General features: G+C 38.2%; 3 protein-coding genes across 5 annotated transcripts; 2 read left to right on the top strand and 1 right to left on the bottom strand.

Moving 5' to 3' along the window:
- Positions 1–19,629: 19,629 nt before the first annotated feature.
- Positions 19,630–20,774, bottom strand: LOC145049369 (uncharacterized). Its single transcript, XM_078997787.1, has 5 exons — positions 20,771–20,774; positions 20,509–20,611; positions 20,355–20,439; positions 20,179–20,294; positions 19,630–19,636 (listed from the first exon to the last, which is right to left on the bottom strand). The coding sequence occupies exons 1-5, from the start codon at positions 20,772–20,774 to the stop codon at positions 19,630–19,632; spliced, it is 315 nt and encodes a 104-aa protein (XP_078853913.1).
- Positions 20,775–21,293: 519 nt separating this feature from the next.
- On the top strand, positions 21,294–22,742 carry LOC145049297 (Histone superfamily protein). Of its 3 annotated transcripts, none has more exons than XM_078997723.1 (4): positions 21,294–21,471; positions 21,544–21,615; positions 22,156–22,236; positions 22,328–22,742. In XM_078997723.1, exons 1-4 carry the CDS (start codon positions 21,345–21,347, stop codon positions 22,471–22,473), a joined length of 426 nt encoding a protein of 141 aa, XP_078853849.1. In that variant the 5' UTR covers positions 21,294–21,344; the 3' UTR covers positions 22,474–22,742. The 3 variants fall into 3 exon arrangements, with proteins under 3 accessions (XP_078853849.1, XP_078853848.1, XP_078853850.1); XM_078997722.1 differs by having other exon boundaries at positions 22,135–22,236; XM_078997724.1 differs by having other exon boundaries at positions 22,135–22,236; positions 22,317–22,452.
- Positions 22,743–45,655: 22,913 nt separating this feature from the next.
- On the top strand, positions 45,656–48,802 carry LOC145052187 (uncharacterized). Its single transcript, XM_078999995.1, has 6 exons — positions 45,656–45,907; positions 46,613–47,072; positions 47,186–47,342; positions 47,416–47,460; positions 47,585–48,121; positions 48,216–48,802. Exons 1-6 carry the CDS (start codon positions 45,776–45,778, stop codon positions 48,532–48,534), a joined length of 1,650 nt encoding a protein of 549 aa, XP_078856121.1. The 5' UTR covers positions 45,656–45,775; the 3' UTR covers positions 48,535–48,802.
- The last annotated feature ends 23,287 nt before the right edge of the window (positions 48,803–72,089 follow it).

The following is a 72,089-nucleotide window of genomic DNA, read 5'->3' as shown; positions in this document are numbered from 1 at the left end:
ACAAGCTCATATCTCAGATCTAGTCACTCTATTATCTCTTAATCCATAAAGCCGAAGCCTTTAAGCCTTTACATGGCTGTAAAGGTCACCAATCACTTCAAACACGTATCCTCTTTCCCCATTAAGCCTTTATCTCATGCACGACTCGATATTAACGGTCAAGATTGGATTTTTATGGATCTACAACACATTTTATACTGAAATGGGGTAGATCAAGGCTTATGGAGACCATTTACTCATAAATTCTCCATCTTTGGGACAAAAACCATAAAATGGTCCATAGTGCACAAATTTAAAAAGGTTGAGAAAGCTTTGAGCTTTTTACCTCCAAATGATACTCCAACCTCTATAAAGCTCAGATCCAAGGCTTGCAATCCAACTCTAGCTTCTATAATGGCCCTTCTTCCCATCACAATCTCACAAGAACACTTTATCAAGCTCAAACACTCACACAAGCTCTAAAATGAAGGTTGACTCTTTTAGGGTTTCACTCTCTGGAAATGGTGGCTGGGATGGAGGCCATAATGTTCCTTTTAGAATGCTCATTCCTCATTTAGGGTTTCATGCATGAGCCCAGTACGCCCAGCGTACTGGGTGGTATCCACGTCAAGAGCACGCTCATGAGTACATGCAGTGTACTCTTCAGTACGCTCCGCGTATCCATTTGCTACAATTTCCTACCATGGGCTAGTTTTGACAACTTGGAAAAGAAGAGGGATTAAATACTTATACCTGATTTCTGGAGGTTACATCTTTGGCGTGCGCACGAGTTTTGGGGCGGCTATGATTTGGAGGCAATGTTGTGCTCTGCTGCTTGTGGCAAGGACCGTCGCTGATCCCTGGCGTGTGTTGAATTTAATGATGCCATGTATCGTCGATCGCACGAGATGCAATAATGCAATTGCTGGCCGCCCAAGCAGAATGTTGTGTTCTGTTGGGAATCGGATTACAGAGAATTTGATTGTCCTTGTGATTCGGTTACTTTCATCGTGACTGACCAACGTTAAGGGCAGCCGAACGATACCTAGTGGCCACAAGTTATGTCCGATGAATCCTACTAATGGTCCACCGGTTGGGGGTTGGAGCCCTTCCTTCTACATATCAGGTAGCTACCATAAACAGTGTTCATAGAGTATATTAGAGCAACTACCATTGTCAATGTATATTCGGTGGACCTTCATGTTACGAATGAACCCTGATAGAAGGAGTAGGTCTCGTGGATCCCAATTTGACGGTCTGGTATCGTTGCTCAAGAAACTGATGTTGAGTAGGTTTCTCCAGAGTGCCTCAATCTCGCTTTCTACATGGTGAGGTGCGTTCCTCTTACGGGAGTTAGAGATGGTGAATACCTCATTTCCGTATGACGGATTTGTCTGCAATAGATTGGAATTTGATATCGTCATCTGATCTTGTGAGATATCCGATGACAATTGTCGGAAACTGCTATGGAAGCCCGGTCCTGCTATTCTTATCGTGATAGATAGGATCTGTGTTATCAGCACCTGAGATGGTTCGTGTGTTTCGAACAGATATTCTATTTCCATTCCAGATATTGTTTGACTTAGATCCCCCTTATATAGAGAACCGGCGTCGTCTGTTGGATGTATCACTCTAAGGATACGTACAGATGGCACCAAATGTTGTGACATGTTCCCAGATGGTTTGGATGTAGAACGATGTATACAAAATGGGTGCTTTCCTGTGAACACAATCACAAAAGAATCGTTAAAGGACGACCAGGTGTTCTCCCGGGACGTCACTCTGATGATCAAGTTAGTTTTTTTAGAGAGAGAGAATCTGGGGGTAATTTTCAAAAGAGAGAAGATGGATCCCTTATTTGAGGTGGAAGAGATCCTTTTGCACCTGTTACTAACGGATCGTGGGGACCGTACCTCATGAGCATGAAACGTGGCCTCCTCTTACTAGGAGATCTATTCACACTAACTATCAGGTAACGTCAGTTATGGGCGTCACATGGGCTATTTCTTGCCTTCTCATTGGCTGTGAGTGAATGAGAGGATCACATGGAATGTTCTTACCATGTGATGAGAAATGAGTTGTTGCCCTGGCCTTGGCTCGCTTAGGCCAATATCGGGTCTTAGCTAAGGTAGTAACATTTTTGTTACATTTTCCGTCTCATTTAACGTGTTCGTTAGGTAACATTAACAGATACATACCAATCACAACATCTAGAGCTGCTCGGGTCTCCTCGACAGTGAGTTGGAAAGCGCAACCTCAAGCCCTCGGGGGCTCCAACCTCCCCTGACGCCCATTTGTGATCCTCAAAGTAGTTGGCGTGGGGGCATGCGCCAGCTTGGTGGCGAGCAACGGACAATTGACCTTCACATGGCCAACCTGATCTCAATGATAGCAAATCATGGTACTCCAAAAACAGGGGCCAACTAGCGGCAATCCCTTGCGTAGTGCCCCTCCCAGTCACATTTGTGGCATACACCTCCAGATCGAGAATCCCCTTCATGAACCTTTCTGCACTTCCAACAATTGCGGCCTCGCTGACCCCCAGATCTAGAACTAGTGGCTTTGAACCACTTCGGCGTTGGCTGCGACTGTGCTGGAGCTTGTCTCTGCTCTCTCGACTGCAGCTCTATCTCAATCTCAAGCCACCTAGCGGCCTCCTGCATCTCCAACAAAGAATCATATCGTTGGTTGGAAATAAACTTCTTGATATCTGTCTTGAGCATGCTCAAGTAACGGGTCATCTGAGCCTACTCCAAAGCAAACTCAAGGTAAAACATGGCCCTTTCAGTAAACATCCTGGTGATCTCCATCACCGAATCCGATCCCTGCCTTGGATCCAAAAACCCATGGGCCAACCTCTCGCTCTCTACCCGCGACACATATCAAGTACTAAACATCTCCATGAACTGATCCCAAGATATTTCAGCCCTCTGCTCAGCAGAATATGATCCTGTAACAAGTCTCCACTAATCCTTCGCTCCGGACCTCAGGAGGTTCGGAGCGCATTTGAACTTCTGGTCAGCTGGGCAAGAGTAGGTGAAAAAGCATCCCTCAACATTAGATAGCCACCTCATGTCTAAAATTGGGTCTTGAACTCCATAGAAGGTCGGGGCATCGTATTGTTGAAGTCCTGATACTGAAAAAACCTGACGCGGTCCAACACCTTCAACTGCAACGATTGTGGAGGCTGCAGCAACGACAGCGTATCTGTCATCAAAGAGCTCCATCATCGCGGTCTTAATAGACCCAAATAACTCCGGTATCTGATCCCGCCACAACCTCCTTGTGAAGAATCTCCATAATCCTGTCATCCAACGCAGCTGACCCACCCTGACTGCCAGTTACTCATCCTAATCCGAACCCAGTCTCAACTCGCCTCGTCGTCACTATACCGAAAATAAACTAGGGAATATCAGATAACATGTATACCAAAACAGGGAACCAACTCCCAATAAATCCCTAGGGGTTGTGACTTTTTTGTTACGAATACGGGTCCTATGCTTCTAGTAGTACGGGCCCATACTACCTCCACACCTACTTGCATTTATTCCATAGGATCATCACAACAACCGTAACTGTAACACCCATAAAATTTGAGCCAAATTAAAACGTTTTAATTCATTCAAAAACCATTAAGTTCATACATCTTGTTTTCAAAAGAGTTTAAACATCAGAGTATCCCCCAGAACCATATCACATAAATCATAAAACATGAGGAGCGGTACGATCACGCCTTCGCCTTGCCACGCTCTCCTAAAGTACTTGAAACAATACACTGAACTGTAAGCCTGAAAGCTTAGTGAGTTACCCCCTAAATACCAACCACACATAAACATACTCATAACATATCACAAATAGAACAACCATGCACATCGGTTCTACTGTGTGACTGGTCCGCCCGCACCGGGCCTTCAGTCCACCTGGTCCACCCTCCTAGTCTAGCCATGTACATCGAGTCTACAGTGTGATTGGTCCGCCCGCATCGGGCCTTCAATCCACCTGGTCCACTCTCTAAGTCTATAGTATGACTAGTCCGCCCACACCGGGCCTTCAGTCGGCCTGGTCAACTCTTCGAGCGTCGGCACGTCTGGTCCGCCCTCTTGGGGCCTTCAGCCTATCCGGACCGCTCGCTGGGCCTTCGGGATATCCAGTCTGCCCTGGGTATGTTGTCCTACATCACAAAGCTGGACCCGCCTCAACCCAATCCCCGTCAAACAACCATGTGCACATAAAACAATTAATCACATAACAAATCCTTAACCAGACAAACATTCTAACAGATCACATAGCATATCAACATCCTAACCAGGACTCCAACCTAACCGGTCACTAGCATAACATTACCCTATATACCGGGTATCGACCTTAACCAAGTCACTAACATAACACCATCCTAAATACCAGGATGCAGATCTAGCAAAACAATAACATAACAAACAATACCTGAATTTCCATCCGATAAAGGGTCGGCCTTGGTGCCGTAGACCCTGTCGATATAGTGAGGATAACTCACTTACAATTGCCGAATGAAGAAATAAAACCAAGCCGCTCCGACCACCGACACGAACTTCACCACGTAACACTACCAAAGAACCAATTCCATAAATACCAATATTACCAAAGTACCCTTGGAAGTCAAACTGGTAACTCTTGGTCAAAGTCAAAGTCCTCAGTCAATGTCAACCTTCCTGGTTGACTCTACTCACCGAGTCAACCCGTCGACTCGTCGAGTTCTTATACTCAGAAAACTCCCATAACACGACTCAACTCGCTGAGTCGCCCCAAGACTCGTCGAGTTCAACGATCTCGCAATTCCATCTTGTCCAACTCACTGAGTCGCCAACCGATTCACTGATCCGAAGTTTAACCAGAAGAGGTTGGGGTTCTGCGACCTGACTCGCCGAGTCCAAGAACATACTCGCCGAGTCCAAGGCAATCTTCAACAGACTCGTCGAGTTGTTCTTCCAACTCGCCGAGTCCATGCTTATGTTCATACAACTCGTCAAGTACACCCATGTGACTCGCCGAGTCTCTCTAGCTCTCAATCTATACAGAGGCTTTTCGAGCCATGCAGGGGATCCAATCCATAGATCCACTCTTCTACAGTCTAAACCTCACATAAAGTGGCAAACTTTACGTGAAATCAAGGAGATATAAGCCCAAAGCATTCTAGGGTTAGGGTTTATGACAAAGGGGCTTCACCAATATAACTCTTAGACATAAGCTTTATGACGTTTTGGACCATCACAAGCCTAAATCTGAAGTAGAAACCTCAGATCTAAGCCTCTAACTCGAAATAGCTCTCAATCATACCAAAAATGCCCCAAATCTCAAATGATAAAAGATCTAGATACAAAAGAGCCCAAGCAACAGATTATTACCTCCAATATATGCTCCAACTGAAGTAGATCCCGGATCTACACCACTCCCTTGCAGCAAGCCTATTGATCTTCAAGCCCCTTTCCAAGGTTTTCTCTTCCAAAGCTCTATTCTCTCTACTAATGGAGGCTCACTCGATTCTGGGGGTTTCTGGATCTCAAAAGGGTAGCAAAGAGGCTGAGGGTGGGTTATAATGTGCTTTATATAGGACACAACCCATGAGATTAGGGTTTTCTCTATTCAGCACCAACTTGTCGAGTCCAAGCCGCCGACTCGGCGAGTTGGCCACTTAAACCGCGACATAATCCTGCTCCGACTCAGCGAGTAAGCAGACCTACTCGTCGAGTCCCATTCCTAAATTTACACTTTTGGCCCTTCATTGAACTTCTGAAATTTGGGGTGTTACAGTAACGATACATACTAGTATAAAACATTCACTCGATCCTCACACCCTAGAGAAAAGGCTATTTGTCTCAAAACTAGTCGGCTGACCCCACACAACCTATCCATGAAACTTCCACCAACCCTGCAACACTCGTGTATGATAGTCATACATAACGTTGGACCCCATAGACAGTCGAATATTTGATCCTACCATAAACCCTTCATCAAACAAGAACAATAAATAAGGCCAAATCAAACATTCTCCCGTTATAGAATCTTAGTTATGCATGACCATGATGCATACACTAAACAACTATAGTAATGATGTCAATTCCATGTAAAAGGAACCCTAGGCTATTAGGCATCATAAAATCAGGCAATTCTATCATGCAAATTTCAGAATATCCCTAACCTATCATTAACAAATTGTTCTAACATATCACATTATCAAATAACAGTGTGGTAATTTAGGGTCAACTTACTGGCTCCGACTGATCATACACATCGCATCCTCCTTGATTATTCTGAAAAAAAAATTGAAAAAAAATTCCTTTCCTTAGTTTGAGACTAGACTCACACGAGTGTTTCATCCAATTCACTCAAACCAAGGCTCTGAAACCAACTTGTAACATCCAAAAAATTCACGAAAATTTAAACTTTTTAAAACAACCCAAATCATCACTTGTTTTCAAAAATAGTTTTCTAGAACATGTCGATTATCAGAGTTTTCCCAAAATCAAAAACAAAACATGAGGAGGTGCACGATCAAGCTTTCGCCTTCCCGCGATCATCAGAGGTACTTGAAACATAACCCAAAACTGTAAGCCTAAAGCTTAACGAGTTTCCCCCAAAGTACCAACATAGCACAAAACTAGAATCATAACAATAAACAACATGCATACAGAGCCATCAGTCTGACTGGGACGCCCCACCGCCCTACAGTCTACCTGGTACGCTCACAGAAGCTTTAGCATGACTGGTACGCCACACCTTGCCTTCAGCCCATTTGGACCATTCTTCGGGCCTTCGGCCTGACTGGTACACCCCACTAGCCTTTAGTCTATCTGGGACGCCCTGGGTCTATTGGTCTTTAGCACAAAGAAGGACCGCTTGAACCCAACCACACATACACCGTGTCGACACATATATATAATAGATAATCATACGATTAACCAGCCAATATCAAGCATACAGGTCTTACATATCACTAAGCATAACATCATCCTATCTACCAAGATACAGATCTAACAGATCACCACAATACTCAATCATACGTTAATCATGATAACAATCCAAAGGGTTGGCCTTGGTGCCTTCGACCCATAAGTACAGTGAGGAAGACTCACATCACACTGTAGAATCACACTGAAAGCCTCTGGCTGCTAGCTCACTAAAATCCCACATTAACACAATAAAATAATCATCTGATTAATAATTGGATTACAATCCTTGACTAATAATCCATACTTAGGGTAAATGGCCAATTTACCCTTTCCTTAGATGGGCTAATACCCATGCCCAAATCTTGATCCAAAAGGCCTAACAACAAATAATCATTCAAGGCCTAATAATTGGCTCGATTTTCCAAATTGGGCGCAACTCCTATTTGAGCCTTAATCCAAGGTCCAACATTTCACTTAGCCCAAAACACCTATAATCGGATGGACCAATAAGGGCCCAAGCATCCAAGCCCAAAAGGTGGCCCAAAGCTTGAAGCCCAAACTCGAAAACCCAACAGGCTGAGTACGCGGGGCGTACCCAGCTGTACGGTCAGAATACTTTGCATTTACACGGAATCGTGCCATAGACCACCCATGCCCAACGTACGCCTTGGTACGCCCAACATATGCGGTGGCCATGCAAGACTTCGATTAAGAGCTTATCCCATTCGATCCAACGTCCAACTTTCAGATCCAGGTCCAAAGAGGTGTTCCAAACCATAAAGTTCCAACTTTATGGTTATGCATGTCTTAATAAGGCCCAACACCGATATTCTAGCTTGTCTTAACCACTAAAGACCTCATGTATGCACCAAAAGAGCCAATATAGCATTTTTATGACTTATTACAGCTCATTTCTCCAGAAATGATGAATCCTTTGGTCTTAGAGTAGAACATACTCATTAACACCAAGAAAAGGGACTAAGAACACATAATTTCCTCATTGAAAGATCTAAAAGAAACTAAGGCAAGAGTGAAGCTTTATACCTTCTGGAGCTTCTCAAGAAGGTAAGAATCCCAGATCCACAAGTTACTCCCTCACCAAGGCTTCTCCAAGAATCTTCTTCTTCCTCTAACACAATAAGAACACACCAAAAAGCACACACTTGAGCTCCAAAATGCAAACTCAAAGATTAGGGTTAGCAAAAACGTCCCAATGGAGTGGAGGCTAAAATGTGGAAATGAAATGAGCCAATATGATGCTTAAATACCCTTCAAACCCTAAAATTTAGGGTTTCATCCTGATGTGAGTACGCTCAATGTACGTGAGTGTACGCCTAGCGTACTAGGGTGCAACCTAGTACGTTCTGCATACACACATGTACACTTATCGTACTCCTCCAGCTCATATTACCAAAATGACACTAGGGCTTCAAGGCATAAATCTTGGACTTCGGGACCAAATTGACTTATAATTTGTCACACCCCCAAACCAAGGATGGCGGAAATGTCCAGGGGTGGAGGACTTCATGTATAGTATCACAACAACGAGTATAATAGTGCTCAAAGTAAATACAACCATCATAAATATAATTGAAGAAGTTACATCATAGTGAGTTTACATGTTTCAAAATCAATTACATTATGATGACAAAATGAACTATTTGGCGATCTGTTGTTTTCCTGTTTCACTGGTTTCCTGAGAATACAAGTAGTTTTGAAAAAGTGTCAACAATTAAGTTGGTGAGTTGATAAGAGCTTTGTTTGAGAAAGAGACCGTTTTCCTTGAAAAAACGACAAAATATGTTTCCAGAAAATCCAATATTTTCTTTATCACGTGTAAAATGAATGTTTCTATGTTATGCGATAATGAACTCTAGAAGAACCCAAAGATTCCTTCTATAATCACTCAGCGTATATAAGTTATATAAAAATTAAGTTAAATAAACCGTTGAATATAATGGGTCTGCCCTAGGTCCACAACCAAACAAGGAGCAGGAGATAAGGCGGGCCCACCAATTCTAAGTCGATTATGACTAAATTCTTATATAACTCTAGCATATACACTTAACAGTTATAGCTGAAGTCTAACAATTCTAGATGAAATATAGTTTTAACAGAGATATGATTCCAAAGAAAATCCTATATTTTCCTTATAAAAGTTATGTGGTCCTAAATCCCAGGGCTGAAAATAAACAAGTATTTGCCCTACTTACCGATATAAAAGTGGTTTTAAATCGGCATAAAACCCTTTTTGATATAGAAGTGTACAAGTATTTTTCCATACTCAAAGTAATTCGCGTGAGTTAAATCGACATGACTCGCTAATTTAAAAGTAGAACCCGTAAATCTTATGATTTGTTAATACCACATGTGAGTTATTATAACCATGCTAAGACTCAGACGGCCTCGTAATACGACGTTCTTCAGGCGTCACAAGTTAAATGACACTTGTCACCTCAGACATGCCGGTCTAGCTGTTGCATGCAGCTCTGGTGTGGGTTTGTCAGACCCAATATAGATCTATACACAACTATCACGCTCTCACTACAAGAGACTCTGGTTACAATTTGCAGGACTTTTGACTTTGTTACCATGAAGGTAACACGAAGGGAATGTCTCACAAATTTATTCATTAACAAATTTACATGAACTGAACTGAAAACCTTTGGTAAATAAGTTTGAAATGTAAATGATACATAAACTATACCTATTTTAGTTTATCCAAAACGTTTGTAATGTAAAAGAACCCTTTTATAAAAATTCATTAGAGCTATGAATCCATAAACTATGATTATTATAGCTTGTTATATGTGCTCTAAATGAATGAAGAATCTCATTATGAATGACTAAATTTCAGTTTATGATGATAAACTAACAAGAGAACGCATTCAATATTTAGTTCCTATTGTTATACACTTTGCTCAACATAATACAAAGTGTTATGAAAGTTATAAGTTGTTAACTAGTTTTTAACCTTTCTGCACTGTTTTAGAAAAATCATACGATGTCGAAAACTAAATCCGTAAATTTTGAGAGTTCATAAAATGTGTCTAGTTTATCCAAAATTTTTATTATGATTTTTGGAAGTCTTTAACTTGTGTTAAAATGTCCATATTCACAGACTGGTCCGGATTTGTTCTTGAAATGATAGGCTATTTTGTAAAAATCACCATAAATCATAGAAAAATCTTATGGAGATGTGCAAGTAGTCATTTTAAAGGTGTAAACCTGAACTATTTGCATCCAATACAGTTTTGAAAACTAAAATGTTTAAGTTGACAAAAACAGTCTGTGAATGAAGTTAAACTTTCCTGATGAAAGTTGTTGGAAAAGTTTAGTTGTGTTGTTGGTGTTTTAACTTGTATCCCCCCCCCCCCTTAAAACTTAAGAAAACATGAAAAGATAGGGGTATGAACTCACCTTATGTGATTTCAGTGGGTGGATGTTGAAGGATAGAAGTGTTCAACTCAAGAACAGTTGGGGGATTGCTTGAAGATTCGAGAATCTAACAAAATTATGATGGAGTTTGTGTAAGAAATCAATGATTTGAGTAAAAGGAAGCATAATAACCATATGAAGGGTGATGATTCTTACCAAATGTAGAAGGAAAGCTTGAAAAATGCCTTGGAAATCTCGAAATTGTGAGAGAAAAGATGTGTTTGATCTTTAGTGGAAGTGAGAGAAATGAGAGGAAAGTGAGGAGAGATGGGAGTTTTCAGCCTTTGACCAAGAGTGTGGTTGGTCAAATGGTGGGGAAAGTACTCTTGAATGACCAGGTATGGTGGAAGGACAATGGCTGGTCATGGAGTGGGTATGGGGTGGTTGCTTGTGTCAAACACTATGGCAAAGTCAACACTCCACCACAAGATCTTACTTAATAGATTTTTACTCTTAAATAAGGATTTCCCTAAAAATATGCTTAATTTGTGAATATATGGGGTCTTATATGTCAAAATATAAGTTTGGGTGAAAATCCCTCGTTAAAATAATTAAAAACGGGCTTAAAACGGAGTCGTGGTTGAAAACCGGGTAAAAAGGTGGAAAATCCGAAGTCTGGGCGAGGGCTCGGAACTTAGCAGCCTTAGAACCGGAGGGAAGACTTGGTCACTGAAGTGAATCCGAAGGGGAAGGGACTGCGTTCCGAGGAGGTACCACAGGCGACTCGTCAGGAAGGTCCGAAGCGAGGGTCGGGTGTGGTGCTTAGTTGCGGGTACGGATCAGCGCTGCGGTCTTCAGTAGCCTCGGTTCTCAGCAGGTCCGGTCCGATCCAATGGTTGCGGTTCCTTAAGAAGGCTTCGGTCTTGATTCTTAGGGCTTCGGCTCAAGAAGAGTTTGGCCCTTATAGAGGGACTTCGGCCCTAAAAGGCTAATTTCCAATGAATCTTCCCGTTTCGAATGGTTTTTCACAAAGTCAAGTGTCGGGATGCCCCAAATGATTATGAAAAATTAAAAGAGGTTTTGAGAGAGATTTGGGAGAGATTTGACATACTTGGAGAGATTTGGGAGAGATTTCACATTCTTGGAGAGATTTCTCATACAGAGAGAGATTTGGGAGAGATTTCACATTCTTGGAGAGATTTCTCATACAGAGAGAGATTTGGGAGAAATTTCACATTCTTGGAGAGATTTCTCATATAGAGAGATTTGGGAGAGATTTCACATTCCTGGAGAGATTTCTCATACAGAGAGAGATTTGGGAGAGATTTCACATTATTGGAGAGATTTCTCATATAGAGAGAGATTTGGGAGAGATTTCACATTCCTGGAGAGATTTCTCATATAGAGAGAGATTTCACATTCTTGGAGAGATTTGGGAGAGATTGAGGGAGAGAGATTGAGAGAGACTTCTTCTGAGACCTTTTTGAGTGTTTGTCTCTGTAATTCAAGGTTCGTAAACCTCGTTAAGTCTTGTTATGACTATCATATGCCCCCGAGGGTTAAGGAATAATGTTTTATCGAGTAGTTTCATCACTTGCCCTTATTAGGGTTTAGAGTTTCCGAACACGTGAAAACTCTAAGTGATACTTTGTATTAAGAGTGCGAGTTGTTCAATAAGAAACATAATGAAAACCCTAGTATACAAGGGTTAGATGAGTTGATCGGTTTCACTTGTTGACTTGACTGGAAATTGACGGTTGTCACATAATTTAAAACCAAGGGATGAATTTTAAAATACCTGAAAACCGTGGTGTTACAAAAATAATATAATCCACCATATATTTAAACAAATATTTCGAAATTAAAACCTATAAAATCGAGTTTTTTGGCTAGCAGAATGAAGTTGTATCTTGAATCTTGATAACATTTAATTATTTTTTGCAACTACAGACTAATCTACTCTTAAATTACCACCTATGTTTCCAACGAGGCTTGAACTCATGACCCCTCGATTGAGAAAGTCATTCCTTACCACTAGGCCAATGACCTATTATATGGTAATTTATTTAATAAAAATATTAAACTCGTGAGACAACAATAAAAATCATTAATTATAATATTAGGTAGAAATTTAAAGAGTTATGAAGTTTCAAATAAGTATGATATTAATAAAATGACACCTTATTTATATATATATATATATATATATATATATATATATATATATATATATATATATATATATATATATATATATATATATATATATATATATATATATATATATTTGTGCGTTGTGCAATAATAAGTTGTATGGTAAAAATATACTGACATATTAGACACGAACACAAAATGTCAAATCTAATAAAAATATGAAAAATTAAATATAAAGTGTTAATCACCAAAAGGAGAGTCAATTGTATATAAGTGACCCAATATTATATATATATATATATATATATATATATATATATATATATATATATATATATATATATATATATATAATCATATATTATCTAAAAAGACATAGTGATAATAACACAAATGATATCTATGAGAAACATTTTGTTTTGGATCCTTCTTTATCGTGAGATCCACACCAGAAATTTGAAATCAAAATCAATGATTAGATCGATGATGAAATCCCCTAAACATGTGGAATCGGACCTTTGGAAACCACCCCTTCATCTTTGTGAGTTTGATTTCTAGGAATCGATAAGACAAACGAATCGAAAACGATATTGAAACCATAAACATTTGATTATATGAGGCAATTGATTAGGTGCACTTATTTATGAAATGAATCAGCACTTGGTTCCTATTTAGATGGAAAAGAGAGAAAGATCTTAGCATTCTGCAACCCTCTATAACTGTGTTACTGAAGATAATGGCCGCCTCTGCCTCCAATTCAATAAGATAAAAAAGAAAGGGTATGTCAGTTATATATTGAGAACGGGGAAGAGATAGAGACCGACAGTTCTTCATTTGGGTGTTTGTGTTGGTAGCGTTCGGTGTTTTAGAGCAGACATAAGTGATTTCTTGATGCTAATCGGAGGAAGATGATCTTGTGAAGTGTTGGTGGGGTTCGTTGATTTGAAAATAGGAAGGTAGAAGGAAGGTAGGGGGAAAGAAAATGGGGTTAGTCGGTTAGTGTATTTAATTTTTTTTAATATAAAATAATTTATAATTAAATTAAAATAAAATATTAAGGGAAATATAATCATTTTTTATAGGTTTTATATGTTATAACTAAAACATGTGGCGGAAAAACTTAATCCTTAAGTTCACATGCAATCTATTTGGATCTAAGTTTTCTTGATTGATAGCAACAATCTATGAACATCAATAACCCTAAAAGAACCCTACTATAATTGGAAATTACAAGGGATTAGGGTTTACATACCTTTTGATTATTATTTACCTTTTGATTATTATTGTAAAGACAAAATTGCAAAAATGGTCCCCGTGGTTTCTTATTTTATGTGGTTATGGTCCAAACACTTGAAAAGTTGCAGATTTGGTCCTTTTCAACAAGTTTTATTGTGGTTTTTGTCCCTCATCCATTAAATTTAACTGGTTGGCTGTTAACTTTTTTAAAATGATAATTTTACCCTCAAGGACCATTTTCGCAGTTTTGTCTTTTACCATACCATAAGGACCATTTTTGCATACATTCTTTTTATTCTATTGAAGTATTATATTAATAAATATTATTTTTAATATATATCATATTATATATTAACAAATATTGTTTTATTGGATTATTAATTATTATAGTTGATTTTTTTTATTTTTTTTGTTAGAGTAATTCTTTTGATTGAGTTATTATATATCAATACATATAGTTTTTAATAGATAATATTTATATCATAATATTATATCATTGGATTGTTAATTTCTTTTAGTTAATTTTTAATTCTTTTTTGTTTAAATTATTTTTATTGGATTATTTCTGTTATTTCTTTTAATTTATTATTTTCTTCATATACTAAATATTGTTTTTATTGGATTATTAATTTATTTTAGTTAATTCTTTTTAAAAAAAATTATCGAAGTAATTATTTTTTATTGAATTATTATATATCAATACATATAGTTTTTAATATATAATATTTATATCATAATAAATATTATATTATTGGATTATTATTATCTTTTAGTTAATTTTTGTAATTTCTTTTTTTTTTTAAAACTATTTTTTGTTGGATTATTACTTTTAATTTATTATTTTCTTCATATACTAAATATTATTTTATCGGATTATAATAATAGTTCTTGTTAATTTTATTGGTTCCACCACAAATTCATGGGATATGCAAAATCGTGGTCTTTCATCATCGAAATCGTTAGGATCGTTGCCAAACACTTTCATTTCATCTAGTTTATAATGAGAAACCATTGGGAAAAGACCACCACCATCACTCGGTCACCACCACCACTTATAAATGTTATCGGGGTTTGTTGCGCATTATGTGGGATATGAAGGATTCCAGTGGATTATGAAGAGGTTGTCGCAGGTGGCTACCAACAACATTGGGTGGAATATGGTATGGTATCTATTGAACCCCTGATTAAGGTGTTTGGAGGTGATCCTGCTAATTTTTGACGATGATAATCGACACTTATATGTATTTTGGCGACTTTGTGATGAAATTAATAAAATTAAAAACAATTAATAGTATACATTCAAAATAAAATAATAATCCAATAAGATAATATTTATTATATTAAAAAAATAATAAATTAAAAGTAATATTTCAATAAATTAATAATTCAAAAAAAAAAAAACAAATTACAAAAATTAATAATCCAATAATGTATTATTTATTATGATGTAAATATTATATATTAAAAATAATATTTGTTGAAATATAATAATCTAATAAAAAAGAATTACTACAATATATATATATATATATATATATATATATATATATATATATATATATATATATATATATATATATATACATATATATGTATGTATATATATAAAGAGTAAACTAAAAGAAATAAATAATCCAATAAAATAATGTTTCGTAATATGTAATAATCCCATAATATAATATTTATTATCATATAAATATTATATATTAAAAACTATATGTACTGATATATAATAATTCAATAAAAAAGAAGTACTTCGACAAAAAAATAAAAAAAAATAACTAAAATAAATTAATAATCCAATAAAACAATATTTAGTATATGTAGAAAATAATAAACTAAAAGTAATAATACAATAAAAAATAATTAAAAATTACCAAACTTAATAATCCAATATTATAATGTTTATTATGATATAAATATTATATATTAAAAACTAAATGTATTGATATATAATAATTTAATAAAAAATAATTACTTCAACAATTTTTTCTTTTAAAAAAAAGTCAACTAAAATAAATTAATAATCCAACAAAAAAAATATTTATTATTATATAATATTATATATTAAAAATAATATCTATTAATATATAATACTTCATTAAAATAAAAAAGAATATATGCAAAAATAGTCTTTATAGTATAGTAAAAGACAAAAACTGTGAAAATAATCCATGGGGGTAAAATTATCATTTTAAGGAAGTTAATGGATGAGGGACCAAAACCACAACAAAACTTGTTGAAAAAGACCAAATCTACAACTTTTCAAACGTTTGGACCATAACCACATAAAATGAGAAACCACAGGGACCATTTTTGCAGTTTTGTCTCCAATTAATTTATGATTAATTATTAATTAAATGTTGCTACTTCTAATTAATATATTAATCTCATAATATATTAACAAATCATTTATTGCTATTTATTAATCACGTAATAAAACAATAAATCAGTCTCTCTCTCCAAAAATCATTCTACTTAATTACTAGTTTTGAGGGTAACCCAAAAAAATTTTGTTTTTAATTCAAATATATACCAATTTAGTTATTGGCTTAGTCGACACCTAATCCAACAATGGTTGGCAAATGATACAACATGCAAATTTAAACTAACGATGGACGAAGCGTGCAAGTTTTAAAATAATAAGGGACAATTCGAGTTAATTTTTGACAATAAGGGCTGAACATGCCTTTTGACACATGTAGGGACGATTTGTGTAATTTACTTTAGAGTTAATGTATCTTTTTTTTTAGAACGGCAAAGTTAGTCTCCTCGTTAGTGGATTCGAGTCGTGCAGTGACATCCAAGCGGATAACATTCCTTCCTCAAACCCTCTCTTTTGGACTATAAACCCCACTTCGCTTCTCCTAAGGAAAAACCCTCGGAGAGACTCGACTTTTAGACCTCCAAGAGAAACCCCCAAGGTCACCCCTTGATGGCTAGTTGATCTTAGACCAATTTGTTGAATAATTAAACTACTCAATATTAATTAATTCATTTTTTAGTTTGTTTTCGATACAACAACCCCTATTTAACGAGTGATATTTCATATACTTCTATTTATATCTAAACTTTAAATCTTTTCCATTTATTAACTAGTTAACTTCTTTTAATAAATAGTAAATAATAATTCATTCTAATGTTTGATATTAAATATTAAAATATCAATTATAAAAGAATATATATACTTAAGATTTTATCATCTTTCGCATTTTAAAAAAAAAATCCCCGAATATGTTATACTTTTAGTTTTGGTTTGGTTATCTAATATTTCATTTGAAAAATTGACCTTTGTATAAAAATGATAAACTTGGATAAGAGAGTTTTATAATACATTCTATCTAGATGGAGATATAATCATTGATAAAAAAAAACTTTTAAAATATCAATAATCGGAGAATGTTTAAATTAATAAGTTTTTGTTTGATAAAACTACTTAAAAAAATAATATGGAAAAAAAGACAAATATTAAAAAATGGTTTTTGTGATTTCCTAAAATATCAAGTTTATGATCCAGTTTGATTTATGGAGGCTTTGAATTGGATTCTTTGTGGACGTGATTCATGAGTTGAATGATTTGATTGTATTGTGATACTGAGTTATTTATTTATTTTTTGAATGGTTTGAGGTTTTTGTTGATTTTGTGGGTTTCGACATTTACCTAGTGTCTCATCTCCGGTGGGTAAGGTGTTGTTTGTTTTTTGTCTATACATCTTTTTGGCCTCTTCTGTCTGCGGTGCGCAGACAACGCACAGACATTAACCCTCGTAAACTGTTTATTTCTTTGAAAACGGCAGACCTACGACTTCTTTTTGGCGTAGATGTGCACCAAAATCTTCTAAGATCTTCAGACATATTCTAGCCTGAAAAAACACACCTATATCTTTATTGGTTTTAGTTTTTTTAATTTATATTTATTCCAACTTTATTAATGATAAAGAATTTGAAAAAAAAAGTATAATACTTTAAAAAAAGGTTTGACGACACAAACATAACATTTTTGACAAAATTATAAATAAATATTTATTACAATAATGGTCGTTGAAATTGTTTATATAAGTATGAAAAAAATCATAATATATTCTTATATTTTGTGTGCCAAATTTTATAAAACATTATTTAATATAGTATCGTCAATTTCTTGAAAAAATATTTATAGTACGTTTTTAATTGATTTAACTGAAAAATCGAAGTTTATTTCCGTCCATTTATATGTCAGATTCTTTGATTTCTAATTACAATGTTTAGGTATAACTTTGCGACAAAATTGTTGGTTTTTATCAAATATATATGTTAATTCGTACCATTTTATTTTTATTTTTTATACAATAATATATAAAATTTGATCTAAATTTGTTAATTATTTATAACAAAGTCATAAAAATGTTAAAAAAATCACTTTTAAGTAGAAAAAATCAGTATATTTAGATGTCAATTTATTTTAGTAGTCTGCTGATGTTAAAAAAGCAAACAGTCTTTTTTTTTCAGAGGATAATGTCATAAAAAACCTTAAATTTGACAGAAAATGTCGGTTTTACCCTTCGGTAGATTTTTGGTTCGTTTATACCGCAAACTTGTCATTTTTTGTCGGTTTTGCCCTTGTTACCTGCAATAGCAGGTTTCCAGGTTACTATGAATAATTTTTTACAAAAAAACCCTTAAGTTTACAAATATTTTGCAAAAAAACTCTTAAGATTATAAACATATAAAATATAAATATATATTCAAAAATTTATACAACTAAATAGTTTTCTACTGAAACATATTTTTAGCTTTATGTAGGGTAAATTTTATATTTGTTCGATATAAAGTTTTTATATTTAAATTTTAAAAAAGTTACCTAATTTTATCAAAATTTAAATATTTATTAATTAATACTTAAACTTTTCAAAGCAACATTAAAAAACATCTGTTAGCTAATAATAATATGACATTAGTTACATTCAATTAATTTTTTTAAAAGAAAAATAAAAATATTTTATATGTTTAAAAGGTTTGTATTTCAGAAATAATAAACTATCATATTTTTTATAAAAATAAATATATTTATATAATTAATTAGACAAATATATTCATATTTTATATGTTTAAAATGTTTATATTTATTTTTTATGTTTAAAATGTTTATGTTATTTTTATAAAAAAAAATATGATAATATTATTATGTATTTAAACATATATAGTATGCTAAAAATATGTTTCAGTAGAAAACTATTTAGTTTTATCAAATTTTGAATATATATTTATATTTTATATGTTTATAATCTTAAGGGTTTTTTTGCAAAATATTTGTAAACTTAAGGGTTTTTTCGCAAAAAAAAATTCATAATAGCCTGGAAACCTGCTATTGCAGGTAACAAGGGCAAAACCAACAAAAAATGACAAATTTGCGGTATAAACGAACCAAAAATCTGCCGAAGGGTAAAACCGACATTTTCTGTCAAACTTAAGGCTTTTTATGACATTATCCCTTTTTTTCAGACTGCAAATGTTTGGTCCACATTTTCTATTGCAAATGTCTACATATATGGTTCACAGACTACAAATATTTTGCCTAAAATCACAAGTATGGTGATTGGTATGAAGATTTAGTGGAAACTGAATGTAGGTGTAATGGTGGTTTATGGCGCCTATTTAAATAATAATATAATAATTAATATAAATTTTAATAACGAAAAAGAAAAGGATAAAAAAAACAAAAAAGGTTAATACATAGGGCTTGTTTGGGATATCTTTTTAAACCATCTTTTGATTTTATCTTTTTCGAAAAGCCAAAAAATCGTTTGGCAAAATGAAAATGTCTTTTTATTTTAACTCTTGAGCAAGAGTAAATGAGGGCCGACAAAAAGACGAAGAATCATGTTTTTTACACAAAGTCCTTTCCAAAAAGAACTTTTAAGGTTTAAAAGGAATTCCAAACACAGTTGTATTGTTTTTTTATATGGGTGATAGAAAGTTAGAAACTGAAACAAACATCCATAAGATTAAAATATATTACTTGATATTTTAAAAAACCACAATACGGTTAATTACCCATTCAAAAAGATTTGTTAAGTATTGGCCCATCCGATTGGAAGTAAAAAGTTAAAAGCAAAAGAAAAAATAATAATAATCAGGGCTAAAGTAAAGGGTTATCACAAAGCAAATCGCATATGATTTTTTTTTTAATATTGAAAAACTATAAAAGATATATTAAAGACAAAACTTCAAAAATGGTCCTTGTGGTTTTCAAAAATATCAAGTTTAATCCCTAAGTTCAAAAAACCTCATAGATGGTCCTTGTAGTTTCAAAACTTTTAACATTTGGTCCTTCTAGCTAACTTCGTTACTATTTAGCCGTTAAGTAAGGGGTATTTTTGTCATTTCACTAACCAGGGACCATTTATGAGGTTTTGTATTACTTTTTTTTAAAATAAATAAATAAATAAAATTTAATATACAAGGGTCCCACCTCTCTCTCTCTCTCTCTCTCTCTCTCCAATTCATCGGTGGAAGAAACAACGACCGAAGATTTATCTTCTTTGACTCAAGAACACGTAACATTGCAGGGAAGAACAATGAACCGAAGAGCTCCATCTTTCCAACTTCATCAATCACAAACAAATCTGTATCTTCTTTGACCTGAAAATGAAATCGAAAATCAACTTCTTATTAAGAAATTGGAGATGAAGCTAAACGAACCTGTAACTCAGGCAAAGCTAATGATTCGAATGATGCTACATCGACTCTGTATCTTCCCACAGTAGGCCATCTAATGGACTCTACACTGCTATGGAAAACTTAATTAAAACCTAATTTGACGTTGAATGATGAAAAGATATGAAGAAATGGTTACCTGGAATTGTTAATAGAAGCAAGTGGAGCAGTGTGACCATCTAACGTAACCACCTCAAACCCTACCCTCTCGCATTCTTGTCTGATCTCACTTGTTTTGTATCCTAAATTTCATGAGTAAAAGAAGGCGAAAATCAAAACATATTTGAGCGATGGAAGGGTATGGAATGATAGGGCATTATGAGTGAAAAACCATCGTATTTTCAAATTGGGATAGGAAGTTTTGAGATTCTCCAAAACCCTAGCGATCAGAGTGGTTTTACCCATGCCCTGCAGAGTCGAAGGTATACAAAGACGATTTAAAACAAATTCAGATTCAATTTGATTCATGAAGATATGGAATCAAATGATGAATGAGACATGGAATCTATACAACTTACAGGGAGCCAGTGAAGAAAAATAATTTTATACAACTTATAGGAGAGAGAGAGAGAGGTGGGACCCTTGCATATTAAATTTTATTTATTTAAAAAAAATAATACAAAACCTCATAAATGTTCCCTATGTAGTGAAATGACAAAAATACCCCTTACTTAACGGCTAAATGGTAACGGAGTTAGCCAAAAGGACCAAATGTTAAAAGTTTTGAAACCACAGGGACCATCTGTGAAGTTTTTTGAACTTTAGGATTAAACTTGATATTTTCGAAAACCACATTAACCATTTTTGAAGTTTTGTTTATATTAAAATTCATATTTTTTTATTCTTTAAAAATAAAATATAATATTGATATGTTTTAACATATATATTTGGCGGGAAATCGGCATTCATTCACCCTGCGTATGTCCAAAATCTGAAAACCCTAGAAAAATCACATAATCATACAAGTAAAATCAAATGGATCCAATAACGATGGAAGGAGGTTACAACGGAAGCGATGAGGAGAAAGAGGACGTTGAGGAAACCACCAGTCATCTCAGAGATCGATTCCGTCTTTCCACCATCTCCATTGCAGAATCCGAAGGTAAGTTGTATATTGCAGTAATTTTTGTGCTCGATTGGAATTACTTCAGATTCATATTTTTGTTCGTAACAGCCAAACAAGATAACATGGAGATTTCTCAACCTGTTATCGTTTGCATCTCCGATTTAGCGTTCAAGTATGCGGGTACTGCTTCCGCTCCTTTTTCTTCTTATTCTCTATCACGCATATTCGTTCACTCTGGTTCAGATTAGTTAACTGTAACCTTAAGAAAGTTGACAGTGTTATTGACAACTAATTTTTGGGGTTCTGATGATGTTGATTTTTGCATCTTTTGCGTTTCTGAAATCTGAATGTAGATACAATTATGTGAATCAAACTCAAAAATTGACGTGAAATCTATTGTTCGTTTTTGAAAAAGAAATGATGTTCACATTAAACCTCTGCAAACATGGACTCCAAATTGGTCCTGTTGTAAGTTGTAACTCCCTTTCTTCATTAGGATCAATATCTCATATCTGTTGCAAAAAATACAACTCCATGACTTTTAAAGTGAACCTCTGTGTTCAAATTACCGATCTGTGTTCAAATTACCGATATTTTACCTGTTCCAGACTTGTATTAATAAGTCTGCATCTTCATCTTTAACCACATTATGACTATCATAGCTTTTTTAATATCAATTGTTGTTGGGTGATGAAACAGTGGTGTTTTCTGTAACTGCAGAACAGTTGGCAGAGGATCTTGAGATGTTTGCACATCATGCTGGCCGAAAGTCTGTGAATATGAACGATGTCATCATTTCTGGTATGTCTATGAAACTCTCTAAAGCCTTTAAATTTTTTTTTTTTTCTTTTAATAAAACTGTGCATTTAATGTTAGATTAGTTTGTTTTCAGCACATAGAAATACGCATTTGGCAGATCTATTGAGGTCTTTTTCATACAATCTAAAAGCAAAAGAGCCCCAGTCTGAGAAAAAGAGGAAGAAAAGTTCCAGCAAGGAAAGCAAAGGTCTCCCTTCGGTGCTCAACCTCGATCCTTAACTGCTGTAGATTCTTGAGTATCAGTAATTCTTATATAGATCTTCAAATGATATGCTGCTTTTATGCTTTCTAGAAGAAATTGACTCAGATTATTTCTTTGTTTTTCATTAAGTGCTTTTGGATGATGAAATTTAAAAATGTTTGAGAAAATGAGGGACACTTTTGAGAAATGCAAAAAATATATATAAATGAGAAATTTGTAAAGAGTTTAGACTTGTATTGGGGAAAAGATTGAAAGTTTATGTTATAAAACAAACTAATTACATGTATTTTTTTTTTCCGAATCAAGTCCCAGATGGATAAATTCTCAAAATGGGTAATGATGTATGTCCGGGTAAAGTATTACATGCACATTTTTTTCTTAATCCGAATTAACCATCTGAATGAGACCAAATGACTATTTTACACATACATTTGAAACTACAAATTTCACATTATTCATCAACAAAAAATAATGTAATGATGGTAACTATTGGTGGACATAACCATTTTACACTTGTATTTTAAGACATGTAAAAATCGTTTGGATTTTATTTCAATTTGTAACCGTTTACTCCTAGAAAGTTGACATGAAGTACAAAGATGAAGCTTTGGTAAAAAGGAAGTAATCAACAAACGTCCTAATTTAGCAAAAAAGAATAACACCAAACAAAACATGTCATAAACGAAAGTGCCAATTTTCAAACGAAGCATGAAGCCTAATAGAAGAGAGACTAGCTAAAAGTTTTGGCTAATGGCTTAAGTTGTCGCAAAAAGATGTAAATTAGCGACATAATAAGAGGCATACATAATACCTTTTGAAGTTGAGGGAGAGTCATGTAAGTTTTGCATGCGCTCTACCAAATCGTGTAAACATCTTAAATAGTACACCAGACGTCATTCATACTCAGGGCCGATTCTACCATTTGCAAAACCAAACAAAGGTTTAGGGCCTCCAGTTCTAAAGGGCTCCTAATTTTAAAGTTTATTTTGTTAATTATATGGGTATATATATATATATATATATATATATATATATATATATATATATATATATATATATATATATATATATATATATGTATTTCTTGGGTTACAAGGAAAAGTTGGAGCTTGGCCTAGTGGTAAGCGTTGATTTGTCAAACTAAGGGTCTCAAATTCGAAAGAGAAGACCGAAGGGTCCTAATTTTTTTTGTTTGCTTAGAGCCTTCAAATTGGTTGAGCCGTCCCTACTCATACTCACACAGGTAGTCTTAAGGCTAAGGGTTTCAGCTGCTTCAGAAAGAGAAGACCGAAGAAAAGTAAACATGTTGATTATTTTCTTCCCACGCAAGAAACACAAGTTTAGGAGACGGTTTAACATCAACATCAATGGTAGGGGTGAGATAACAGAGTCGTCAATGTATGCAATCAATTTCAAAAAGAAAGAATGAAACGACCCAAAAATACGACCCAAAAATTTTTGTTTTTAATATAATCAAAACTGCAATCAGAGCATCACATAATAAAACCATACGTGATGTATTCCAAAACATAATAAAATACTGTGCGGAAAAACTGTATCATACTACATCAGATCAAACATCTAAATCAATCCCAGGCTAAAGCTGAGGCGGTGGTGTGTGTGATGCCGTCATCCAGAGCTCTTCCCTTTGCTTGCGGAAGTACCTGAAACCAAAACTGAAACTGTAAGCACGAAGCTTAGTGAGCTCCCCCAAACTACCACATACCATACAATAACACATAAACACATATTGGGCCTTGCCCACTGCATCGGGCCGAAGCCCGGAAACTGCATCGGACCAAAGTCCGGAACTGACTGGGACCTTGTCCCCTGCATCGGACCGAAGTCCGGAACTAACTGCATCGGACCGAAGTCCGGAACTGACTGCATCGGACCGAAGTCCGGAACTGACTGGGACCGTGTCCCCTGCATCGGACCGAGGTCCGGGACTGACTGCACATAGCATAGTATATCATAACCATTTATATTGCATACTGCATCGGGCCGTGGCCCGGAACATAAACACATACACATAGCACATAAAACATGTCTGAACCACGAAGGCATCAAACATACGAACTACTACAGCGGACCGAAGTCCGGAAACTACTATTAACTGGACGGGCCGGCATTGTGGCCTTAGACCCGCCCCTACGGAAAGGAGACTCACCTCGTAAGCTAGCGGATGAGTGTGTGGCTCGGAAAGCTAACGGCTGCTGCTCCTGAATCTCCTCGGCTACAAATCCATAAACACACTCAATCAATCACTAGCACTATACTCAGGGTAAAATGACTCTTTTACCCTTGGTCAAAGTTGACTTACTCAGGGCTGACCCGCCGAGTCGGGATACCCGACTCGCCGAGTCCTAGACTCTCCGTTCAACTCTTACATGCTGTTACTCGTCGAGTGTGGCATCGACTCGACGAGTACCCTCTGGATCCAAGAACTCAGATGATCTTCATCCGACTCGCCGAGTCAGATGAACAGACTCGACGAGTTGTTCTTAATCCTCAAGGAGATTGCCTTGGACTCGCCGAGTTGTATGAACAACTCGCCGAGTCCCTCCATTACTGAGTCTACTCTTAACTCGCTGAGTCCACTCCCTAACTCACCTCGTCCACTCGACACTGAAGAAACTGGAGAACTCGGGACTCGCGACCTGACTCGTCGAGTCGTTCTTCCGACTCGCCGAGTCGCCGCCATGCAACATATTTTTACTCGATTTCTCTTGAATCCAACACATGCAAATGATAGATCTAGGTCCATTAAGCTGTTTTACCACGTAAAGTTTCCAACTTTACGTGTACAACCACATGAATGAGGGAAATAAGACTAAAATATGCACAATAAGGGTAGATCCATGGCTAATAAGCAATGTAACCCCAAAAAGGCAGTGGATCTGGACTTTTCAACACCCCAACACTCAGATCCAAAGGTATTTCGGCTTAATAATACAATCAAGCAAGCATAAAGCTTGGAACAAGCATCAAATAGCCCTTAAAAGAGCTCTAATGGAAGTTTAAGCATGAAACCAGAAGAGAACTCCGAAAATACCTGAATAAGTTCACACTTGATCTTGGATCTTGGCACTAGAACTCGCTTCCTTGCTTCCTTCTTCTTCTCCTTCTTCACCCCTTCACAAAATGGAACAAGATCACTTATAAGCTCACAAGAGGAAGGTTTAGGGTTTCTCACAGTGCTCTCAGGAGGGAAAAGTGACGAGATGGAGGCTATAATGGGGTTTAAATAGTGAGCAAAACCCGGGGAGTTAGGGTTTCACCCAGACGGATGGACTCGCCGAGTCCAGGATATGGACTCGCCGAGTCGCCGGCTTCCGCGTGCACAAGATGCGCGACCCGACTCGGCGAGTCAGGCTAGAACTCGCCGAGTCCCTCTTGAAAACTTAGCCCAAAACAAATTAATTAACATACCGGAAACGGGTCGCTACAATTCTCCCCCACTTGATTCAGACTTCGTCCTCGAAGTCTGCTACGGCTGGATCTGCGAATAACTCCGGGTAGTGCGTTCTCATTTCTTCTTCAGCCTCCCATGTCCATTCAGACCCCTTCCGATGCTGCCACTGCACCTTTACCAGCTGAATTACCTTGTTTCTCAAGGTCTTGGTCTTCCGTTCCAAAATTGCTATCGGTTTCTCGATATAATTCAAGCCGCTATCGACCTGGATATCCTCCAAGGGAATGACCGCTGTCTCGTCCACTAAACACTTCCTCAACTGCGACACGTGGAAGGTGTTGTGTATCAAACTGAGCTCCTCAGGAAGATCTAACCGATAAGCAACCCGACCCACCCGGGCCAAAACCCTGAAAGGACCAATAAATCTGGGGCCCAATTTGCCCCTCTTCCGGAACCTGATGACACCTTTCCAAGGTGAGACTTTCAGAAGAACCATGTCTCCCACCTGGAACTCCAAGTCTGAACGCCTCCTGTCGGCGTAGCTCTTCTGCCGACTCTGCGCAGTCTGCAGTCTACTACGGACCTGCTGGATCAGTTCCGTCGTCTTGAGCACCACTTCGGTGCTCCCCATGACCCGCTGACCGACCTCGCCCCAACAAATCGGGGTCCTGCACTTCCTGCCATATAACATCTCAAAAGGAGGTCGATCAATGCTCGCATGATAGCTGTTGTTATACGAGAATTCCGCTAAGGGAAGATACGTATCCCAACAGCCCCCAAAATCCAGAACACATGCCCTAAGCATGTCCTCGAGAGTCTGAATCGTCCTCTCACTCTGCCCGTCAGTCTGAGGATGGAAAGCGGTGCTGAAGTGGAGACGAGTACCCATCTCGTCGTGAAACCGCTTCCAGAATCTGGACGTGAAGCGAACATCTCGGTCCGACACTACCGATACCGGCACTCCATGACGTGCCACAATCTCTCGCACATAGATATCGGCTAACCTTTCCGCCGATATACTTTCCTGGATCGGAATAAAATGGGCACTCTTCGTCAACCGATCCACCACTACCCATATCGAATCTACTCCACGTGCGGTCCTGGGGAGTTTGGTGATAAAATCCATGGTGATGTCCTCCCATTTCCACACGGGAATATCCAACGGCTGCATCTTGCCGTGAGGTCTCTGGTGCTCCGCCTTGACCTTCCGGCAGGTCAAGCACCTCTCAACGTACCAAGCGACGTCCCGCTTCATGCAGGGCCACCAATAATCAGGTCGAAGATCCCGATACATCTTCGTCGCCCCTGGATGGATAGAAAATCGAGACTTATGAGCCTCGTCCATCAATACCTGCCGTACTCCACCCCAGTACGGTACCCACACCCTACCATGAAGCGTCATCAAACCCCGACTGTCGTAGTCGAACGAAGCTACTCGACCCACTATCCTCTCGCACTTCTGCCTTTCCTCCTTGAGACTCTCCATCTGAGCCTCCTTGATCCGCTCCAACAAAGGAGTGATTACCGTCATCCTCATACACAAATCCCTGATAGGGGCCGCCGACACCTTGCGGCTCAGGGCATCGGCCACCACGTTGGCCTTCCCTGGATGATACAGGATCTCACAGTCATAGTCCTTCAGCACGTCCAACCATCTCCTCTGTCTCATATTCAAACTCGGCTGATCCATAAGGTATCGTAAACTCTTGTGGTCCGTGTAGATAGTACAGCGGACCCCATACAGGTAATGCCTCCAAATCTTGAGGGCAAATACAACTGCCCCCAGCTCCAAGTCGTGGGTAGGATAATTAGCCTCGTGAGGCTTCAACTGTCTCGAAGCATAAGCCACCACATGGCCTCGCTGCATCAACACTGCTCCCATACCTGTGATCGAAGCATCACAATAGACCACGAAATCCTCAACGCCCTCTGGCAAGGTAAGGATCGGAGCCTCGCACAATCTCTGCCTGAGAGTCTCGAACGCCGCCTGCTGCTCAGGCCCCCAACGAAAAACTACCGACTTTTTGGTTAGTCGGGTGAGCGGTACTGCTATCTTGGAGAAATCCTGAATAAACCTCCGATAATACCCTGCCAATCCTAGGAAGCTCCGAATCTCAGATGGAGACCTCGGGACCTCCCACTGCATCACGGCCTCAATCTTGGCCGGGTCAACCAGAATACCCTTCTGATTAACGAGATGCCCAAGAAACTGCACCTCGTGTAACCAGAACTCGCACTTGGAGAACTTAGCGAACAGTCTCTCCCTCCTCAAAGTCTCCAACACTTCCCGCAGGTGCTCCTCGTGCTGTCCCTGCGTCTTGGAATACACCAAGATGTCATCGATGAACACTATCACTGACCGATCCAGCATCGGTCTACACACGCGGTTCATGAGATCCATGAACGCGGCTGGGGCATTGGTGAGCCCAAATGGCATCACCACGAACTCATAATGACCATACCGGGTCCTGAAAGCAGTCTTCTGTACATCCTCATCCCTGACCCTCATCTGGTGGTAACCGGAGCGTAGGTCGATCTTGGAGAACCAAGACGCTCCTTGGAGCTGATCGAACAAGTCATCTATCCTCGGAAGTGGGTAACGGTTCTTCACCGTTACCTTGTTCAACTCCCGGTAGTCAATACACATCCGATGCGACCCGTCTTTCTTCCTCACAAATAAGATCGGCGCTCCCCAAGGCGAACTGCTCGGTCGAATGAAACCCTTGTCTAACAGCTCCTGAAGCTGTGTAGACAACTCCTGCATTTCAGGGGGAGCAAGTCGATATGGTGCTTTGGCTATCGGAGCCGCACCAGGAACCATGTCGATCCTGAACTCAACCTGCCTCTCAGGAGGTATCCCCGGCAAATCCTCGGGAAACACATCCGGGTAATCTCGAACAATAGGAACATCATCGATCGTCGTCTTGCCCTTATCCCGGGCATCCAAGACGTAGGCTACATAACCGGCGCAACCCTGCTGAACGTAGCGCCTCGCCCTAGCGGCCGAGCAGAAGGTCAATCCTCGCTGGGGCCTCTCGCCCTGAACCACTATCTCTCCCCCACTGGGAGTGCGAACCCTCACTAGCTGAAGCTCACAGTCAATCACCGCCCCGTTGGGGCTTAGCCAATCCATTCCCACAATAACTTTATTCCCGCGCAGGGGAATCGGAACCAAATCCACTGAAAACTGCTCCTCAAATATCTGAAGGGAACACCCTCTATATACTTTGTCGACCCTCACAGTCCTATCATCTGCTATCTCCACCTCTAACGGACAATCCAGTTTCCCTGGAGCTCTACTGAACCTCTTGCTAAGCGCAAGAGATACGAATGATCGGGTAGCCCCCGAATCGAATAATACCAAAGCAGAAATGTCGTTCACAGAGAACGACCCTGAATAAAACATACAACCATAAGCAACATTTAATCAATAATAATAAAGAGATAAAAGGGGAGATACATACCCGTCACCACATCAGGAGTCGCTCGCGCCTCCTCTGCTGTCATCTGAAATGCCCTGCTCTTCGCCACCGGCGCATCAGCTCGGCCCTGACGGCCATCCGTGATCCTCAAGGTAGCAGGGGCGGGTGCATGCACCTTCCCTGCTGCAGCTAAATTGGGACACTGGGACCTTTTGTGTCCCCTCTGATTGCACTGAAAGCAAATCAGATCCGATGCTGTAACCGTAGTGGCAGGGGCCGTACAATCCCTACTCAAATGCCCAATCCGACCGCACTTGTAGCAGCCGGAACTCCCTGCCTTGCACGCCCCCTCGTGCAATCTCCCACACTTGCCACATCGACCGTGGCTCTGCTGACTCCTAGATCTGTGATCTGAAACCTTGGGCTTTTTGCCCACACTGCCTGCACCCGAAACCGCCTCCGGTTTCCTCTTCCTCTCCATCTCGAGATCAATCTCCCTCTCTCTGGCCCTAGCAATCATGTCGTCCAGTGTTTTGCAACTGGATTGACTCACAAACATACGAATGTCGCTCCGCAACATCTCGTGATAACGGGCCTTCTTCATCTCCTCGTCTGCTGCATACTGAGGAACAAGAAGGGCCCGCTCCCTGAACTTGGCGGTGATCTCCGCCACTGTCTCGGTAGTCTGGGTAAGATCCTGGAACTCCCTGGCTAACTGTTGCACCTCAATGACCGGTGCGAACTCCACTCTGAACCTGGTAGAAAAATCAGCCCAGGTCATGGCATCCAATGCCGCATCATCCCCGATGGTATGTCCTACCTCCTCCCACCAGTCACGTGCCCTGTCCTTCAGGAGACAGGACGCCAATCTGACCTTGTCCCCCTCGGGACATCTGCTAGTGCGGAATGCGTTGGCCACATCCGCCAACCACCTGGTACTCGCTATGGGGTCCCGTGCCCCGTGGTAGTCAGGAGCCCCGCACGCCCTGAACTCCCTGAAAGTGAGTGTGCGCGACCCCATCACGGCCGCCATCTCAGTACGGAAGGTACTCAGTCTCTCATCCATCATCTCCAAAATGCCCTCCTTGATCGAACCGAAGATCACAGGAGTCTGCTCAAGTATGATGCGAGTAATCTCAGAAGAAAGGAACCCTCTGGTCTGCTCATCCATCTGTCCGACCTCCGGGTCGGATCCCGATCCTGATCCTCCTCCGGCATCTGAACTGCCGGCTGCTGGCCTCGGACGCAAAACTACCATTCTGAAACATATCATAACAACATCAGAACATTGAAATATTTCAAGGGATCATAATACGACTACTAGCTTCCTGGTCTAATCTTGGCCTTCCTTGATTTGAGTACGGATCCTCTGTTTCCAGTAGTATGGGCCCCTACTACCTTCCACATCTATCCGTACTTTCCTCAAGAACTGCCTCGACTTCCCCAAGTCACTTCTACCGCTGCTATTTTCTGCTACCCTCACCCTAGGCTTGCCCTAGAGAAAACTCGAGCTCAATACGTCTGGTCCTCAGCTGCTGTAGGTCTCCTTGCACTGCCAGTTAGCCATCACCTGAACACCATCACATGTGATGAGGATCGGATAATCCTTCAAGTAAGAGATCCGTCCCTACAACGGTTGGACTCAAACAAGAGCTGCGCAGTAGGGCCAGTTCCAGCACTCTGGGATTATTCAAACCTGATTACATGTGGTGTGACGTGTCTACCTAATGGCTAACTCCCATTACTCGAATCCCACTAAGCACAAAGCAAGCAGCATTCGGACAAGGGAAACAGACTCACGCAAGCTATTCTTATAGCAAGAAATTGCACTAGCATAGGATGCTAAGCTCACACTATCAGGCATAACCTAAACAGGCTATCCTACTGCTGTCTACTCAATTCTAGCATGCAATATTCATAGAGCTGTAACACATAAGCAGGCACATAAGGCATTCTCCTAAACCCTTAGTCCTATTCTAGCATGCTGTTCTACTAAACTGAAATTGAACAAATAACTTGTATGGGTAATTTGGGAGTACTTACTTGAGCTCGGTTGACCGCATGCACACACCTCTATCTTAAAACAATTCTTTTCCTCCTAAGTGTTTTCAAAATTCTTTTGTAAAAACATTTTATTAAAAATCTTTTATTTTCCCCTTAGTTTGAGTTCAGATACACCCGAGAGTGTATCCGAATCCCTCAAACCAGGGCTCTGAAGAAAGAATGAAACGACCCAAAAATACGACCCAAAAATTTTTGTTTTTAATATAATCAAAACTGCAATCAGAGCATCACATAATAAAACCATACGTGATGTATTCCAAAACATAATAAAATACTGTGCGGAAAAACTGTATCATACTACATCAGATCAAACATCTAAATCAATCCCAGGCTAAAGCTGAGGCGGTGGTGTGTGTGATGCCGTCATCCAGAGCTCTTCCCTTTGCTTGCGGAAGTACCTGAAACCAAAACTGAAACTGTAAGCACGAAGCTTAGTGAGCTCCCCCAAACTACCACATACCATACAATAACACATAAACACATATTGGGCCTTGCCCACTGCATCGGGCCGAAGCCCGGAAACTGCATCGGACCAAAGTCCGGAACTGACTGGGACCTTGTCCCCTGCATCGGACCGAAGTCCGGAACTAACTGCATCGGACCGAAGTCCGGAACTGACTGCATCGGACCGAAGTCCGGAACTGACTGGGACCGTGTCCCCTGCATCGGACCGAGGTCCGGGACTGACTGCACATAGCATAGTATATCATAACCATTTATATTGCATACTGCATCGGGCCGTGGCCCGGAACATAAACACATACACATAGCACATAAAACATGTCTGAACCACGAAGGCATCAAACATACGAACTACTACATCGGACCGAAGTCCGGAAACTACTATTAACTGGACGGGCCGGCATTGTGGCCTTAGACCCGCCCCTACGGAAAGGAGACTCACCTCGTAAGCTAGCGGATGAGTGTGTGGCTCGGAAAGCTAACGGCTGCTGCTCCTGAATCTCCTCGGCTACAAATCCATAAACACACTCAATCAATCACTAGCACTATACTCAGGGTAAAATGACTCTTTTACCCTTGGTCAAAGTTGACTTACTCAGGGCTGACCCGCCGAGTCGGGATACCCGACTCGCCGAGTCCTAGACTCTCCGTTCAACTCTTACATGCTGTTACTCGTCGAGTGTGGCATCGACTCGACGAGTACCCTCTGGATCCAAGAACTCAGATGATCTTCATCCGACTCGCCGAGTCAGATGAACAGACTCGACGAGTTGTTCTTAATCCTCAAGGAGATTGCCTTGGACTCGCCGAGTTGTATGAACAACTCGCCAAGTCCCTCCATTACTGAGTCTACTCTTAACTCGCTGAGTCCACTCCCTAACTCACCTCGTCCACTCGACACTGAAGAAACTGGAGAACTCGGGACTCGCGACCTGACTCGTCGAGTCGTTCTTCCGACTCGCCGAGTCGCCGCCATGCAACATATTTTTACTCGATTTCTCTTGAATCCAACACATGCAAATGATAGATCTAGGTCCATTAAGCTGTTTTACCACGTAAAGTTTCCAACTTTACGTGTACAACCACATGAATGAGGGAAATAAGACTAAAATATGCACAATAAGGGTAGATCCATGGCTAATAAGCAATGTAACCCCAAAAAGGCAGTGGATCTGGACTCTTCAACACCCCAACACTCAGATCCAAAGGTATTTCGGCTTAATAATACAATCAAGCAAGCATAAAGCTTGGAACAAGCATCAAATAGCCCTTAAAAGAGCTCTAATGGAAGTTTAAGCATGAAACCAGAAGAGAACTCCGAAAATACCTGAATAAGTTCACACTTGATCTTGGATCTTGGCACTAGAACTCGCTTCCTTGCTTCCTTCTTCTTCTCCTTCTTCACCCCTTCACAAAATGGAACAAGATCACTTATAAGCTCACAAGAGGAAGGTTTAGGGTTTCTCACAGTGCTCTCAGGGGGGAAAAGTGACGAGATGGAGGCTATAATGGGGTTTAAATAGTGAGCAAAACCCGGGGAGTTAGGGTTTCACCCAGACGGATGGACTCGCCGAGTCCAGGATATGGACTCGCCGAGTCGCCGGCTTCCGCGTGCACAAGATGCGCGACCCGACTCGGCGAGTCAGGCTAGAACTCGCCGAGTCCCTCTTGAAAACTTAGCCCAAAACAAATTAATTAACATACCGGAAACGGGTCGCTACAAAGAAGTGGAAGAATTTGGTTGCATTATAAGAGATAAGTAGACGAGGAAAACTTAATGGTGAACATGTATATAAGATGTAACGACCAAAAATTTTGAGCCAATTTAAAACATTTTATTTCATTCAAAAACCATTAATTTCATACATCTTATTTTCAAAATAGTTTCGACATCAGAGTATCCCCCAGAACCATATCACATGAATCATAAAACATGAGGAGCGGTACGATCACGCCTTCGCTTTGCCACAATCTCCTGAAGTACCTGAAACAATACACTGAACTGTAATCCCGAAAGCTTAGTGAGTTACCCTCAAAATACCAACCACATACAACCATAATCATAACATATTGTATCGCAATACAGAATAGCCATGCCTCTCAAGTCTGCAGCGTGACTAGTCTACCCTCAACAGGCCTTCAGTTCACCTGGTCCACTCTCTGAGTCTACACTATGACTAAACCGCCTGCACCGGGCCTTCTGTCACAACTGAAAATTTTGAGCTATGTAATCTATACATTCAAGTAAATGTGAATCAAAAACTTCAATCAAATACATCATACAAGTACTACAAATAGTCATCAAACAATTGGAAAACCCTAGAAGTTCTTGTTAAGTCTATTTTGGACTAGAACTTCCTTATTGGATCCAAATGGACCAATAAGCTTCCAATTGGACTATCATGGGCTTAGAACCCTAATTGGGCTCTAATTGGACCCACATTTATTTATTTCAACATTTTGGGTCATATGGGGCCTAGAATGAAATAAATTAATGACTATGAACCATAATTAACCTAATTTGACCCTAACTAGTCATAAAAATCACCTTTAAATTTATTTGGACCAAAAATCACTCAACTTAACCATGAAAATTGGGCTTAAGTATTTAAAGCCCAAACATTCTCTTTTTCCTCCAACATTTTCGGCCCAAATCAAGCCCAAGAGAAAGGTTTGACTTTCCCATGCCACCTCACTATTAACCAAAGGACTTCCATGCAAGAAACCCATATCTCCATGCAAACATCACCTCAAATATCATTTCTTCTTCTCTCCTCTCTCACTCTCGGCCATACTCACACACACAAACTCACAAAAATCTCTCAACTCTCTCAAGAACACTCCCTTCTTCTCCATCCAAAATCTCGAAAAATAGGAAGCATTCAAGGAAGTTCTTCCACAAAAATCATCATCTAAGGTAAGGTTTTGCTTGGATCTATGACTTGTACTCCTTATTTATCAAAAATCTCTTCCTAATCCATGCAAAAATCGTGATCTTGCACCCTAGAACCATCTCAAAACTCGAGATCTTCATCAAAGGGAGCCAAGGCCAAAAACACTTCATTTTCCTTCCATTTTTCCTTGCAAAACCGAATCAACACCCCAAGGTGAGCTTCATACCCCCTATTTTCTGTTTTTATGAGTTTTGTGGGGGGGGGGAATACAAGTGAAAGTGTAGATCTATATGTGTTTTGTATGCCTTGTATGATTTCCATGCTTATATGTATGCTTTTATGTGTTTTAATGTTGGATCTAGCCATAAAACCCCTCAAAACCGAGATATAACTTATGTTTTATGATCTTAGCTTCAAATATATTTCTACATACAAAGTGTTCCAAGAAAAATGGCTAAGTAGTTTAGTAATAATTTTCTTTGGATTAAAAACACAAATTTTGGGCCTAAAATGTGAAAAATACAAAATTAAGGGCCCAAATTGACATTTCACAGATTCTGATGGATGAAGTGTGCCAAAACAGTTTCTATAAAATTATTTCTGGAATTATACTCTATTAGAGGATTAAAAACATAAATTTCAAGCTTAATGGGCCAAAAATGAAAATTTCGGCCCAATGAGGCCCATTATGCGAATATTTCTGTTTTGGAGGGCCAAAACTGTAATTTTCGGTAAAACAGTGGACTATAAGTGTTCCAAATCCTTTTCAAAGGTTTAAAATGCTTTTTAAATTTAAAAAGGACCAAAGTTGCAAAAATTTTCCAATTTGGGCCAAAATTGTCAAAGTTGCGAAAAGAAGGGATTAAAACCGAGAAAACTGCATTTCAGGGTCTTAAGCTGTTTTCTATGAAAAATATGCTGGAAAATGTTTATTTCAATAATTTTTGGGGTTAAAATGTCAAGAAAATTGATTTAAGGACCAAACCGGAAAATATTTTAAATAAAGGGTGGAAAAGGTAAATTTTACAAACGAGGAGGGGCTGAAAACAGAAAATTTCCAAGACAAATTCAATACATGCAATATGATCAAATAATACTACTACTACTATCGACAAAATACAATACACTACAATACCAAAAGTCGTTGTTAAACGAATGGGTTCGGTCTCGAACCAATAAAAATCCGAAACCACTAACACAACGATACTATGATACTACAATACTATGATTCATACAAATAACGATTCGGAATACATTATACATGTGCACAGACGTCTACGCACTATCTTTGGGCCCCACAAGTGTAAAATCTTGTTCGTTGAGCCTAGCTAGCCCGACGACCTGATCTTAAGGCCCAAAGACTTCATCTTACGAAGTGTTGGGTTTTACCAACCCGACACGACGTAACCGGACTTTCCATAGCTGTAGACTACTGGCCCCAAGGGTCCTTTAGTGTCGCTAGTGGAGTCTGCCTTTTTGCGAGGCGGGTCTGGGACCCCTCGTACCTTTTTATCCCCAACCGGCTAATGGAGTCGTCGAGGTCTTCGTGCCCTCCTTCTCTTCGGATGTGGGACTACAGGACGGTTGGATAGCGTGACTAGTACGGACGACGCCTTCGGGATCGTTAGTATTGCTATAGACTAGTCGTTTGTGTAACGCGTGTTTGTGGCGGATAGTCATGCTCAACAATGATCCAATGTCGTCTGGAATGATAACTTCATGCGTTGCAATGGTTTCAAAGTAATTTCATGGAATTCGAAGAATTAGGAAAACATCGGGTTTTCCTAGGGTTTTCAATACATACACTTTCAGAATACATACGATTTTTAACGAACAATATTTTACAAGTATAGAAAACAAACAAGCATACTTATGGATCTTCACAACATTTTCAAAAGCTTTTCTTTTCAGAAAATATCGGATTTTCTGGTGGTTTTCAAACAATACAAAACATTGGATTTCAAACACTACTTATGAACTCACCAACATTTCACATGTTGACGTTTTTCAAAATACTTGTATTCTCAGGGAACCAGTGAATCAAAGGAAATCATATTCGGTGACGGCTGCAGTTTATTTATGTTTAATCGAACAATTTAATTTTTGGGAATGTAACGTTTAGACAATGTATGACATGTAAACACTATTAGTTGTAATATATTAATGCACGGTGACGAATGTTGTTATGTTTCATATATATTCAATGTCATGGTATTCAATTGAGTCACGACAGCCCCCGGACGTTTCCGCCGTCTGGTTCGGGGGTGTGACACCTTCAGTCTACCTGGATCTATCCGAGCCTTCGATATGACTGGACCGCCATACGGGCCTACAATCTATCCGGACCGCTCGTAGGGTATGTTGGCCTTTAACACAAAGCAGGATCGTCTTAACCCAAACATCAAGCAAATAACCATGTGTACATATAACAGAAAATCACATAACAGTCCATAGGCAAACAAATCGATCTAGCAGATCATAATGCATAGCATCATCCTTACCAGGATATCGACCTAACTGGTCGCTAACATAGCATCATCCTATATACGAGGATACCAACCTAAACCAGGTCACTAACATAGCATCATCTTATATACGAGGATACCGACCTAAACCAGGTCACTGACATAACATCATCCTATATACCAGGATACCGACCTAAACCAGGTCACTGACATAACATCATCCTATATACCAGGATAGCGACCTAAACCAGGTCACCGACATAATACTGTCCAAATTACCAGGACGCCGACCTAACAGATCAATAAGCACATGAACAGTACGAGTACATATATCATATATAACTATCTCACAGATCATCGATCATAGCAATCTATCATGACCAAGGCATCGACCTAACCAGGTCACTAACATACCGATCCTAACGGATCACATGAGCATAACAACATACTGTCTATTCTGATTCCAATCTAACAGATCATAACCACATGTAGCATACTGTAACCAAGATAACAACTAAAAGGGGCTGACCTTGGTGCCTTAGACCCTATTGATATAGTGAGGATAACTCACCTGAAATTGGTGACTGAAGAGATAAGAACAAGCTGCTCCGACCTCCGACCCCAACATGGTTATCCAACTTCTACTATCAAGCATCCAGAAGATGTGTTCTTATGCTCGGGAGTTTTGCCGACCCCCAAACAACACAACCCTCTACTAAGCAGCCAATAGGGCATATTTTCTCCCTGTCGGGTTGTGAAACTTATCCCCGTTTCAAAACCTTTCCACTTTAGCATCTCAGGGTAACACTCCCCCACTTAGATTCAACTAAGCCTTCATAATACATGAAGATTGGAGGATTCTCAATCCTCCTCACTTCCCAACGATTTATCCGATGGCAACCAACTCTTTCCCATTAGTGTTCCATTGCTAGCTAGACCCGACTCATCACACACTTCTAAGAATCAGATGATCACTTCCTGAATCCCAGTGAAACCGACAACCACTAATGCGTGAATGACTCCACACTCACTTCCTGAAGACCACCATATAGATGCACCAACTAATACTCGACAACGAGTTACTTCTCTTGGCGCTTTTAATCTGTCAACCACTAATGGTTGCTAACCATTGAATCCTGACAATGATGAATAACCCTTTTGTGGGACTCCATCCATAGTCCTCCCACATAAAACCCCTTTTCCAAAGGTGTTCCAAACAAGCTTCCCGCTTTCGGGCTTTAGAAATCATTCTCTTCAGGGTTCACACCCTGACTCACTCACTAACTCAAACTCCCACAGCTGAACGACAACAGCTGAAACAACCTCTGCCCTAAACCGGGCTACAAACCACTCCCAAGACATAGACTACAGTCCCAACAGTGCAATAGATCGCACAATCAATCCTTTCCATCCAATACATGAGATCCAAGGAAAACCGGGCCTCACAACACTTATGCCACGCCGACCGTCCTGAGCTCACCGACGCTTGAAATAATGTTGCCTATTCATGTAACCATCTGAACCCGAGTTGGAATACACCTGATCCTGGGGTCATAAGCCTGCTCACTCTTTCGATCTCGGAAACTGAGAGGGTGCAATCCTTGCCCTACCAAACGACGATCCAATTCATCAATCAACCATTTCACTTCCCGCTGCAAAACCCAGCTGAACATAATCATCACCCCTTTTCGGAGTTCCCACGACCCATAACCCGGCCTTGAGCAAACCCCCGAGCCACAAATCTATAAACCCACAAGCTAGACTCTCCCGCTCAACCAGCGGAAATATAACGAGTACATGTCATCTTCCTGCTCCCAGATAACTGTATCTTTCTGCTCATCAGATTATGTTCCGATAACATGTCCCAGTCCTAGGAAGCTCGTCCAACTCCTCTCCCCGCCGTCGTCACAGCTGCCAAAGCTGTCGCGGAAACCATCTCAGCAATGTCTGTATGACGCTCGGCAACATACTCAACCATGGCGGCCTTGAAAGACCCAATCATCTTCGAAATTTATCCCCGAACAATCTCGATCGTCTCCTCCCGGAGGATCTCCCTAAAACGATCCCCTGACAATGTTGGCCTATCTTGGTTGGCATCTCCCTATCCTAACCTGGATCCGGTCACAAGACGTCTTGTGACCACCATTCAGGCAATACACTGAAAGGTCTCTAATAACCTATATAATGACAGGGAAACAACTCCAAAACCCAACCCTAGGGGTTGTAACTTCCTTGCCACGCGTATGGGTCCTGTGCTTTCAGTAATACGGGCCCATACTACCTTCCACACCTACCCATATTTGTCTCAAGTATCATCACAACGCCTTAACAATATACATAAATGTAGCGACCGATTAAATCCTCACTCCTATAGGAATGCTAAACATCTCATATCTGGCCTCCCGGCCTCTCACTACCCACCCAATCCATGAAACTTCCACCGACCTTGCAGCATTAGTGTATACTAGCCATACATAACGCTGGACCCGATAGACTTTCGAATATCTAATTCTACCCTAAGGTTGAATCAAACATTCTCAGGCTATAAGATCTTGATTATGCACAGCCGTGATGCATACACTAAACAACTACAGTAAGGATGTCAATTCCATATAAGAAAAACCCTAGGCTAATATGCATCATGAAATCAGGCAATTCTATCATGCAATTCTTGAAGATCCCTAGCCTAATACTAGCATGCTGTTCCAACATATCACATAATCAAATAACTTGTGTGGTATTTTGGGGTCTACTTACTGGCTCTGGCTGATCATACCCTCTGCATCCTCCTTTACTTATTTCGAAAACCTTTTGAAAAACATTTTGTAAATCCCTCCTTGATTTGAGACTGGATTCACACGAATGTTCCTCCAATTCACTCAAACCAAGGCTCTGATACCAACTTGTAACGACCAAAAATTTTAAGCCAATTTAAAACATTTTATTTCATTTAAAAACCATTAAGTTCATACATCTTATTTTCAAAATAGTTTAAACATCATAAGTATCCCCCAGAACCATATCACATGAATCATAAAATATGAGGAGCGGTATGATCACGCCTTCGCTTTGCCATAATCTCCAGAAGTACCTGAAACAATACACTGAACTGTAAGCCCGAAAGCATAGTGAGTTACCCCCAAAATACCAACCACATACAAACATAATCATAACATATTGTATCACAATACAGAACAACCATGCCTATCAAGTCTGCAGCGTGACTGGTCCGCCCTTAACAGGCCTTCAGTTCACCTGGTCCACTCTCTGAGTCTACAGTATGACTGGACCGCCCGCACCGGGCCTTCAGTCTATCTGGATCTATCTGAGCCTTCGGTATGACTAGACCGCCATACAAGCCTACAATCTATCCAAACCGCTCGTAGGGTATGTTGGCATTCAGCACAAAGCAGGACCGCCTCAACCCAAACATCAAACAAATAACCATGTGTACATATAACAGGAAATCACATAACAGTCCATAGGCAAACAAATCGATCTAGCAGATCAAAATGCATAGCATCATCCTTACCAGGATATCGACCTAACCGGTCACTAACATAGCATCATCCTATATACCAGGATACCGACCTAAACCAGGTCACTAACATAGCATCATCCTATATACGAGGATACCGACCTAAACCAGGTCACTGACATAACATCATCCTATATACCATTACCAGGATACCGACCTAAACCAGGTCACCGACATAATATTGTCCCAATTACCAGGACGCCGACCTAACAGATCAATAAGCACATCAACAGTATGAGTACATATATCATATATAACTATCTCACAGATCATCGATCACAACAATCTCTCATGACCAAGGCATCGACCTAACCAGGTCAGTAACATACCAATTCTAACGGATCACATGAGCATAACAACATACTGTCTATTCTGATTCCAATCTAACATATCATAACCACATGTAGCATACTGTAACCAAGATAACAACTAAAAGGGGCCGGACTTGGTGCCTTAGACCCTATTGATATAGTGAGGATAACTCACCTGAAATTGGTGACTGAAGAGATAAGAACAAGCTGCTCCGACCTCCGACACGATTGCCGCCACTGAACACTACCAAAGTACCAATTCCATAAATACCAATATTACCGAAGTACCCTTGGAAGTCAACTGGTCAACACTTGGTCAAGGTCAAAGTCCTCAGTTAAAGTCAACCTTCCTGGTTGACTCTACTCGCCGAGTCACCCCGACGACTCGCCGAGTTCCCTTACCCAGAAAACTCTCATGACACAACTTAACTCGCCGAGTCGCCCCAAGACTTGTCGAGTCCAACGATCTCTGAGTCCCATCCTATCCAACTCACTGAGTCGCCAACCGACTCACTAATCCAAGGCTTAACCAAAAGAGGTTGGAGTTCTGCGACCTGACTCGCCGAGTCCAAGAACAGACTCGTCGAGTCCAAGAACAGACTCGCCGAGTCCAAGGCAATCTTCAACAGACTCGTCGAGTTGTTCTTCCAACTCGTCAAGTCCATGCACGTGTTCATACAACTCGTCGAGTACACCCATATGACTCGCCTAGCCTCTCTAGTTCTCAATCCATTCAGAGGTTTTTCGAGCCATGTTGAGGCTCCAATCCGTAGATCCACCCTTCTACAATCTATCCCTCACATAAAGTTGCAAACTTTATGTGAAACCAAAAAGATATAGGCCCAAAACACACTAAGGCTTAGGTGTTACACAAAAGGGCTTCACCAACAATTCAATAACTGATGCTTTATGACTTTCTGGACCAATACAAGTCTAGATCTGAAGTAGCAACCTCAGATCTGGACTCCAAACCCGAAGTGGATATCAATCATACCTAAATGGCCCCAAATCTCATTCAAGAATAAATCTAAAAGCAACGAAGGAAAGGTAACAGCTCATTACCTCCAAGATGTGCCCAAAATTGCAGTAGATTCTGGATCTACACTACTTTCTTGATGCAAATCCTTTTTATCTTCAAGTTTCTTCCACTCGAACACATCTCAAAGCTTCAATCTCCCTCCAATGTCCTTATACACACGAGATAAGGTTTACTGGATCTCAAAAGGGGCTAAGGGAGTTGAGGGGAGGACATTAAGTCCTTTAAATAGGGTGCAAACCCTAAGATTAGGGTTTTTCTCATCCCAGTACCAACTCGTCGAGTCCAGCTTCTGACTCGGCGAGTTGGTCACTTAATTCGCGACCCAAACCCGCTCCGACTCGGCGAGTAAGCGTACCTACTCGTCGAGTCCCTTCTTCGAAATTACACTTTAAACTCTTAAATCGTACTTCTGAAATTCGGGATGCTACATAAGAGTTGACAGAGGGAATGAGGATTCATTGTCGATATCTATGAAGAAAGAGGTTGGTGGTAGCTAAGGGTGTTCATCAATTTTTGAATCTGAATATCCAATCCGATTATCTAGGTATGTGATCTCAAATTATCGAATTTTCGAATTTTGGATTTGAATATTGGTTTTATGGTTTTTGTTGGTTGTCGGATCCAACAAAATAAATTAACAAAATAGTATAAAAGATTAACCAACTTAGACACACTAGGGATTAGTATGAATGTATGTAAGGTTCGTATCCTTATGAAAACGGGTTATTAAATTATACCAAAAATGTTCAGTTAAGTCAAAACAGTGAGGGTCTTGATTGCCATTTTAGAAATTACTACTACTAACATGAAATGTATTAAAAACAAATTCAAACAATAAAAAAAATCCAACATAAGAGTTAACTTTTGTTATGATTTAAGTTATGATCATCAATAATTATGGTATAATGATCTTCTAAAAAATGAATTGTATTTAGACGTGATGTTTCGTCATTTTAATGATGGAAATGCCAATTATAGTAAACCATTCATGCTTTATCAAATGTTATAATTATAGTGTATGGATCAATAATGGAATTAAATTCATAAACAAAAATATCATTAATTGTTCCCAAAAAATTTATTAGAAAATTAATAAAGTGATCAATTTCATTAACAATCTATATGTTTCCAAACAAAATCCGGAATTGAAAACAAGAAAACAAAACATTCATGAAGATCTAGCATAATTACTTCAGATAAAAGTTTGAATCATACTTCAAAAAATAAACCATAATGTTTGAATTGGTAAGATTTATCTACACATAATGACTAAATCTTCAAATAATCTAAGAAACAATTGTAAAACTAAACTTGCAATCCAAAGATATGAATGTTCTCCAATGAACTGCAAAATGCTTTAAAAAATGAAGCGTGTGGTCAAAATGACCTCAACTCCGTCTTTAAAAGAGGTGATTACAAACAGTTTTCACGTTGACATGACCGTACTACCGGATATGTTAAAATCAACATGGACGTATGGTCCACAAAGAGTATTTGAAATTTGCCTCAACATGGCCGTGTGACATTCCTTTGCAAAAGTCAACACAACTGATTTGCACTTCTGTTTTGTATTTTCCAACTTCGACTTCCATGTCCAAAATTATGTCTCGAGCTTCTTTTAGCATCCAAAATCATCTCAAGGTATATAAAATAACTACAAAATATTATATTTTTTTTCCTTCAAAATAATTAAGACAACATATCACTATAAGGGTAGAGGGAGTCCATCTCTCCCACTTCTATCAACCCACTTTCACATCAACAATTTTTTCTCCTTCTACTTTTATCATTTCTATTTCACAATACATTAAAATATATCTCTCTCATCCCTCCCAACCCACAATTTTATTTAATAAATAAATACAAACTAATTAAATTCATACAAACTAATTCATAAAATATTAAAAACATACAAAACTATTTTACAAATTAATTAAAAAAAATATAAAAAGTTTAAATTAATTAAAAACAAATATAAGAAGTTTTAGGACGGTGTAGATGTGATACCACCCACAAAAACTAATACACATTTGACTACGTTTTTGTTGTATGGAACATATTTCCAAAATCAATGTCTAAAGCTTAAATATACATGGAGTTATTGGTAACATACTCTCTTAGATAAAGTTCAATTACATAAACAACGATCAATTATAATTATTTCGCCATTTTTATAACAAATATTTTCCCCCTATCAAATAAACTAAACGAAATAGATAATCACATCCAAAATCCAACTAAAGGTGCCGTGCACTTGAGCACAAGATTTTTTGTAGAAAAATATGTTGTAAAGAATGTAATGGCTTCTTCGAAAGTTAAACAAATCACTCATTTGAGACCCCACACTACTTACTACATACACATGCCTACAAATAAAGGGCTAAATGGGCTGCAGGCCCATATTACTCAGGTGTGATTTGAACTTTTTGACGTGACTCGTGAATCAAGATTGGTTGTTGTTCGACCATTTCGACAATCCACATATAAAGAAGGCTGGTCAAAGAAACACTTCGAGACGCTGTAAAATTTTGATAAAGATGACAAGCAAAAACCAAGACATCTTTTAATTGTAAAATACTTTTACGTTTTTGCACTTTATAATCAAATAAAACAAATATCTTTTTAAATGGTTTAAAGCATGACATAGATGTTATGTTTCATTAAAAAATCGATCCCCGTAACATGGGTTTTAGGACACGGTTTAAAATCAATTACATGTAGTTTAGGTTTTTGGGCCACATCCAGTCCAAGCCCGAACTGATTTAATCAAAAGCAGAGGTTGACCAACCTTGGCCATTTTGAATGATCGGTAAAAGTAGGTTGGCTAGATGGACATCCATTTTACCATTTAGACACCCTATATAATTTTTAAAGTATTTTTATTGGTTAAAATTATATTGTTTTTTGAAAAGAATGATTAAAAATAGTTATATATTAGTTGACTTTTGATAAAGATGTCTATAGGATGTCTAAAGGGTGTCTTAATAGCAATACTTAAAAGTATTTGCCCGCAAACCATGCTCTCACCTCTTGGTGCTCTTGATGTGAAATTTTTTACTAAAAAAGGGGCCCACCCAGTTTCTCATTTCCTTCTCTTCTTTCCTAACTTTTGCTCAATTTGTTTTCCTTACTTTCTCAACAAACTCCTCTACAACAAACTCCATTTTCATAGCAACAAGCTTGTGGGAACTCTTCTTTTTTTACTCAGTTGTTCATTAATATGATTTAAATTTATGTTCTTCCAAAAATTGGCCACCAATCTTAGATCCCTATCTCCACAAAAATTCCAACTTAATACCTCTAACCATTTATATATCGCGACTTTAACACCTTTTGTAATCTTTAGGAGACCACGGCATCAATACCTCTAAGCATAAAATAGTTTTGTTATCTAAAATGACAAAAATGCTACAATTGATTTCCATATGCAAGTATTCCTATTTTATATAAAAGTCATCGGTGGGTAATTTGAAAATACAAATCATCAATTTCGTAATTTACCCAAATAATTTTTTTAGTAGTTATTTCACAATAAAGATACACAAACGGTTGAAGTACAAAAATGCCCTTTCACTCCCCACTAATTAGAGGCAAGCCCCCAATGGATCTCGTCATCTCGATCTTCATACGCATGAGGCCCCATAAACAGAGATATAAATACCAATAAAAGCAGGGACCAAGATCGCCGCCGGCCACTAGTTCGGAAGTTATGGCGTCGAACCACACCGGCGATGAGAAGACTGACAGGGAGGAGCAAGAAGAGGCTTTAATAGCTTTGATTGAACACCGCGCCAAAGAAGTTGATCATCTCCGTACGCGTGTCGCCTACTATAAATCCGAGGTTTTGTTACTCACTCCTCTTGATTATCATTCCGTAAACATTTCGTCGTAAAAAAGTGATTTTTCTGTTCGATTCTGTTGTTGTTTGTGTGTTTAATCAAATTGTAATATTTTGTATAAATTGGAGGCTTTTGGTTGCTTGGTAAGTGTTATAAATTCGCTCTGATGTACAGTTCATGGAATAACGTTTTGTTCGTATGGCTTTGTAATGGAAAAATAAAACTGATGACATTTTAGGGGAAATTGTGGATGTAGGTTAATCACAGAAAAGGATAATAACTGCAGTGAGCAAATAAATGATGAAAATACATATTCTTGTCAAAATTCAGTCACAATAGATTGATTTATGATAACCGAATCATTTGATTGAATATTAGTTTACGTAGGTGGTTTCTTGTTGCTTTGTGTGTGTTCAAAGAAAGTTTGTTATATAGTCCATGGAAGAAGATGTTGATTCTGGTGGCTTTGCTTTAGGTCTTAATATTGAATTTGATGACATTTTACTGGAAATTTGTAGTGTAGTTCAATCAAATGACAAAAACATACATCTTTATGTGATAAGAAATTATCATTTTCTTGTAATATAAGATGGAACATGGTTCCTCATGTTACTTGCAATTCTTTTTGTCTGACAACTAACAAAAAGTAAATTTCTTTATTTAAATTGGGAAATAAAAGCTAATATCTTTTTGGAGAAGGTATACAGCTTGATGAATCTGAGAAGAGGTTGGAGGAAACACAACGCAAATTGGCACGCCTTAGAAGTCGAGGAAATCCTGTGGCATCTACAAATATTTCTTCTCAAAATGGTGTAAAAGTGAAAGAAGAGAGGAGATCATGTAGCCCTGTAAAAATAAAAACCAGTGAACATTCTTTACCAAATCATGGTGATAGAGATAGAGGTAATGGAAACTCCTCTGCCTCCAAGAGCTACATGCCAGATCTTCCTAAAATTCCAAAACAAGAACAGAGACCACAGCTTGTTATCCCTGCAGTAAATCCAAAACCATCTCCACCTATAAAAATGGCAGAAACTGCCACTAAACCTTCTACATCAGTTCCAACATATGCCAAAAGCATTGTCAAAGAAAAAGGACATAGAAATAGAACCCCTCATGAACAGGAAGCTGTTGAGACTCCATCCAAAGGGACAAAAAGGAAATTTGGTAATAGTTTCTATTTGTGTCACTGATTCATCTATCATATTATTAGTTTATTACATACTTGTTTTGTTAAATTGGAGGTTTTAATGTTTTGTTAAATAATTCCAAAATTACAGAGCAGCGTGAACATGTAGATTTAATTCAGATGGTATCCAGCTCATCTTCACCACGTACAATCAATTGCCAGACTTCCAACCACATCTCATGCCAGCATAAGAGAAAGCTCAGAAGTCTTGCCTTGTGTCCTACAAATGATCAGCTTTTTGTGACAAGGTACCAAAGTGTGTGTGTGTGTATGTGTGTGTGTGTGTGCGTTTTTTTAAGGATCTGTTATTGATTTTTGCAGTGCTCTGGATGGACTTGTAAATCTGTGGCAAATTCAGTCCAGAGGGTATGTTCTTGATCTTTTATTCTTTTATCTGTTTCATGTTACTGATTTTGAATTTATATTCTTTGATTTTATAAGTTTCTAATTTGGTGTGTGTGTGTTTTTAAAAAAAAAAAAAAAAAAAAAGATCAAGTGCATATCTTCTTAGTACAGCCGACTGTGCATCCACGAAACACAGAAGGTGGCCAGAAGACATAGCATGGCATCCACATGGCGGCAGCCTATTCGCTGTCTACACTGCTGATGGTGGGGACCCTCAGATATCAGTCCTCAATCTCAATAAACCAAAAGAGAAAAAACGTGTAACTTTCCTTGAAGATAAACCACATGTGAAGGGCATCATCAACAACATATCATTCATGCCATGGGAAGATACTTGTTTTGTAACTGGTGGAAGTGATCATGCTGTGGTTCAATGGAGTGATAAAACAGGGGATGATTCTTGGAAACCAAAAGTGTTGCACAGAAGTATGCATTCTTCAGCTGTTATGGGAGTTGCAGGGATGCAACAGAAACAGATGGTGGTTTCTGTAGGTGCTGATAAAAGGATAATCGGATTCGATTTACAAACTGGAAGAGCCGATTACAAGCATCAGATTGAAAGCAAGTGTATGAGTGTTCTACCAAATCCTTGTGACTTCAATCTTTTCATGGTTCAAACCAGGTGAAAATGAAAGTGAAAACTGGAAACACATTTACATTTTAAGTTGAATATCTTATTAATATTTATTTTACAATTTGTATTATTGTATATGCAGTACTCCAGAGAGGCAACTCAGATTGTTTGACATCAGATTAAGGCGAACTGAAATACATGAATTCGGTTGGAAACAAGAAAGTAGCGAATCACAATCGGCTTTGATCAATCAGACGTGGTCCCCAGATGGTTTGTACCTAACCTCGGGTTCAGCGGACCCCATGATCCACATATTTGACATTAGGTTTAATGCCAACAAACCCTCGCAGTCGATTAGAGCTCATCAGAAACGTGTGTTTAAAGCCTCGTGGCATCACTCCCTTCCTCTCCTCATTTCCATATCCTCAGATCTCAATATAGGGCTGCATAAGATCATATGAAAACTCACACGTTTTTGTTGTGCTTTTAACTTAAATTTTTTTTTTGGTAATATGAGGAGTTAAAAGTTCAATACTTTTGCAGGGTTTTAGAGCAATTTGTGCTAAGAAGAGGAACAAATGCATGATGTCTGTTATATTTATATTTAATGTTGTGGTAGATATTATTATATGTGTAATGCATGGGTACAAGATGTAGGTTGGATGATTGTTCTTGATTATTTATTTATTTATTTTAATATGTAGGTTAATGATAAAAAAATTTCATTTATTAGCTGATAAATTTATTTTATTTTTTATTTTAATATAGGTTAGCTGAAATATATTATTTAGATGATAGAATTAACTTACTTCTTTTCCTTTTTCCTATTTTTCTTGTTACGATTAAATACATTGAAGTTCTCTATTTTAAGAATACGCTATAAGTTTTGTAGTTTTAACATTTATATTACGATTTCAAAGGAAAACAAATAGTAATACTTGATGTTAGTTATAATTTATTAGATTTTAGCTTAGTATTATCTATTAAAAAAAATAAATGAGAATAAGAATAATAAAATAACAGTTTGAATTTATTAACATTTGAAAAAAATACCATCTAAAAATATCTAAATAATTAACCATTACTTATTAGCAAAAAATCATATATTATAAAAGACAATGGCTATTTTAACGACGCATCATTCTGAAAACTGCAAATGAATTCCGTAACTAAATGGAGCCTAATCAAATAAAAAATTGAAACCATTCCATGATTCTGTGAGTGTTCCAAATCTATAACATCTTATTAACCAACTGAACTATCAAGCTTTAAACCCATTAATTAATTGGTTGACTTCAACACCAAATTATCCCTTCAAAACCCATAAATCATGGCACGTGCATTGTCCATCCCTCTTTGCTGAAAATTGAAAATAAAAGAGTTGGTCTTCCCTGATTTTGGAAGTGATTGCTTCATGTCTTATATAAGCAGCATATGGATTTTTTGGCTGTTCACCAAAAAGCATAAACAATAATCATTATGGAGTCCGATTTTGCGGTTGATTACAGTCATGGCCTTGTTTCTGCCTACTTAAAAGGGACATAACATAATCTAGTAATATAAGAAATAGCATCATACTTTCATTTATTTGTTTGTTTATTATAACTTCCTTCCTACTCTCATTTGCAGCATTGTACTTCCAAACCCTTTTCTGCACTTTGAAAAAACTTCCCATTATATGATAGTAGTCATAGTACTTGCAAAATCTTTTCATATTTGGACACTACACAGTGAAAATTTTAGTAGTGAACTTTTTATTTATTTATTTATTTATGGATGGCATTTCTATAATTAGGAAGTCTATTCTTCAAAGCACAACACTGTAATACAAAGAAATGGTAGTAACATGCTATATATTACAAACAAATCAAGTGGCTATTTCTTGCAGTTAACGATACAAAATAAGATCAATACCAAATCTCATGGTTTAAGAAAGCAATAGATAAACTAACAATAATAAAACAAAACATACACGTCATTTTACTATAACTTTTGACGATAAATTTTGTTGGTGCTAGTATGAAACTAATAATTCAAACGTGATTAATAGGGGTAAATGCAAGAAATAGCAATGTACTTTCACATTTATTTGTGTTTGATAGTATCTAACTCAATTTCTTTCTACTACAAAATTGCACTCTCAATATCTTTCTACTTTGAAAAATCTACTCAAACTCATTTTTTCCATTATACTTTGCAATAATAACAGTGAGATTTGTTAAGGTTTCAACAAGAAAACGTTTAGATTCCGAATACTTTGCAAGAAATAACACGAGCTTCCTAATACATTGACACATCTTCCTTATAGTTCGTTCAATTTTGTTGAGGTTTCAACAATAAAACGTTGGGAAAATGTCATATTAGCCCATCGAACTTGTCACATTTGTTTTAAAAGGTCATCCAACTTTTTTTCCACATTAAGGGAATGAACTCAAAGTTGACCGTTTTAAAAAGTCCTTACACCCTTGATAAATGTTGTCCTTGCCAAATCATCAATAAATGGTGATATGGATGCCAACTCACTGCTTACGTGGTAGCTGAGTGTGGTCCACTGTACAACCATTGATCCCCAAGGATTGCCATGTCGTCGATGACCCCAATATATAAGCAAATTGATACCCTAATAGATCAATATGCCCCACTTTGTTATCCTAATTAGTTTCTCTCGATTGTTCTTCCTTCACCACCGAATACTCTTTAACTTCGATCATTTTCAAACAATGTCTCAACAAAGCTTCTCCCACAACGGTCGATAACTTGAGTCGGACCTAGACATTCTACTGACTGAGTATGAGCTCTTTTCCATGGAAACCCTAGTGGAGCTGGAGCAGATGAGACAACAGATGCAGGCGGAAATAGCGGTGATAAGGACTGAGCTTTGTGGGATGAAGAACATTTTGAAGGCGATAGTAGCGATTGGCATTAGTCTTCTTCTCGGTGTCGTTTTTGAGGTTTTCGGTTGTGGTGGGTTTGGTGTTTTCTGTTTGATGTAGTTTTTGGGTCAATGATGGCGATTTTAGGTTATTTGGTTATGGATTTTGGGCTTTTCTGTTGGTTTTTGTTATAGTCGCCATCATCATCAGATAGTATCATGATGGGGTTACGTATGTAAGTATCAGTGACATTTTGATAGCTTGAATTGTCTTTTTTGGGGGGTTTTGGATAGTAGAAAGCCCTGTGAATGTTATAGTTATGTCCATTTTTGTATGAATGTTGTTTGGAATGTAATGGAAAATGTATGCTACTACCTTATCATGTTATTTTTTAAAGCAATGGTAATGGTAGATCTGTGTTTAAGTTTGCGTTTTGATGTCAACAGAAAAAGTACTATCAAAAGTACATTGTTATTTTACATGTCTTAATAGCCAAAGTACAATGCTAATGAACTCAATGAACTTAACTAATAGGAAAAAAGTACAGTCATAGTAGAATGCTATTTTAGATACTACCTAAATATTAGACATAAGTGAAACTATGTAATAGTCACCCTTCAAAGTACAATGTTATTTATGTTGGATTAGGTGTCTAAGTCCATAACTGTAATTGATATGTACTTGATTTGATGGTAGCATGGTCCTTTGGGTTGCCTTCACACTGACAACTAGACAGTATGACTATTGGATAGAAATACTGAATTTATTATTTAAAATAATAAATTGGGAGCATAAATATGATTTATTAATATATTATAAGAATAATATATTAATTATAAATCTTATTGTTAATAAGTATTTAATCAAAAATTAATTTGGAATTAATTTTGGGATTAAAGGAACGGACTGAAAATGTAGGGACAGTTATGTAATTATTTGATAGTTGACGCTTTGTGACATTGGATCACCCTTATTAGGGAGGGCCGAAAATCCCTAGAAGGTTCTAGGTATTTTCATCCAAGCCCTAAGGTAAGGGAGTCCATGGATTTGCTTAGGCCCGAAGCTAAGGAATTAGGGTTTCCACCTTAAAACCCTAGATAGCCTCAAGTATAAATAGAGCCCTTAGCTCTTGAATTCGGCCACACCTAGTGAAACCCTAGAAGAGCCACTTTTTGGAGCAAGTCACTCTTTTTCCTCTCTCTCATATTCATCCTCTTGCTCTAGTGTGTTTGTGAGCCATTAGAGGTACTACAGTTGTGGTAATTATTCTCAAAAGCAAGGATCTTGAAGTTTGAGTTGTTATTACTATATAGCAACAAAGGTATGTGATCTAATCTTTCATATGTTATTTTCGAAAATATTAGATGCATATTAGGGTTTTCTATTTGTGTTCATTTTTTGTATGTCTAATAGAGAAAACATAGATCCAAACTAGGGTTACATGCACACATAAGATTGTTTGTATAAAACCCATCAATTTCTAGCAGATAAATGTGAACATACCAAGGTTGTAGAACTCGTTACTCGGTACCTGTTCGGTCGACTACCGAATAACGATTACTTGGGAGTACTCGTGAGTACTCGGGGAGTACTCGGATTCGGTAATTCATGTAGAAATATTTCTAGCGAAATTATATATATCAAAATGATAAGTTAAAATCATAAATTGATTGAAATATATAACATAATTAGATATATTTGAATACACAAAAATTGAAAAACACATAATGGTCTCTTTTCGTGAATAATTACTAAAAATTAAGATATATATATGTATTAATAATCACATATGTGTGTTAAATAATAAATTATTAAGTATATTATACATATTAATCACCGATTTGACCAAGTTTTACAACACTGATCAGTTTAGTAATAGGACGATTAGGGAGTACTTGGTATTCTGTAACTCGCCTCGGCAAAGGGCCGAGTAGCGAGAACTCGGAGGAGTAATCAGCCAATTCGGCGAGTTTTACAACACCGGAACATACAAAGCACATTGTTTTAAGGGAAAATGTCATTAATTTTTGTTTTAAACACACTCTTACAAACTTAAAACAAACACATCTAACCATACTCCATAACCATAGAACTTTTAATCCAGGTCCATTGGTTTGGATGAGCTATCTCCTTCACCATTTTTTCCTTTGTTAGGGTGCAAAGTCACGCTTGGATGAGGCTTTACCCACTTGTATGTGTAATGAGTTGCTTTTCCTTTATAAGGAAGTGAGTGACACTCATTTTATGTAAGGAACCATTTGGAGTGTTAGACTAGAGAGAGAAATTATGTACAAACCCATTTGTATAATCTTTCTAGATCTAATATGAGCTTATACAGATTTATTTAATCCTTGTGTTCTTGATTCTTTTACATGATGATTCACTAGATCTTTCATATTCCGCACATGCCATCTTAATCAACACCACTCCAATTAGTATCAGAGCGGGTGTTCTTGATTGGATCAAGAATTGATCCTTGATGGCTATCTTGATTTGGTGATTCTTCATGTTCTTATTGATATTTGTGTTTAGAGAGTGTTGTGTGTTCTAGAAGTCGAATTTTTCCTTGATTTGATCCATAATTCGACTTTTTCTCTCTAGAATACTTGTTTGTATCACTTTCTCTCTCTAGAAAACCCATTCAAAATCACTTTCTCTCTCTAGAAATCTTCAAGTTTTTGTGATCATGGTGAATTTGCCTTACAATTCTTGGATTGTGATCGTTGAAGATATCAAATACAAAGTCAATAAAGATCAATATTATGGGTTGGTGTTAAACAAGTTGATATATTGGGAAACTATGGTTTCTTACGGAGGATTGAAGGATGGTCATGGAAGATTGATATTTCAACCACTTTGTGAGATCAAATGGTTGGTTGATATTACATGGTCCATATCAACACGTAGTAGTGATAAGATTGGAGAAGAAAAATATTTGTTCAAAAAGAAATATGTTTCTCTTATTGAAGACTCAAATGATCTTCGTGCTCTTAAGTTTGTTGAAGTTCTTGAAAATGGAGTTCAATGTGATGTTCTTGATGTTCAAGAAAAATGAGTTCAAGTTGATTTTCAAGATGAAAAAGTTTTTTGCTCAATTGGAGTTTAAACCGATGATATTGTGTGTTCTTGTGATTCGTTTGAAAGAATGATTCCGTATCGGAAGCCGGTGATTCAAGAAGTTCACAAGTATCAAACTCCAAAAGATTTGATTCAAACTCACAAAGTTCAAGTTGTGGAAAGTGGGTTTGTTCATGAAGTCAAGTCTTCAAGATGCAAAAAGATGAAAAAGAGAAAGAAGAAGAAGATTAATCGGAAAAACAAGCGGGTTTACTCACAAAAATTGTCAAATGTTATGAAGCCAAAATCCGTGAAGCAAATTTGGGTTCAAAAGCAACAATATCTAAAGGTTGCATTGAATTTGAAATCAAAACCCAATAGTGTTGGTGGTTCTTTAGAAGATGTTCTCGGGTCGTTGAAGAACACGAAGAACACAACGAACGAGTTGTACATCTCACATAGTGGGTGGTACAATGTTCAATTTGGAGATTTTCTTATTCCAACAAAAGAACCAAGGTCTTCCAAATTTGATTCGTTCGTCGAAAATGGATCTTGATTCATCAAAAAGGTATCTCAAATTCTCAAATGGATTCCAGAACATCAATGATTTCGATTCGTGTTTTGTGTTTTTCGTTTATGATCAATTTGTCTCATTGGATCGAATCCGTTTCAACCCCATTGATCGATCCAATTATTTTTTTGTTTAGATCTCACAAAAATCAAAATCATATTCTATCATTTTTTTATAAAACTCATTTTTCATTTGTTCCAAAGCATTGATCCCAAATAATTCGATAATGTTCATATATATTCTCTTTTAACCCAATTTGCAATTCAATAATGTTTCTAATCAGATTACCTCAAGCCCAGTTTTCGATTCAATGACTTAAAATAATGAGTCGAAATATAATTGCATATGATATTCAATCGATCGTATGTGTGATTCATGAGGCAACTTGTACACCAGCTTTATATGGTTGTACAATTGTATCAGTTCTTCATCGTTTCTTCATCCAAACATCTGATTATAATCAAATTTTTGTCGTGTTCTAATTGTTGTTAGATCGTTTGAAAAGAATAATCAATTTCTTGATTATAAATCGAAATCAAATGTTAATTGATTTTGATTCGAATGTTGAATGTTCTTGGAATCGATGTTGGATTGAAGAAAGTCAAACTCAAAAGTCAAAATCATTTTTATGTGTTCATTCAATGTGAGACTGATTTGGTTTGGAATCGAGATTTGATTGTTCGTATGTGAAGGGCAGATTGAGTATTACAGTCGATGGCTCAAGAGTTGATTATTCGATGTTTACATTGGAGTTTTTTTCGATGATTTCGTTTATTGGTTTGGCTATAGACTAGGAAATTGCTATCGAATGGTTGATTTTGATGTTGATAGTTGCTTGGAACTGTTAACGAAGACTTGGGTTTGTCAATAGTCGAAGCGTGAATGACGATTGCTATCGAAGACTTATATTAACGAAGACTTATGGAGTTATGGGTATTGTTTGGGAAGATGATTTTGATAGTTGATGTACGAAGGTTTCCAATGTGGTCACCTGATGTTGGTGAATGAATGGATTTTGGGGTCTAAATCGAGTGTTGCTTTGGGTAATCAACTTCGATTTTGCTAGTCTTAAGGATGATTGCATATTTTGGGTTTCTGTAGTGAAGACGAAGGGAAGTCGACAATTGAACAAAATGTTGACATAAATGATTTTGGTGTCGATTCAAGATTTTAATCAATTGAGAAAGAAGACTGTGAAGTCATTAACGCATTGTTGTAGTTCATTAACGAAGCGTGAAAAGTCCTGATTAACGAAGTGAAGATATTCGTTAAAATGGTGTTTCCTGGGAAACGAATTGGGGGAAGAAATCACTTTCGTACGAATAGAAATTGAAATCACTTTCGTACGTTTGTGATGAGGATTTCACACGAAGGGTATTATGATTTCGTTCGAAGGGATGAAATTTCGTACGAAGGGGAGAGACAAAAAGTCTTCGTATGTTACCTGGTTCAAATCTTCGTACCTGTGTAACAAATTGGGGAAGAAACACAAATGTTTCGAAATTGGTCCCTGAAATTTTGAAGATATGGCTTAAATGGTCCAATTTCGAATTTACAGCAATAACTAAAGAAGAAAAACAATTGTTTCGAAACTTACCCCTGAAAATTCGAAAACATGGCACAATTGGTCCAGTTTCGAATTTGGAGCAAAAAAAAATTGATGAGAATGCAGAATCTTCGAAGTGAGTCCCTATAGTTTCGAAAAGTTGGCAGAAAATACCCAACTTCGAATTTGGAGTAAAAAGCTGAGAAATTGAGAATATTCATTTCTGGTCCCTACAGTTTGTGAGAATTTAAGCTTTATGCCCAGTTTCGCAAATGGGCTAGAATTTCGCATATTTGGTTGTTTTAGGCGCAACGGGTCCCTGTAGAATTCTGTTATTGATGGTTTTTACCTGGTTTTTGAAAAATCTTGCAAATTTCACTCAAAAGGTCAAAAAATTTCATAAATTGGAAATTTTTATGGCTTTTTCGTGATTGTTTTTCAGTGAAAGATTTTTGGTGATTCATTTTTGGTAAACATCAAGGGGGAGTATTTTGAAGTTTATTCCTCAGGCGCTTCTCACCCTTAATGGGTTTTATAATCATTTTTTTGATTATAGAAAGGGGGAGAATGATGGGTATTCGAAGCTTCTTGGGTTAGTCGGATATTGATTTGCGGATTTGAAGACCGGTGTTACTTCGAGGGGGAGTTTGGTCTTGATCGCGCTAGCTTGTTGGAAACTAAAGTCGGGGCATCCAATCCTAACTTTGAGGGGGAGAATGTTAGGGTGCAAAGTCACACTTGGATGAGACTTTACCCACTTGTATGTGTAATGAGTTGCTTTTGCTTTATAAGGAAGTGAATGGCACTCATTTTATGTAAGGAACCATTTGCATTGTTAGACTAGAGAGAGAAATTGTGTACAAACCCATTTGTATAATCTTTCTAGATCTAATATGAGCTTACACCGATTTATTTACTCCTTGTGTTCTTAATTTTTTTACATGATGGTTCACTAGATCTTTCATATTCCGTACATGCCATCTTAATCAACACCACTACAATCCTCCACCCTTTTTTCCCTCCACCTTTTTTGCTAACTTTTTCTTGATTATCCTCTCTTACCTTTTTTCTTAGCTTGATTATATGTTGTTGTTGACCCATCCTATTTTTCAGGCCACTTCCAACTTCACCTTTAGGTTGACCCATTCTCATTTTCTGACCACTTGCACCTTCACCTTAAGCTTGACCCCTCCTCTTTTTCTGACCACTTGCACCTTCACCTTCAGCTTGGCCCCTCCTCTTTTTTTGACCACTTGCACCTACATCTTCACCCTTTCCCCTTTCCACACCATTACCCCTTTATCTTGACACCTTCCCTTCTTCAAACCACTTCCAAGTTGACTTGCCAATGTCAACCTTCCTATTTTTTACCTAAAATTTTGTAGGCCTTGCCAATGCATTACAAGTTGACTTGTTGTGCCTTGCATGTTTACAAACACCACATACGTACAATACTTTTTCCTGACTTTGATACTTTGTATGGTCCACTAACTGTAACACTCCAAATCAGGTATGACCTTGTAGCCCATGAAGTATTTCAAATATAGCATAAGAATCCCTTAAGTACGATGGGCGTACTTATGAGTACGCTTAATGTACTTGGCAAGGAGGATCGTGGAAGGACAGCACATACGCTGGGCGTACCAGAAGTACGTTGGGTGTACGTGCCGGATATCCAAACCCTAATTTTCAGACTTGAGACCTATTTAAACACCCTTAACTCATTTGAGCCTCACCCTAATCAGCCTCTTTCACCTTCAAACATCTCTGAAAACCCTAATACCATTTGTGAGTGCATTTTGAGCTTTAAGAGTGCATTTGTGGTCCTTATAGTGTTCATTCAAGAAGGAGAAGTTGTCAAGGAATCTTGGAGTGTCATTTGGCTTCAAGAATCTACATATAGTTGACCTTGAGGAGCTTCTGGAGGTATAAAGCTTGGACCTTTCCATCTTAATCACTAGATCTAGCTAGGGTTTTCTAGTTTTGTCCCATTTGTTGATTTTGGATCTCTTTTTGTGAGTTGAGCAACTACAGAGGATGGAAATGACAAATCTGAGGTCCTTTGGTCTGTTTGTAACATAAAAATGGAGTCTTGGTGGGTGTTTTGAGCTCATGCATGGGTTAAGAACCTTAAAAAGGTCTTAATGTGGGTGTTGGGAGCATATGAGACATGAAAAGGCATAAAGTTGCCAACTTTATGCCTTAGGTCGTCTTAATAAGCTTAGATCTAACCTTTGGACGTAATGGAATCGAGTATTAAGCACTTAATGGAGAAAGTGATTAATATGTTAGTACGTTAGGCGTAACCTAGCATATCTGATGGGTTTTAGGTAAAACAAATAAACTAGAAAACAATTCCTAAGTTCACATGCAACCTACTTTGGATCTATGTTTTATCTATTGAACATACAACTTTGAATTGCAAAACAAGAACCCTAAAGGAGAGAGGCTATAATCGAAATTTACAAACTAGGGTTTAGTAATTACATACCTTTCAATTGTTATAGTAAACAATTGATAATTCCCTTGATCTTGATCTTGATCTTCTTGGAAGCTTAGCACCACAAGTGTAATGCCTCTAATGGAATCACACCCAAACTAGCAAGAAGGAAAGTAGAGGAGAGAGGGGAGAGGGGGTATGCAAAATTTCGGCCCTTAGGGTTTCTTCAAAAGAAAAGAGTGGCCAAAACATGAACTAGGAGGCTCCTTATATAGATGAGGGATCTAGGGTTTAGGGGAAACCCTAGTTATCCTTTGCTTAGGGCCTAAGCAAACCCAAGGGCCTTATCCAAGCCCCTATGGACGAAATTATTAGAGTTTCCCCTAAAGATTTCTTCCACCCTTATCCAAGGAGGTTCTAGAGCCTTCCACTCAACTATTAGATAATTGCAAACTAGTCCCTGCACCTTATAATTAATTCTTTTAACCCCGAAATTAATTCTAATTAATTTCTGGCTAACAACTAATTAAAAATAGTTTCTTATTAATATATTAATCTTTTAACATATTAATAAATTCATTTATATTAATTTATTAATCTTATAATAAATTAATATCTCTCCTTTCATAATTTCCTTGTTCGGTTGCTGGGTTTGAGGGCAACCCAAAAGGACTGTGCTGCTATCAATTCAAGTACATACCAATTATAGTTATGGGCGTAGACACCTAATACAACACTTCTGGAGGTATAAAGCTTGGACCTTTCCATCTTAATCACTAGATCTAGCTAGGGTTTTCTAGTTTTGTCCCATTTGTTGATTTTAGATCTCTTTTTGTGAGTTGAGCAACTACAGAGGATGGAAATGACAAATCTGAGGTCCTTTGGTCCGTTTGTAACATAAAAATGGAGTCTTGGTGGGTGTTTTGAGCTCATGCATGGGTTAAGAACCTTAAAAAGGTCTTAATGTGGGTGTTGGGAGCATATGAGACATGCAAAGGCATAAAGTTGCCAACTTTATGCCTTAGGTTGTCTTAATAAGCTTAGATCTAACCTTTGGACGTAAAGGAATCGAGTATTAAGCACTTAATGGAGAAAGTGATTAATCTGTTAGTATGTTAGGCATAACCTAGCATATGCTGCGCGCACGTCCCATAGACCCAGTACGCTACGCGTACCAGAGTGGTACGCTAAGCGTACGCACCACAGATGGGCTTGGATTTGTTTTGGGCCTTTGAACTGTTGGGCCTTATTTGGTTATTGGACCTTGTTGCATTTTGGGAATATTGGGCCATTTTATCTGTTTTGGGCCATTGATGTTATGGTAGGGGCTTATTGGGCCAATATGCCCATTAATTATTTTTTAGACATGGACTTGGGCCCATTAACAAAGAAAGGATATTTGGGCCTTTATGGAAGGACTCAGAGTTTGGGCTTCCCTTGATCATGTGATGTCCTAACATGGATTAATATTATTATTCAGCACAGGAGGTTACGGACTATCAGGAGAGCAGCTTTCAGATTCGTCAGACAAAAGGTGAATCTTCTCACCATACCAATGGGTCTAAGGCACCAAGGCCGGCCCATTTTATGATAGTTCATATACTCGTTGTGTAGAGGTGTGTGCCATGATTATGTGATAATATGAGGTAGATATAGCCTTTATGGCTATGGTAGAGATAGCTTTTACAACTATCGGTAGAGATAGCCTTTATGGCTAATGGTAGAGATAGCTTTTATAGCTAATGGTAGAGATAACCTTTATAGCTAACGGTAGAGATAGCCTTTATGGCTAATGGTAGAGATAGCTTTTATAGCTAACAGTAGAGATAAGCTGTATAGCTAATGGTAGTGATAGCTTTATAGCTAAGATGATATGTGATATGTTGTAGAGGAATCTTTTATAGTTGTTATGATATGTGTTATGTGGCTTGTGTGTCGGGGTATGCTCTGGGGAACTCACTAAGCGTTAGCTTACAGTTTGTGGATTTGTTTCAGGTACATCGGAGCCCAAGGGCAAGGGCAAAGTTTGATGGCGTGACGTGCACTCTCTCAGGCGTTTTCACGGGACACTCTGATGTTTGGAATAAAAGTTGTATTTGACTTATGTTTTGAAAATAATTATAACTGGATTTCTTAATATTGGAATTGTGTTTGATTATTCTAAAATGAAAATTTTCTTTGTAAAAATTGGGTCGTTACACTAACCTTTATACTACACATCCTCCTCTTAACAGTGGGTCTCCCTGGCATCTTCCTTTTCAATGGTGGTAATGGTGCTATGTAGTCTACTGGGGGCCACATTTCACTCCCATTCATACATCCTATTAAGTACTTATAGGTATATATATATATATATATATATATATATATATATATATATATATATATATGCAAGCATGATATAAAGGATCAATAAATGCCTCTACATTTTTTTTACATAAGAAATAACTACCACCGAATGGACATAACCATACCCATTCGGTTGCCATATCCTATAAGTATATGTTTTCTTTTACAAATCAACATCATATGACTCTCCTAAGTTTCTTGTTTCAAATGTATTCAATCCACTAGGAAGCACTTGCCAGTACCTATAAATAAACACAATTACTATGAGCTACCATGGTTGATAAAGAATCAAAAATAAGAACACACCTTTGTTGGATCTTTAACTCATTTATGGCAAGCCTTATGCTTGGACATACATCAAAATGTCCCCATCCACTACCATTCTGTCTCAAACTACACATCATCTGCATCACATATATCCTAATATCCTCCAACATAGTAATAACCAGCTTCTTCCTAGCATTCCATATAACATTGTTAAAGCTTTAAGACAACCTACTCTCAATAGCATCACACCCCCTTCTTATTTGAAAGAATGCTCTAGACCATGACTTTGGATTCCTTCCCATAAGATGCAAATATGCACCATGGCTAATCATTTGACTCTATTTCATTGTAGTGTTGAAAACAGGTTCAATTAAAGCCTTACAAGCCTTCCAAAACAATGCCTCATATTAAGCACCAAAAAATTTCTTCTTCAAGTCGGACAGAACTTGCTTGGCACATTGTCTATGTTCTATGTCTGGGAACAAATTCTTCACTGCTTCAATTAACCCCTGCATTTACGTCATAAGGAGATTTAGAAATATATCATAATTGAAACACCAAAAGCATGGCATAATGAAGAAAAACATACCTTATATTGATCTGACATCAATGTCCTACCATACCCAGCTTCAAAATGCAGGTCTTCTTGCAGATTTTATAGAAACCATTTCTAATTGTCTTTATTTTTCACACAAAGCACAACCCAAGATATTGGGTAGATATGATTGTTTCCATCCCTCCTAACAGCACATAATAACTGACCAATATACATTCCTTTTAAAAAACAACCATCCAAGTTTATAATCCCTCTACAACCACTTCTTCAACCCTAATTTAGTGCATTAAAACACACACACACATACACACACACACACATATATATATATATATATATATATATATATATATATATATATCCTGCTAAAGTAAGTTTTCCCATCTGGCATAGAGTTCACAGCCAACTTGACGGTTGACCCTGGATTAGACCTTCTTACTTCCTCACCATAGGACCACAACTTTGCGTAATTTTCCACTATGATACCTTCAACAAGAGACACTGCATGTTTGATAGTTTCATTTTATTTACTTTTTTTATAGTTTATTTTAGCATATTTCATTCATAATTTAGATAATTTCCATGCATATTTTCCTTTTTGTTATTTTATGACAATTTCGGGTACTTTCTAGTTTTGTGAGCTTTATTGTAGATTTCATGGAGATTAGTGGAGCGGGAATGTTTGGGACGTATGGAAAACGATTGGAATAAGAGGACGTCAAGGATTTTTGGCTTGATGGGTAGCAGAGATGATGCATGGAGCGAGCTTGATTATTATTTAAAGGCTTAGAGAGAAATAAACTTCAAATTTGCAAGATGTGGGAGAATATTCAAGCGTGCGTAGATTATTAATCGGGCGAGTTTACGAGCTATGGAGGATTTGGAGAAGTCAAATTGGGCTTAAAATGAAGAAAACTTGAAGAAGAATGGGCTAGGAGCTGATTGGACTCGAACTGGGTCAAGTGGGCTAAGCTATAAAGGCCCAAACCTCAAAGAGGCCACATTCAGGAACCACCCACGCAACAGCAGGCGGGTCGTGCACAGCACTGCAGAGGAAAATTCCAAATTTCATTTGGAAGGCTATGTAAGGAAGGTTGGTGCCCATCTTTTGGGGACTCTTGGACATCCGATTTTGGAGCATTTTCTCTGGAGTTTTGAAGACTTTTAAAGGTCAAGAACACCTCAAGAACATCATCTTTTCATCTCTTGATTCTTGTTAAATGTTTGGTACAATCTTCTTTAACTTTGTTTCTTTGAGTTTAGCCATGCTTGGCTGAACTAAAATTGGTTGACTTTTGCTGAATCCTTTGAACTTTTGTTGAATGTTGAAGAATCCATGAACTTGTTCTTAAATCTTTATGGGAATGTTTTGTGTTTTAACATATTATCACTACTCGTATGTTTTTATTCATGAGTTTAAATGTGTTTGTGGTGATTAGTTGGCTAATTTCTTGATTAAGTAAGGGATCCTCAAATTAGCAAGCAACAAATGATTTTTGTGTTGTTTTTTCTTCACACAATCATAAAACATTTCCTCCAACATGTACTGAAAGCATTTGACTCATCTTGGATTTGGTGACTTTTTGGTTCTTAATGCTAGTTGACTTTCGCTAATTACATGCTTAATGGGAATTGTGACTTTAACTAAGAAAATTGTTATGAGCTTCTCTAACCATTTCAATAACTAAGAAAAGTCTAGGTAATCTTAAGCTTCTTGGATTACTATAGCCAAATTAAGGATTTAAATCAAGTATTGCACCATTGGATTCTAATGATATGTTCATCAAAAATCAAAGTGAGAAAACCTTAAGTCAACCATCCTTCCCTTATTGATTTTACATCAAACGCTTATTTTTTTTTTATATTGTCTGTCTAAATCTTAGTTTATTTCAAGTATACCAAAAGACCACCCCTGCTATTTTTTATTTATTGTGATTTTACAAGTATTTTTACAAAGAGATTTTTCATAGAGTTATAAAATTGAGCCAATCTCCGTGGATTCGATCCCTTTACCACTACACACTATTTTAGTGTGTAATATTTAGGGTTATTAATTTTGTTGGCCTCGACAACCACCAAATTTTGGTGCCGTTGTCGGGGATTGGTTTAGTTTTAATCAATTTGTTTCTCTATGTCCAGATCTCAACGTATAGGAGCTTTGATTTATAATCCAGAAATTGAAAAAGAAGCAAGACGTTTGGCGAAGGAAAAGAGAATAGAATGTGGGTTAAAGTTCAAATCCTCATAGGGATCTGGAGGTTGAAACCGCTTCACCAAGTGATACGGAACCCGATTCTAGCCCTGACCCTTGCGAAGAAATTCCCGAAACACCACCTTTACAACAAAATCCACCCATTACTGAACCAATTGCAATGGGGGGTGGAGGAGAAGCTCCGGAAAGAACCTTGAGGAAAATGATGGAAACCGATGTTACACAAACTCTAACCGGTATCAATTACCCCGTTTTGGAAGGAGGTTAGTAATTAAAGTCAAGTTTAGTCCATCAATGTCCAACTTTTCATGGATTGGAGAATGAAGACCCCCATAAACACTTGAAGCCGTTCCACATTATTTGCACTAGTATGAAGCCAAAAGGGTCAACCGATGACCAAATCAAATTAAGGGCATTCCCCTTTTCATTGGCTGATAGAACAAAGTATTGGTTATTCTATCTTCCACCGGGATCAATCAACTCATGGACCGACATGGAAAGAGATTTTTCTGACAAGTTCTATACCGCTTCAACAGTCTTAAGTCTTAGAAATGAGATTTGTGAAATCCGCTAAGGTCAAAATGAGACTTTTCATGATTATTGGGAGAGGTTTAACAACTTGTGCTATAATTGTCCACAACATTAAATTTCGGAACAACTCCTCATTCAACACTTCTATGAGGGATTGTTGCCAATGAAGAGAAGACTAGTTGATGCCTCAAGTGGTGGTGATGTCTTCAGTAAAACTCCACAACAAACAAGACAACTTTTCAACACCATAGCCACGAATTCCCAACACTTTGGCCTGCGCCAAGACATGAAAAGAGACACACAACACAAAGTCAATGAAGTGGGAACATCAAGTCCCGAGTCTCAAATCAAAGATTTAACATCATTTGTTCAAAAGTTAGCCATGGGACAAACTCCACAAGTGATGGTTTGTGGAATATGTGCAATAACAGGACATCCTACGGATATGTGTCCCATTCTCCAAGAAGACGCGAAACACGTGAATGCCATAGGAGAATTCCAAAATTACCACAATAAACCATCCGGTTACCAAAATGCATACAATTCAAGTTGGAAGCCAAATCCCAACATGAGCTACAACCCAAGACCATTTCCTCAAAATGCATTTATTAGACCTTCTTACCCACTACAACAACCTCACTACCAACATCCACAACCACACTATCAACCCAAACCACACCCTCCACATCATCACCAATAACCTCCTCAATCACAATCGAGTAGCTCCGGAATGTCTGTTGAAGACATTGTCAAATCATTAGCCACTAGTACCCACCAATTCCTAAAAGAAACAAGGACTAGTATCTCCAACCTTGAAGCACAAATAGGAGATATAGTTACATCCATAAGCAAGTTGGAGTCTCGTGGAAAATTCCCTTCTCAAACCGAAAAGAACCCAAATGTCAATGTGGTGACCTTGAGAAGTAGCAAACAAACCGGAGAAAGTAGTTCAAAGAAGAAGCCAAGGGAAGAAGAGGAAGAAATAGAGGTCATTCCCATTGAGGATACTATAGTCAAGAATGATGTACAAGTCAGAGTTCCAAAGAAGACTATTCCCCTAGTGACACCAATAGCCACTCAACCGTCATTCCCATCCTGACTTGCAACTTCAAAGAAGAATATGGAGGAGAAAGAGATTTTGGACACCTTCTGAAAGGTGGAAGTAAACATCCCTTTACTTGATGCAATCAAGAAAATCCCTAGATATGCAAAGTTTTTGAAAGAGCTTTGTACCAACAAGAGGAAATTTGACAATGGAGTTTGACAATGGAGTTTGATGGTGAAACAATAAGTTTTAATATTTATGATGCCATGAGATATCCCAGTGATGTTTCATCTTTGTACTTTGTTGATGTTGTTGAGCCAATAACCCAAGAATTGTTTGAGTTATCCAATGGTGATATGTTGAAGACGATCCTAAGCAACGGGTTTGATTGTGGGAAGCTAGCCGAGCAATGAAAGCTTTATTCTTTGGATCCGGAAGTTGAGAAGTTGGTAAATAAAATGGAGATGAAGAAATCCACAAGATTAGATGTCAAACAAATTGAATTGCCCCCAACTCATACAAAATTGCCTCCATCCCTTGTTCAATCGCCACAATTAGAATTGAAAGTCCTACCTCAACACTTAAAATATGCTTACTTGGGCAAAAATGAAACTCTTCTTGTTATTATTTCAACTCACTTAACCGAATGTGAAGAAGAGAAACTCCTCAAGGTGTTGAAGGAACACAAAGAAGCAATGGGTTGGCCGATTGCAGATATCAAGGGATTGAGTCCCTCTATTTGTATGCACAAAATCTTGATGGAGGATGAATGCAAGCCGAGTCGTGATGCGCAAAGAAGATTGAACCCGCCTATGATGGAAGTTGTGAAGAAAGAGATTTTGAAGCTCCTTGATGTGAGGATGATCTATCCAATATCGGATAGAAAGTGGGTGAGCCCGATGCAAGTAGTACCAAAGAAGACGGGAATCACGGTGGTTGAGAACAACAGAGGTATGATGGTCCCCACCCATGTGAAAAACAGGTGGAGAGTATGTATTGATTGCCGCAAACTCAATGCAAGCACAAGAAAATATCATTTCCCATTACCTTTCATTGACCAAATGATAGAAAGGTTGGCCGAGAAATCTCATTATTGTTGTCTAGACGGGTATTCCGGTTTTCACCAAATCCCGGTGGCACCAGAAGACCAAGAAAAGACAACCTTTACATGTCCATTTGGCACTTTCTCATACCGGAGAATGCCATTTGGATTATGTAACACACCGACCACTTTCCAACGTTGTATGGTTAGTATCTTTTCAGAATATGTTGAAAACATAATTGAGATTTTTATGGATGATTTTACGGTATACGGGAACTCGTTTCAAGAATGTTTGACCAATCTCACCAAAATTTTAAAAATATGCATTGAAACGAATTTGGTTCTAAATTTTGAAAAATGTCATTTTATGGTGAGCCAATGTCTTATTTTGGGTCACATTGTGTCAAAAAAAGGAATTGAGATGGATAAAGCTAAAATTGATGTTATTCAAAACTTACCTTACCCGACTTGTGTTCAGGAAATTTGTTCTTTTTTAGGTCATTCCGGATTCTACCGAAGGTTCATCAAGGATTTTTCAAAGATAACAAGACCAATGTGCAAACTCTTGCAAAAGGAGGTTGATTTTGAGTTTAATGAGGTGTGTAAAGAAGCTTTTGACAAGCTCAAAGAGTTGCTTACATCCGCTCCCATCATAAAAGCACCAAATTGGGATCTCCCCTTTAAGATCATGTGTGATGCAAGCAACTATGCTATTGGCGCCGTTTTGGGCCAAAAGGATGGAAGAGCCTCCCAGTGATCTACTATGCATCAAAGACACTAGACAATTCTCAAATCAACTACTCTACCATGGAGAAGGAGCTATTGACAAGAGTGTTTGATTTGGAGAAGTTTAGGCGATATCTACTTGGCACCAAGGTTATAGTGTATTTAGATCATGCGACTCTCAAGTACTTGATGACAAAGAAAGATGCAAAGCCGAGACTCATCCGCTAGATCTTATTATTGCAAGAATTTGATTTGGAAATTCAGGACAAGAGTGGATGCGAGAATCTTGTTATCGACCACCTAAGTCGGATCACTTCAAATGAATCTCCTCTCTCGTTGCGGGACGAGTTTCCGAATGAGCATCTATTTTCTCTTACTCAATCTATTCATTGGTATGCCGATATCGTTAACTTTTTGTTCACGAAAAGGTATCCCGACACATTCACACGTGCTCAACAAGATAAATTAAAAGGTAATGCAAAATATTATGTGTGGGATGAGCCTTATTTGTGGAAACATTGTCCCGATCAAATCATTAGGCGATGTGTACCCCAAAAAGAACATCAATCTATTTTGCAATTTTGTCACGAATTTGCTTGTGGGGGACACTTCGGACCTAACCGAACTTTGAGGAAAATTCTCCGAGTATGGATTATTTTGGCCAACCATGACACGCGATTGTTATTTGTGTTTGCAAAAGTTGTGAACGATGGCAAAGGACGGGAAACATTTCACAAAAGAATCAAATGCTGGAAAATTCAATCCTTGTTTGTGAAGTTTTTGATGTATGGAGGATTGATTTCATGGGCCCATTTCTTGTCTCATTTGGCAACGTTTACATTTTGCTCGCGGTTGACTATGTCTCTAAATGGGTTGAGGCCAAATCCACAGGATCGGATGATGCCAAAACGGTTATCAACTTTTTAAAATCTAATGTCTTTGTGAGATTTGGTCTGCCTAGGGCGTTGATTAGTGATTGAGGGACACATTTCTGCAACATGCTTATGGAAGGTTTATTAAGAAAGTACAACGTGACTCATCGTGTCTCTACCGCCTACCACCCTCAAACGAATGGTTAAACGGAGGTTTCAAATCGTGAAGTAAAGAGTAATCTTGAGAAAACAGTGAAACCAACAAGAAAAGACTGGAGTTTAAGGCTTGATGATGCCTTATGGGCCTACCAGACTGCTTATAAAACCCCGATAGACATGTCTCCATTTAGGTTGGTTTTTGGAAAGCCATGTCATCTTCCCGTGGAATTGGAGCACCGTGCATTTTGGGCGGTAAAGCAATGCAATTTCAATATTGATGAGGTGGGAAGACATAGGAAGCTTCAACTTCAAGATTTAGAAGAATTAAGAAATGACTCTTATGAAAACTCGAGAATTTACAAGGAAAAAAGCAAAGCTCTTCGACGACAAGTCCATCACCCGGAAGCATTTTGAACCGGGGTATAAGGTCTTACTTTACCATTCATGATTGATGTTATTGTTGGGCAAGCTAAGGTTAAGATGGATTGGGCCCTTTATTGTGAAAAAGACCTTTGACCATGGGGCGGTGGAAATTCAAAGCGAAAAGACGGGACAAATTTTCAAAGTCAATGGGCACCGTTTGAAGCCATTCTATGAAGGTTTCAATGCTAATGCTCTTGAAATCATCCATTTGGATGTCCCGAGGTATTGAAGCAAGCAAGGCATACGTCTCGCTAAAGACGTTAAAGAGGGGCATTTTTGGAAAGCATTATGTTTTTGTGTTATCACATTCGAATAAAGAAGTTTTGAAGATGTTTTGATGTGTCTTTTGGAGTTAATTTTGAAGCATTCAAGAGTTTTTAGATGTTTGGGACCTTCCAAAGCAAAAAATAGTGAAGAAACGGAGAAAATCGAGAACCAGGAGCTGCAGCATGTGCGACCCGCGCACGGGTGTGCAGCTGGTTTGCGCATCTAGACTCCAATATGCGACACAAACAAGGGTCGTAACTGCAGAGGTTGCGCGACCCGCGTGCCCCCCTGTGCGACCTGCGTGCTGCCTGACGACCAAATCCATTTACTTTGACCATACCTTGACTTCCGTTGAACAGATGTTTTAATGAGTTGACCAATGTTGATCGGGTGTTGACCACACTTGATATGGATTGAAAACCTACAACAATTCATCTTCTTCATTTAACCCTACTACACCCTCATTTTCTCTCAAACTCTCAAGAACACACAAACACCCACTTTCTACAAAAATTAAATTTCCCGGAGTTCTACCGGTCAGAATCCCATGAGACCACTATCATTCTTCACCATTTTTCATCCTCTACAAACCCACCCAAAATTTCCTCCGATCTATTGCCGGAATTAGGGGCGCCACCACCATCATTTCGTCGCTTTTCGGCCATTTTTCGGCCAACTCCGGCCACCTCTCGCAATTCCGACACTACCAAAGTGTTTCTTTTTCCAAGCTCTATACATCCCACCGAACAAAACATCAAAATCTCGCCAAAAATTTTCCGGAAATTTTGAGCCACCACGAGCCGCCGCCGGATTTTTTGCAAAAATCAAGTTGAAATTATTGTTTTAGTGAACAAGCCTTGCGTTTTGGCACCCATGAACAACCACCAAATTAGCGGATTTTGGGTTAGACGAAACGATTGAATCGGGTTTCTTCTATCATTGGTTTTTTATTACATTGCAGTGTTCTAATACGATAATTGCAACCGATTATGCTTTGAAAATTTCCTAGGATCATTAGTTATTGCCCGGTTTATTTAGAAAATTTGGTTTGAGATCAGCTGAAATTGATTAATTTGCTTTGAAATTTTTTTAAAAATTGTTTAAACTTTGGTTCGGATTTGCTCATTTTGTCTAGAAAGGCTGCCGAATTTTTGTTAGAATTGTCAAATATAACCGAGTGGTGTTGTTTGAAACCATTTTGAATTGTCAAAAAGTTGGGTGCAATTATTTATTGGAATTTTTGTGTTCGGTTTAAAAAGAGTTACATTAATTTGAGAGTGGTGAGGTGAGGGATTACTTTGGTGAATTGTTTTTGATATTGTAGGTCTTAAAAATGGGCAAAACTACAATTCGGCCATGATCACATGGATCATCCGTTGATCCTAACCCGCAAAAGGATGTCGCCGGTCCATCACGCAAAGCAGCCAGTAAATGCAAAAAGGGAGGAGGAGAGGGAAGAGATCCTTCCCTTAGCAATGCTGAAATCAAAGCTTATCGCTCCAAACTTCAGGGTCGCACAATCCGACCGACAAAATTCTACCATAGAAAGTCCATGAAAAAGCTTGGGGTACACGATGGCGTATCATTTATGTTCCAAAAAATGAGTTGGTGTGGTTTTCTTAGACTTTGTGACAGAACTTACGAGGAACCCACAATGGAATTTCTTAGCACATATGCACGAGACGATGCGATGAGAGTCCTCACATTCCAGTTGAAAGGGGAGCACCATAGGCTTACATACACAGGGCTTGATTCCATCATAGGTGTTACCGATCCATACTGTATCCGCCCCCAACATCAAGAGTACCAAGATATTATGTGTAACCCGGATGCATGCTTTTGGATGCAAATTTCCGCTCTCACTACCTTCAACCCAAGCCGACAACGAGCCAAGCACATCGTTCACCCCTACTGGCGAATTGCTCACCGAGTTTTCATGACAAGCATCTTCGGGTGCCTCGAGCCTGGTCAGATCAACAGATGTGAGTTATTTTTCCGCAGAAACATAAGGCACAGACTCTCCCTTAGTTTTTCAGCCTTCTTTTTAGACAAATGTGACTCCATACATCATTGTACTATGGGGTAAATTTTCATCAGGGGACTTATCACTATCATAGGTCGAGTCGTCGGCCCAGACTTCCCTGCTCCTGAGTACATACCTGTCGATACCCAACCAAACTTCCTGCTAGACTGTGACACTCTCATTCGGATGGAGATGTTGCTCGATCGAGGAACCCGGACGTACAGTTGGCTAGACTCTAACAAAACTCCAGTCTACATCCTTCCAAGTTGGATTGGTTCTTCATTCAACCCACATGACCCCGACACTTGGGTTCCTCCAGATCAGTTGACCCAAGCATGTGTATTTCCAGAATTCGGTGATGATGAGGGTAACGACGCAGAGGAACCATAGGAAGAAGATGACAAAGAGGACGACGAGATGCCCGAAGCTGAAGACCATTTTGACCAGCCGCCGGTGCAGCAACCTCAGTATCAACCGCAAGAGCAGGGGGGACACGAAATCCCATCATATTTCCCGCTACATTTTTTGACCAGTTCGCAACAATGTTCTCCACCGTTCAGTGCATCGACACTTAAACGCAATTGAACACCCAAGCCATCTAAGATGTGGCAACACGCGTTAGTCGACTGGAGCAGTCCTTCTAGGGGGTGTTCGTTTGGATGGATCGGTTTGATCCGATCCAATCAAGTAAATCCAAATTGATTTCGGTTTTCAAAACATAGATCCGAATTCTCCAAACTAAATTCAAATCCAATCCGATCTGATCCAATTACAATTCGGTTGGATCGGTTTTTATAATTCGGTTTTCAAAAACGAAAACATTTTAAAATGACATATACTTATAATATTACCCAACTTTACACAAGAAGCAAAAACAAATAATTTAGTTGTGATTTGAAATTTATAAACAACTAATAAGAAGATATATTATAGTTAAATATTTTATAGATACAAAACTTTTGAGAGAAAATACATATTAATGTTTTTTTTATCGGGTGAAACGTTTTGAACCTATTTGAAAACTAAATTACAAAATTAATAAATAATTATAGATATA

The sequence above is a fragment of the Lactuca serriola genome, chromosome 5 (assembly GCF_051521515.1).
Source record: "Lactuca serriola cultivar US96UC23 chromosome 5, Lser_US96UC23_V15, whole genome shotgun sequence".
Taxonomy (NCBI): Eukaryota; Viridiplantae; Streptophyta; class Magnoliopsida; order Asterales; family Asteraceae; genus Lactuca; species Lactuca serriola.
The sequence above is the reverse complement of the archived record's forward strand: the minus strand, read 5'-3'. Positions and strand labels throughout refer to the sequence as shown.

Excerpts from the sequence above, each read along its gene's own strand:
- LOC145049369 (XM_078997787.1), bottom strand. Across the intron at positions 20,440-20,508 it reads GCTTCTATTAACAATTCCAG|TGTAGAGTCCATTAGATGGC; the intron begins GTAACCATTTCT and ends TTTCCATAGCAG. Across the intron at positions 20,295-20,354 it reads TAGCTTTGCCTGAGTTACAG|GTCAAAGAAGATACAGATTT; the intron begins GTTCGTTTAGCT and ends TTTCATTTTCAG.
- LOC145049297 (XM_078997722.1), top strand. The coding sequence starts at position 21,345 with ATGGATCCAATAACGATGGAAGGAGGTTACAACGGAAGCGATGAGGAG. Across the intron at positions 21,472-21,543 it reads CTCCATTGCAGAATCCGAAG|CCAAACAAGATAACATGGAG; the intron begins GTAAGTTGTATA and ends TGTTCGTAACAG. Across the intron at positions 21,616-22,134 it reads TTTAGCGTTCAAGTATGCGG|TGGTGTTTTCTGTAACTGCA; the intron begins GTACTGCTTCCG and ends GTGATGAAACAG.
- LOC145052187 (XM_078999995.1), top strand. The coding sequence starts at position 45,776 with ATGGCGTCGAACCACACCGGCGATGAGAAGACTGACAGGGAGGAGCAA. Across the intron at positions 47,461-47,584 it reads TGGCAAATTCAGTCCAGAGG|ATCAAGTGCATATCTTCTTA; the intron begins GTATGTTCTTGA and ends AAAAAAAAAAAG. Across the intron at positions 48,122-48,215 it reads CTTTTCATGGTTCAAACCAG|TACTCCAGAGAGGCAACTCA; the intron begins GTGAAAATGAAA and ends TTGTATATGCAG.